Source organism: Spinacia oleracea, chromosome 1, assembly GCF_020520425.1.
Source record: "Spinacia oleracea cultivar Varoflay chromosome 1, BTI_SOV_V1, whole genome shotgun sequence".
NCBI lineage: Eukaryota > Viridiplantae > Streptophyta > Magnoliopsida > Caryophyllales > Amaranthaceae > Spinacia > Spinacia oleracea.
The window spans coordinates 118,918,415-118,984,554 of NC_079487.1; the positions used below are offsets into that span (position 1 = coordinate 118,918,415).

General features: G+C 35.0%; 7 protein-coding genes and 1 non-coding gene across 13 annotated transcripts in view; 3 read left to right on the forward strand and 5 right to left on the reverse strand.

Moving 5' to 3' along the window:
• Positions 1-5,993: 5,993 nt before the first annotated feature.
• LOC110799851 (loganic acid O-methyltransferase-like) lies at positions 5,994-11,363 on the reverse strand. Its single transcript, XM_056841858.1, is given in 7 exon segments — positions 5,994-7,279; positions 7,281-7,308; positions 7,352-7,512; positions 8,277-8,438; positions 8,440-8,652; positions 8,654-8,959; positions 9,691-11,363. Coding segments are annotated over 7 exon segments (1,176 nt in total). The 5' UTR covers positions 9,844-11,363; the 3' UTR covers positions 5,994-7,126.
• A 5,831-nt stretch (positions 11,364-17,194) lies between these two features.
• On the forward strand, positions 17,195-31,505 carry LOC110799856 (putative RNA methyltransferase At5g10620). Of its 2 annotated transcripts, XM_022005125.2 has the most exons (8): positions 17,195-17,360; positions 17,441-17,484; positions 17,707-17,849; positions 20,407-20,473; positions 25,168-25,245; positions 25,631-25,776; positions 25,956-26,036; positions 28,089-31,505. In XM_022005125.2, the coding sequence occupies exons 1-7, from the start codon at positions 17,306-17,308 to the stop codon at positions 25,993-25,995; spliced, it is 573 nt and encodes a 190-aa protein (XP_021860817.1). In that variant the 5' UTR covers positions 17,195-17,305; the 3' UTR covers positions 25,996-26,036; positions 28,089-31,505. The 2 variants fall into 2 exon arrangements, with proteins under 2 accessions (XP_021860817.1, XP_021860816.1); XM_022005124.2 differs by lacking the exon at positions 28,089-31,505 and having other exon boundaries at positions 17,197-17,360; positions 25,956-26,355.
• A 715-nt stretch (positions 31,506-32,220) lies between these two features.
• LOC110799853 (leucine-rich repeat extensin-like protein 4) lies at positions 32,221-34,884 on the forward strand. The gene has a single exon (XM_022005121.2). It carries the CDS (start codon positions 32,365-32,367, stop codon positions 34,618-34,620), a length of 2,256 nt encoding a protein of 751 aa, XP_021860813.2. The 5' UTR covers positions 32,221-32,364; the 3' UTR covers positions 34,621-34,884.
• A 978-nt stretch (positions 34,885-35,862) lies between these two features.
• TRNAK-CUU (transfer RNA lysine (anticodon CUU)) lies at positions 35,863-35,935 on the reverse strand. Its single transcript has one exon. It is a non-coding gene; the product is annotated as a tRNA-Lys (tRNA).
• A 583-nt stretch (positions 35,936-36,518) lies between these two features.
• Positions 36,519-40,302, reverse strand: LOC110799854 (uncharacterized). 4 transcript variants are annotated; one of them, XM_056841871.1, is made up of 4 exons: positions 40,081-40,302; positions 39,350-39,532; positions 38,556-38,695; positions 36,519-36,979 (listed from the first exon to the last, which is right to left on the reverse strand). In XM_056841871.1, exons 2-4 carry the CDS (start codon positions 39,397-39,399, stop codon positions 36,744-36,746), a joined length of 426 nt encoding a protein of 141 aa, XP_056697849.1. In that variant the 5' UTR covers positions 39,400-39,532; positions 40,081-40,302; the 3' UTR covers positions 36,519-36,743. The 4 variants fall into 4 exon arrangements, 1 of the variants encoding a protein (XP_056697849.1); XR_008932116.1 differs by lacking the exons at positions 38,556-38,695; positions 39,350-39,532 and adding an exon at positions 37,763-38,127 and having other exon boundaries at positions 36,841-36,979; XR_008932115.1 differs by lacking the exons at positions 39,350-39,532; positions 40,081-40,302 and having other exon boundaries at positions 36,837-38,127.
• A 1,833-nt stretch (positions 40,303-42,135) lies between these two features.
• On the reverse strand, positions 42,136-50,254 carry LOC110799846 (probable plastid-lipid-associated protein 8, chloroplastic). Its single transcript, XM_022005114.2, has 5 exons — positions 49,940-50,254; positions 48,011-48,070; positions 43,941-44,064; positions 42,477-42,656; positions 42,136-42,393 (listed from the first exon to the last, which is right to left on the reverse strand). Exons 1-5 carry the CDS (start codon positions 50,180-50,182, stop codon positions 42,206-42,208), a joined length of 795 nt encoding a protein of 264 aa, XP_021860806.2. The 5' UTR covers positions 50,183-50,254; the 3' UTR covers positions 42,136-42,205.
• A 4,414-nt stretch (positions 50,255-54,668) lies between these two features.
• On the forward strand, positions 54,669-64,237 carry LOC110799844 (glycosyltransferase BC10). The gene is made up of 11 exons (XM_022005110.2): positions 54,669-54,877; positions 56,832-57,342; positions 59,027-59,125; positions 60,206-60,306; positions 60,441-60,512; positions 61,143-61,233; positions 62,304-62,384; positions 63,052-63,114; positions 63,213-63,335; positions 63,419-63,457; positions 63,545-64,237. The coding sequence occupies exons 2-11, from the start codon at positions 56,962-56,964 to the stop codon at positions 63,671-63,673; spliced, it is 1,179 nt and encodes a 392-aa protein (XP_021860802.1). The 5' UTR covers positions 54,669-54,877; positions 56,832-56,961; the 3' UTR covers positions 63,674-64,237.
• A 199-nt stretch (positions 64,238-64,436) lies between these two features.
• LOC110799845 (glycine-rich RNA-binding protein 4, mitochondrial) overlaps positions 64,437-66,140 on the reverse strand; it is a 3,576-nt gene continuing 1,872 nt past the window's right edge. For both annotated transcript variants that reach the window (XM_022005111.2, XM_022005112.2), the window contains exon 5: positions 64,437-64,792. In XM_022005111.2, coding sequence (XP_021860803.1) covers positions 64,712-64,792 — 81 coding nt within the window. In that variant the 3' untranslated portion in view covers positions 64,437-64,711. The remainder of the gene's footprint in view (positions 64,793-66,140) is intronic.

Sequence of the window (66,140 nt, forward strand, 5' to 3'; positions counted from 1 at the left end):
TGGGTCGGGCTCATCTTGATCAGGTCTGTTAACCCGCAAATTTTTGGCTATACCCGGGTACAGCCAAAGCTGGCTGTACCCCCATCCAAAATGATGTCGTTTGTGTTGTTTAAAATGAACATTAATATACTGGTACAAAAATGAACATTTACTATTTCGGAAATGAACATTTATTTATTTATTTGGAATGAACATTTACTATTTTGGAAATGAACATTTATTTATTTATTTGGAAATAAACTACAAAAATGAACATTTACTATTTCGAAAATGAACATTTTTTTATTTATTTGGAAATAAACAATATAGGCTCTTGTAAAAACATAAAAGACCAATGAAGTGAACAATTTCATTATGAACATTAACCATATATTTATTGTGAACAAACAAATAAACAAGAAAGAACAAATAATTCAACAAAAAGAACAAACAATATAAAAAAGAACATAAAATTCAAGAAAAAAGAACAACCAATACAACAATTATGAACAATTTTATGATGAATTTTAAAGCCAACATGAAAGAACAAACAATACAACAAAAAAGAACAAATACTGGTACAAAAATGAACATTTACTATTACGGAAATGAACATTTATTTATTTATTTGGAATGAACATTTACTATTTTGGAAATGAACATTTATTTATTTATTTGGAAATAAACTACAAAAATGAACATTTACTATTTCGGAAATGAACATTTATTTATTTATTTGGAATAAACATTTACTATTTTGGAAATGAACATTTATTTATTTATTGGAATGAACATTTACTATTTTCGAAATGAACATTTATTTATTTATTTGGAAATAAACAATATAGGCGCTTGTAAAAACATAAAAGACCAATGAAGTGAACAATTTCATTATGAATTTTAAAGCCAACATGAAAGAACAAACAATACAACAAGAAAGAACAAACAATAAAGCAGATAATTATTATGAACAAACAAATAAACAAGAAAGAACAAATAATTCAACAAAAAAGAACAAACAATATAAAAAAGAACATAAAATTCCAGAAAAAAGAACAAACAATACAACAATTATGAACAATTTTATGATAAATTTTAAAGCCAACATGAAAGAACAAACAATACAACAATAAGTTTGATGAATACAAGAAAGAACAAACAGTACAACAAGAAAGAACAAACAATACAAAAAGAAAGAATAAAAGATTAATGAAGAGTTTAATTATGAACATTAACCATATGATTATTATAAACAAACAAATAAACAAGAAAGAACAAACAATATAAAAAAGAACATAAAGAAAGAACAAAAAATACAACAATTATGAAAATTTGATGATGAATTTAAAAAACAACATGAAAGAACAAACAGTACAACAAGAATGAACAAACAGTACAACAAGAATGAACAAACAATACAATAAGAATGAACAAACAGTACAATAAAAAAGAACAAACAGTCGACAAGTATGAACAAACAATATGAGCGCGTCGTTTTTGGGGGGTACAGCCAGAGCTGGCTGTACCCGGGTACAGCAGTTAGCGATATCTGTTAACCTTTGTTTCAGGAACTTATTAATTATTTCAGATTTAATCCGATCAGAATAAATAAGTTCAATTCAGTTTAGATCAGATTAGATATTATTATTATAATTATTATTATCATTATATATTATTGACCAAACAAACTCGAAGAATTAAAAGACATTAGTGAGAAGTCGAAATACTATTTGGGCCTCATTCCTTTAGCAATTGCAAAACTGATCCTAGTGAAGATATAAACAGCAACTCGTGCCCCAATGTCTTGAGCCTTGGAGAACTTCTATATCCGTTTAAGTAACGCAATAGCATCCTTCTCTAATCCCCCCAATGAAGAAAAAGAGAAAGGTAAGAAACCATACCCAATTGTCGCGCACTTAGCCTGATACTTGACCCACTTACGATGTGCCGCATCAACCACAATACGGTCGGGCACGAAGTCATACATCCCAAAATGCATAATATGCGATAACCCAATCAAGTCCACACACATATCATTTAATATTAAATCTTAATTATGAGATCAGGTCAGAAAAAATAAGTTCAGATCGGATCAGAAAAAATAAGTTCAGATTAGATCAAATCAGATAAGGAGAAATAAGGTGAACTAAACGGGGTCTTAATTAACCATTTTTAATTTTCAATTTCCCCAAATTCCTCCAACTTTGGAAGAATGAAAGGCAAATTTGTTAAAAACAACCTTTTAAAATCCAAAATTTACGATAAACAACCTTTTGAATTTTTTTGGCGATGTAATATACGGAGTATACCTTAAACTAAAAAAAAAATTGTGAGACACAATCAATTGCTCATTTCAGGCGTTGACTCAAACTTTCCGTCCATTGACTTGCACGTGCGAGCACATGTTCTTCAATTTGGCTAACCACACCCAATTTCCCTCTTAAAGTCAATCCTTTAACAAAAAAACCCAAAAAAGATACTCTGAACTTTCTCTTCTCTCTGTTCTTCTTCCCCCAAAAAACCAACTTTTTTTCCTGCTCTTACAAAATCGAAGAAATTGCAAGCTCCAAAATTTGTTGTTTTCTCAATTCAATCCTTCTCCAACATAGTTCGATTGTCTACATCGAGATTTTGGTAATTTTATGGAATTGTAATGTAGGAAAGTTAGGGTTTCTTTTCCCCAAATTTTTGAATTAATCGATTTGGCTGAAATTGGCGTTTGTTAATTGGTGCAGTGCAATCACCATGGCTCGCAAATTTTGCAAAACTCCTCTCGCATATTTCGCAAAAACAATTTAACAAGTCGTTTCTTGCAAATTTCGGGTTATAAAAGGTTGTTTTAGAAAATTTAGCTACCTGATTAACCGATCCGACATGAACATGACCCTCTATGATTTCCGATCGACATGACCCAACCCGGTCCGACATGACCAACCCCATTCGATATGAGCCCGAGCATTAAAAACCCGAATCCGTTTTAACCCGAACCCGTTTCAACCTGGACTCGTTTTAACCCGAACCCGTTTAAACTCGAACTCGTTTCAACCAGGACCATATAAACCCGAACTCGTAATAAATATTAAACAATAAAGAACAAATAAAAAATAGTAAATAAAAAATAAATACTCTGTAATTGATACTCCGTAATAGATAATAAATAATAAACAATTAATACTCTGTAACTAATAATTCAATTTATTATTATTTACTCCCTCCATTCCTTTTTGTTCTTCCCGTTTCTATTTTGGGCGTTCCTATATGTTCTTCCCATTTCCTTTTTTGGACATACTTTTTTACCATAAAATTCCCCAACATCCCTTATTTAATTCATTCACATTTCCCTATTCACCCACCCAACTCCACTTTTATAAATTTTTATTACCTATATTAAAAATATCTTCTCTCTCCTTCATTTCTTTATTACTTTCCTTTACTACTTTATTACTTTCTCTTACATTCAATCATTACTCTTACACCCAATCATTACAAGATTCAATTTTCTTAATTTCCAGACCATTTCCCAAATGGGAAGAACATAAAGGAACAGAGGGAGTACGTACTATTTAGTTATTAACTAGTATAGTACCCGTGCGATGCACGGTTTATAATGTAAATATAAATTTATATGAAATCTGGTAGACAATTATCATCAAAGTAGAGCTTATAGATATTCTCCAAATTAAAATGAATGATGGGTAAATTTGTTATTGCTCATTCGACGCGTCTTATTTATTAAAACAATTAAAACCAATAAGGGTACAGAGATAAAATTATTTTCATTCTCATTCACCACTTATGTCAAGCATAAAATTATCTCAACCACATTTCACTTCAATAGTAATATCCACTTATTACTCGCACACTCGCCCCATCAACCTAATTACCCGACCATTTCACACCTACCTATCATTTACTTGATTCAGTTAGAGATGACTTTAAGGCGGGGTGGTCCTTTACACATGTACCCACCTACAATTCTCATCCCCATCCCTGCCGTCCACGATAGGATTGATACACACCCATCCAAATCCTCGTTTCGAGAGATAGAAAATAAAAATTCATCATCGCTTCATCACCCCACATGTATCCACAACTGCCTCAAATTCACCCCTAGACCCAATAAGTTTTTTTTTGTAAGACAATTTTGAAATTTAAAACTTTATTCTAAAGTCTTTGCACAAATCGTTTGTCTGATAAAGATAAAAAGAGTAAATAAACAAACCATTATAATATGTTTTTTTTGTGTGTAAATGAGGCACAAGGGCGAGGATGAGAAACAATCCCAAAATCACGTGGAACCGGGTTAGAAGCTCTAACCAACTGAGCTATCCATCACTCTCACAAACCATTATAATATATACTCCTAAGTTAGTAGTATTATTTTTTTCTATATATGTAGGATTAACAACGCAGGCGGGTCAAATCTAAAATCCATCACCGCCCGTTCACCCCGCAACGTATACATTCTTTAACCCCTCATCCATCAAAATTTCCTCGATCTCCGCCCACTTAGGGAGGATACACATGCGGATCCCCCAAAAAACTTGCCCCACTAACACTTTTAGCCTGCATATCCGCACTCATCTACAATTCTTATCCCTATCCCCTCCATCAAAGATAGGAATGATATTCATCCCTCCAATCCCCGTTTTGAGAGGTACAAAATAAAATGCATCCTCTCTTCATCACCCTCTCCCGTGTATCCACATGCACCCGCCTCAAACCCACCCCTATACTCAACATTTTTTTTTGGTAAGACATTTTTGAATTTCTATTCTCGAGTATTTGACAATTCGTTTGTCTGATTTGAATAATTAAGTAAATAGACAAAACATTATAATAAGTAAGTTATTAGTAATTTTTTTTATATTCATAACCAACGTAGTAGAACTTTTATAAGTGTTAGTTATGCATATTATATTTGGTAAAAAGAAATGAACCATTTGATATTACGATTCTCGGCCCTATATTTTCGAAATATGTATACTATTTGCGTGACATTATAGGGCTGTAAAATATTTGATGTTGTAAATTATTTTAAGTTTAATTATTTATATTAACGAAGAGGCGAATCTATGAGTGACATTAGTCATCACCACATTGATTTCCACTATTTTAGTATAATTTTTGATATTATAAGATAATCAAATAAAAGAACAGCACTTGTCAGCACCATGTATTTAACTGTATAAGATATAACCATTACAACGTCTATGGCTTATGATATAATATATTAAATTTGTATTATGTAAGTATTTAGACAAATCCAACAAAATGATACGGAGTACATGACTATGTTCATCATAGTCACCAAGAGATGTGTAATATAATAGTTAGTGTAAAAATAAAAGAGTTACATCTAAAAAATTGAGGAGTTACATAGTAGAGTAGTAGATAGATTAGGTTACGTAAGTTTTTCTCTTGTTTAAGGAAGTTACATACTCCGTACTTTCTTTTTTAAAGTAATAAAATATTACTTATAATTATCGAATTTAGTTGTCAAAATATTATACAATATTATAGTAACCTTTTTTTTTATACTATATTCATACTTCATTGATTTTCTAATTTATTTGTATTCTAATTATGTAAGTACAAATCGGTAGATTACATTAATTATTTTTTATAAATATCCTACTACGTAATCCGTTTAATGGATTATTTTTAAAAAAAATATATAATCATATATTGTTATATTTGTTACCAAAATATAAAAACAGATTTTATAAAGTATTACTCATGTATAGAATGACATTTTTTTTAGGAAAATAGAATCAAATACTTTATTGGGTAAAAAGGTAACAAAATGATTTACAATCAAGTATTTTATTTTTTAATTTTTTTATATCTAAAAGAGAGGTCAATCAATGAGTGACATTTGTCATCACCACATTGATTTCCTCTCTTTTAGTATAATATATAGATTATTGATTATTATTATTATTTATTAATTATTATCAGTTCAGTTAAGTTAAATTCAGTTCAGTGCAATTAAGTTAAGTTCAGTTCATCTCAAAAGATTAAGCCGTAGAACGATATCAAGGCAAGTTTTTACTTTTTAGCTAACATATTAAAATTACTCTGCAAGTATAAATAAAGTACAGAGAAATTACAAACACTACCCCTTTGTTTGGATAGCGAGATAGACATGAATGAAAAAGGAGGAATGAGAAGGAAAAGAAAGGGGTGATTCCAAATCAATACTCCGTAACTATTATTGATGAATAGTATAAATAACATGACAGAACCTTAAATACATTAACTTTCAATATATACATTTAAATTCAATTTTTGTTTATTTAAGATCAATTTTTTTTGATAAATCTCAAAGTTTATTTATTTAATCTCAAATTTTATTCATTGATTCACTTTTTTATTTCCACCTTTTATTTTATTTTTCTTACCAATTTAATTACGAAAATACCATGTCATTTACACCATTCACAAATCCCAATTATTGATAAATACATTTCCTAAAGAAAGGGATGGAGAGGGTGGAGCTACAATACCCCTCCAAACGTCTCCAATTTTGGAGGGATTTTATTTAGGCGAATTTGCCAAAAAGTACATTTAATAACTCAAATTTTGCAAGAAATGATCTCATATAACTTTTTTTGTGAAATCACACCTTAAAATAATTATTTTTGCGAGAAAGGACCTAAGGGAAGTTTTCGGCATTGATTGAGATTTTCTGACCATTGAGTTGCACGTGAGCAGCACGTGTAGCTTAAGTTGGCTAAAGACACTGATTTTTCCGAGTCTTGAATTTTCAAACTTGATTTTATTTCGATTTTTTTTTCAACTTTAGGTTTTAAAGCTTAGAATTTTGGAGCAAAATTGGGTATGGTTAGCAAAATAAAGTCACATATGCTTCTCACGTACAAGTCAATGGCTGGAAAAACTCAGTTAATGTCGAAAACTTACTTTTGGTTGTCTTTCGCAAAAAAAATTTACATTAAGGTGTGATTTCACAAAAAAAAAATTATATAAGTTCATTTCTCGCAAATTTTTTTTACTGTAAGGTGTAATTTGACAAAAAGAATTATATAAGCTTCTTTCTCGCAAAATTTGGGTTATAAAGGTTATTTTTAGCAAATTTGCCTTTTATTTATTATCCTTCTGTTTCCCTTTACTGTTTAATTTCTCTCTATTTCCTTTTGACAAGGACAATGAACAACTGAGTCCCTTTCTTAGTACATGAACTGAACCTCTTAGAAAACTCCTCTGTCTTCTGAGAAAACCTATCAAAAAGTTGATCCATTATCTCAACCCCAAAATGCTTTGACAAAATTCCTTCCAGTACGTCCAGCTCTCAAGTGTCTCCGATCCCTACCGCATTATTAAAATGATCACCCAAAGTGTTATTAGAAACACCCTCCTTTTCGTTTACTTTACTGCTGAAATTAGGTCAGTTAACTCCATCCTTTCAATGCTAAATCTCCCATTCTTCTTCACTAACACTTCCATCTCCATCGGTGAAACATCATAAATTGGCAAGTTGAAGGAGTCTACTTGTTCGTAACTTATAACTCCCTGAAAAAATCAGTTTATAACACATTTTGATACTTAATTTATTAGACCTTTGAATGTGAACAAGATGGATAAATCATACTACTAAATGAACAAAGAAAAATCATCTTTATGCTAGTTAGTTTGATTTATCATAGTACTAAATGAACAAAAAGAATGAGGTCTCTGTTGTCTGAGATAAGTCAAAATAAATTTGGGTTCCGTTCTACTCCCTCTGTCCCTTAATACTCGCACCGTTTTAACTTTTTGCACTATTCACATAATTCACTTTGACCTTATTTTATTTCTAGTATATGAAAACAAATGTTAGTATATAATATATTGTTGGCTTCATCTTAATATATACTTTCAAAACATTAATATTTTCATAAGTTTTTATAACATGTAGTTAAAAATATTAGTGGTCAAAGTTGTGCATTGGCAAGCGTGTCCATTCGAAACGGTGCGAGTATTAAGGGACGGAGGGAGTATTCGTCTTATTTTGTCTGAAATTATCTGAACTTATTTTATTTGAAAAAAATAAATTATTTTGACTAAAATACACTTATTTGTGTGAAATGTCCGGAAGAAAAAAACTTATTTTTTCTGAACTTATATTATCCTGAACTTATATTATCTGAACTTATCTGAATTTAACTGAACTTATTTTGTCTGAAATAAGTCAAAATAAGTCGAACAAAGCCTTAGATAAGTTCAGATGAGTTCAGATAATATAAGTTCAGACAAAACAAGTCGAATAGAACGTAGCCTGAATTGCACACACTTACAGCTTCCGCCATATCTAGTGGGGAATCCCCCAAGAGGTCGAACATGATACCAGCAGGAACCTGGGAATGAGGCACAGTTTCATCTGGAATACAAGGCATAATGAGTACCATCATCCCTCCAACTACGAGTTCTCTTGCTCTTTCCTCCAAAAACAACTCCATATATGTCTACAGAAAACTGCCTTGCATAAGCATCCACAACACCTTGTAAAGCACTAGTATAGTGTATCCTCCCACTATTCCACGCCTCGGAATCCTTGTTAAGTAACTCCTTAGGTACCTTAGACAGCCATTGTAGAGCATATGATGAGTGGATCAAGTGGAGGGATGAGTCAGGAAAGAGACGACCATAGAAAGAACCAGGCACACCGGCTGATCGAGAAGTAGGTACAATCAAAAGGGATGGAAGTGAAGAGGGTGTTGAAATCATTCCCTACATGGTCGTTAAAGAAGACTTGAAATTGTGGGTTTTGGAAAGATGAAGATTTGGGTAATTTGGATTTGATTGTGTCTATCACATTTTGCATTGCGGTGAATGTATTCGGGCCTACTGAGCATCCAAGGTCAGCTAAACGGAGGATTGTTGGGGTTGATGATGGTGTTGTGGAAGTCATTGGAAAGAGATCAAATTTCTCTGTGATTGCCCAGCAAATTAGCCCTTTTACTGCACTTGTAGCATGTTTCTGTGTTGAGATATTCCAGAGATTTGGATCAGTAGCACATACTTCGTATTCCAGAGATTTGGATGATCGATTTAAGTACTACTACCTCCGTTTCAAAAATCTTTACGGTTACTATTTGCACAAATATTAAGACAAAAATGAAAAAGTTGGTTGAATATAATAAAATATGGATAAAATAATTAAGAGAAATGTGTAAAAAGGTGGGTGAGTGTAAGAAAAAAATGAATAATGTAAGAAAAAGGGAGTGAAAATTTGTAAATATTGTGTGATAAGAAGGGTAAGGTAGTGAATTTTCATGTTCAGAAGTAGAATAATAAAACAAAGGGTAAAGAACATTATGAAACGAACTAAAATGGGAAGTGTAAATATCATTTTGAAACAGAGGTAGTACATAGTTAGTGATTATGTTGAAGTAAAAGAAATACGTAAATGATAAACGCCGCAACATGCGACCTTTAAGCCGTGTCATAATGATGACATGACATGCTTATGAGTCATGATTAAAATTGGAAACTAAAATATTTAGCTTATAACCTATTATACATGTAAAAAAAAGTAGGAAAATCTTAATATTCTAATCGGTTTCCTTCTTTAAATCGACTACCTTATTTACATATTTTCATAGTAAAAATATTCTGATGACACATAGCCTATGTGACGCTTATATTTACCAATTAAACTCCGACACGTAAGATTGCGACCTTTATCATCACCCAAAGAAATATATGTACCTGAAAGTTGGAGTTTTTGGTGTAGCTGAAACTGCCATCCCCTCCCTTCATTGGATACGATTCTTCCCCCATGTCTCTACGTATGAAATTTAAGCTTCTCTTTGCACTTGAAAATAGTCTTGTACTTCCTCCATTTTTTAATAATTGCACCATCTTGGTTTTAGCACTATTCACATATTCTTATATAGTTATTTTTTGTGATTTATATGTAAGGAAAAATATATTCATGTGGGATCTTGTTAGATTCGTCTCGAAATATACTTTCAAATTATCAAATTTTTATAATTTTTTAAAATGTATAATGAGAGATATTAGTGATTAAAATAGTGCATTGGCAAGCGTGAAATCCCAAATGGTGCAATTAAAAAAAAATGGAGGAAGTATTACACCACAATTATACCTGAAAATGGAAATGTAAGCGTCTTTTTTCAGATCCAAACAATAGTTAAAAAAGATGGAATTATTTCTCCATCTTCATTACCTTGTTGAACCAGCAACTATCTCACGCCAGTCGGATAGCTAAACACATGACACATCAACACTTGATAGTAGAGGAATGGTAAGGAGAATCCTCACTTCTAAGCATATATAATGCAATTGATGAGACTTAATCTGGTGATGGACCTCTAATTTATAGGGTCAATTTTCCATCAACTCCACCAAATAAGAAGTTCCCCATGTATTGTAAATTTTTCCGTCTATCATAACATTGTGTTAATTAAAATTAAAAGAAAAGGAAAAATAATCGTACATATATTAAAATAAACTAGTGGGTAAGTGACCATGATCGAGGTGAACATGTTTACTACGAAATTTCCCACATATACATTTTCGTCCATTTTGTCTTAATATTTGTGCAATATAGTAAATGTAAAGATTTTTTTAAGGATTTTTTGTCATTTAACACCTTAAAAAAATTAGTTTTTGTAATTAAACACCTTACTTATTTTTTTTATTATATTTAAACACCTTAAAAATCTAAAAATTTATAAATCAACACCGCTTAACGATTTCCATAAGAAAAAAACGTTGATTTTTAATCATGCTATACTTCCAAAGCATAATTTGATGGTAGAAGGAGTTGTTTACCACCATATCATGCCTTGGGAACTTTAGCATAGTTAAAAACTAATATTTTTTCTAACAAAAATTGTCAAGTGGTGTTGATTTCTAAATTTTTTTGTTTTTTAAGGTGTTTAAAAACAATAAAAAATAAGTAAGGTGTTAAATTACAAAAACTAGTTTTTTTAAGGTGTTAAATGACAAAAAATCCTTTTTTTAAAACGAAGGTAATAATTATAAGTAAGCAGTACATAGTTGGTGATAATGTTGAAGCAATAAAATTAAAGGAAAAGTACCTGAAAGCTGGAGTTCTTAATTCCCATGCATGCCTCTTTCTCCCTCTCTATGAAACTAAAGCTCCTCTTCACACTTGGTCAAATATATGCATGCAGGCATGCATATAGGAAAATAATAAGAGTTGCATGATATTAGTAACTCACTGACGTTGAGGGGGACACACGTTTACTAGTAAGCAACTTGAACTTAGCATTAAGAAATGTATAATTCCTGTAAAAAAAAGAAAAACAAAATTTTAATAATTAGAGATTCACGTAACTTTCAAAGAATTTATAATGTGCACGAGTGACACGAGGGGGCCCTGAAGTTTGTGTATGGAGGATGATAAATGGACTTGGGTTATTGAGTTAGGGTCGATTTAAAATAGGTCGGGTTATAAAATGGTTAGGGATGTCAATGGGGCGGGGCGGGGCGGATGCGGATGTTGGTGCCTCCATGGCCATCCCCACCAAAAAATGTTATCCCTATCCCCGCCCCATCACCCATGGCGGGTACAAAATGCATCCCATCCCCGCTCCACCGCGTACAACCGAAAATCCATCCCCATCCCCGCCAGTGGCGGCTCCAGTATGGGTTCAGTGGGTTCAACTGAACCCATACTGGAAAAATAAAATAAAACATTAACTAGTTTCTGAAATTAGGAAATAAGTTATGTATATTTTAGCGCTAATAATAGGCAAAGAATTAATGCTGGAACACTGGTTAGAGCAGCAAATCCCATGGGAATGACTGCGGGTTCTATCCCCAGCGATATGAATTTTTAGACATATTTGATTTATTTTTCTTCCTTTCTTGTTTTGGTTGAGTAATACTTTATTTCTCACACCTTTGGCAATAGTTTAAAACATTTACAAATACATATTTTTATACATTTCTATTACTAAACTTCTTTCAAACTTTGAAAATTATCTAATTGCTCTAGAAAAAAAATGGATTTTGTTTTATTCATTTTCTTTGAATTTTTTTTTTTTAAATATTTATCTTATGTACTATTTTACGTATAAAACCTGTTATTTCCACACAAAAAATCAATAAAATCTGCTAATATACGTTTTGCACCATAAATATGACTTATGTTAATTTTTCGAACCCTTAGCACAGATTTCCTGGCACCGCCACTGATCCCCGCCCCACCGGATACAACCGAAAATGGTCACTTTGATCTTTGAAGAATGAAGAGGGTTGTTTATTGGACGAGTTAAAGCGGACCAAGTTAATAACGAGCCGAAAAAAATAGACGAGCAAGGATAATTAGAAATGAGAGAGCTGAGTCAAATATGAACAAAGTAAACACAAATGTGTACGAAGTAGATTTTTTTTTTTCATCATAACTATTTTAAAATTTAAAATTATCGGAATATCAATTTCGAACCTATATTGGCGATGTCCAATAAATTTCATGTACAATAAGATTGTTCAGTCAAAACCCTTGTAGCTAGCTTGACCCTAGCCCCTAAATACAAATTTTTATTTCTGACCGATGTACTATACTATACATATAGTAAGGCGAAATTAAAATTATCTCAAAATGCTTAAAAGTTACCTAATATATTTATAATGTAAAATTTATTTGGTTTCTAGTGATAAATATTTCTTTTTAATACAAGTACAAATTATCCCTTCAAAATCACTAATAATGTATAAAGGAAACCATATAACCCTTTAAAAAGTTCACAAATTCTTATTTACAATGGGTGTACAATAAATATTGTACACCAAAGTAAAAGTTAACCCAAAATGCTTAAAAGTTAAGCTTATATATGTAAAAGTTATCTATTTTTAAGTGATAAATTTTTTCATTTTAGTAAAACTTATTTCTTCATAATCACTAATAATGTATAAAATTAATCATTTAACCATTTAAAATATTTATCTATCAATTTTTTTTTACTAATATAAAAGTTAATCAAAACTAGGTTAAAGTTACAAAGAAAAGGGTTAAAGTTATCTTGGTGTACAATAAATTTATTGTACACCTTGTGCGCGCAAGACCTTTTGTAAAAAGTTTATCCATAAAATAATTAGTTCAGAATATAAAAAGAGAATATAAATATATTTAAAGTTACCAAAAAACACTTATTGTCGGGTCAAGCCGCATTTTTTTTTGAAAAGCATGACAAGGCATGAAATGGCATAACACGAAAAAGCACGTTAAATTGAGTAAAATTAGGTTTAGGCATGACGGTTCAGCCCAACACGAGGGCACGTGGGGGCTTGGGTCGTGCCTGACTGCATTTTTGAAACTTTCGGCACGACACGACCCGATTCGACATGTTACGAGTGGACTAGGTGTGGAAGGGCCTGCTCTGACACATGGGCACGAACGACGTATAATTACATGTTACGAGTGGGCTAGCTTGGCGATCGAGTGTCCATTTGCATGAATTGTACGACTTACTCTTCTACCTTGACGAAGATGTACAGTTCTATTGCACATACCGTACAAACTTGTTGATGCACGTGCATACTTGATGGCTACCCTTACTTCTCGGGCACATGTTCCCCAGCCCTTCATATAAATATATATAATGTTATCCTGAACCCAACATGTGTAGAGTGTAGTTTAATTAGGCTTTAGACTTTTTGGAGTTTCCTAGGGTTTTAGGATTTTCTTCGACCACTCTCCCCACTTTGTTTCCTTCTTAGTTTTAACACTATGTCTTACTTTAATCGGATTTTTCATGAAATACCCCTCAATTTTCACGAAATTCACCAAATGCCCCTCAACTTTCAGAAATTCACCAAATACCCCTCACCTTTAATATAATACCCAAACTACCCTTACTAATGACACGCCGTTAGTCCGCCGTTAGCCTACTTTTCTAATTCACCAAATGCCCCTACAATGTAACTTATTTCACCAAATACCCCTATTTTAAAATATAATTCACCAAATTCCCAAATGTAAAAATTACTTTTTTAAAGCCCAACGGCTAGTTTTTTGGGATTGAAAAATAGCCGTAGCTTATTGTTTTAGTATAAATAACCCTGTTCTGAGTGTTTATTTAGTCACCAAATTGTTTTGTTGTAGTTTCATCTCAGTTTCTGTCATGAGTTATCATTCAAAATCATCATCCACACATAATGAGTCTATTACCTCTTGTTTTGCATGAATATAAGTTAAAATCACTACTCAAGGAAAGGAAAGGAAAGGAAAAAAGGGCCTCCATATTGCAGATAACCAATTGATATTACACTCTATTACCTCTAGTAATGGAGTATCATATTCCTGTTATCCAAGCACATAAGTGGGAAGAAAGTCATGTTCTTAATTTCGTTTCGTGGCCTCAAATAACCGTGAACCAAACACGCATCAAACTCATTAAGTGGTGTTAGTCTTTTGAGTAGAGTTTCATTTGGTTGGTCTTTTATTTTGGAGACATTCTCTTAATTGTATCGCTCTTTTCATATGCCACTCTATAAGAAATGTAAATAAGTAAATTGAGGCATTATATATTTGTATCAATACAAAGTACCAAGTAGTACTTGGCCTAACCTAGTTGTTGAGATTGTATCTTACAACCTCAAAGTTGTATTTTGGGGGTGAGGATTCCCTTCCCTTGAGTATCCTCTTATACTCAAGGGGCTTACTTATTAACTCGGGCCGAATAGTTCTAAACTGTAACATACCATTGCCACAGTATCTATCATCACACTGCCTTATATCTTCCATAGTCTCAACTCTCAAATGACTGGAAAGTTTTGGGGACTAAAACAATAAGCTACGGCTATTTTTCAATCCCAAAAAACTAGCCATTGGGCTTTAAAAAGGTAATTTTTACATTTGGGCATTTGGTGAATTATATTTTAAAATAGGGGTATTTGGTGAAATAAGTTACATTGTAGGGGCATTTGGTGAATTAGAAAAGTAGGCTAACGACGGACTAACGGCGGACTAACGGCGCGTCATTAGTAAGGGTAGTTTGGGTATTATATTAAAGGTGAAGGGCATTTGGTGAATTTCTGAAAGTTGAGGGGCATTTGGTGAATTTCGTGAAAATTGAGGGGTATTTCATGAAAAATCCGTTTCTAATTATTGCTTTAAGTCCTTTCAATTTCTGCACTTTTTGAGCAAGTTTTCCAATTTTATTTAAGTCAAGTATGATTTCTTAATTAACTTAATCTCTTTATTGCTTTCATTTAATGCTTTCATTATAATTTCTGAATTTTTAGTTTATCTTTTACGTTGAGTTTCTTTACTTGAAATAGAAATTAAGTCATGTTTTCATGTATGTTTTCACGAGACATTATAGGTTTAAGTTCTATGATATGTGTGAGTAATTCCCTTAGGACTAAGGTCGGGAGACCCCTGGTAGAATTATGACATGAAAACTCCATCTCCCTTTACTTGTAGGTAATCTTGGTGTATGCTAGTCTTTGCTAGTTGTTGTGATGTAATGTTATGCCCTTACTTGCGATGTATTTATGATCACGTAAGGTGGACTTAGGTTGACCTTTGTTTGTTGTTGCCTTGTTCCAGACCTCGTGGGAAAGTGCAACTCATAGATTATGGTTGTTCTCCTAGCTAGGCATTGAGCATGGACCGTTGACACCGAAATCGATCACTCCTTTTGACTCGGGAAAGCTAGAGCTAGCTCGTTCATCGTGTCAACCCTAGGAGAGTGGTTATAATATGTTTTGGATTTCATTTCTATTTACTTAGGTCTCTCCTGTTATCGTTCGAAGTCTAGATAGAAATTTGAATCAAATCTTTAAATTCTTTAAACCATACCGTTACAGTCGGATGAGAATTGTTTGTGTTAGTGCACAATATCCCCTGGATTAACAAATAAATCGTCATGTGTTCGTGTATGAGTACGGTGGAGTAGGAGACCGTCATTTGCATGCATGATTATGCTAGGAAGAATCTCTCTTCCCCAAACCTATCATTTAATATAAAGTACCCTTTTGTGCAATTTGTGACAAGTTGTGCGCCAAGCCAACGATTATTTCTCAGAGTAACGTATGCTAGTGATTGCATATTGTATCTAGTATATAAAACGCTTGATCCCCAAAAGTCTGTTCCCTTACTTACCCACTATCTACTATATTTCTTGTAGTGTCGATCACAAAATTGAGTTAAGTGGACCTTATATCTTAGGTATTGCGAAGTGTTAGCCACGATTACAAAAATAAAAACAGTCTTCAACTCTAACTCTTCTTCAACCAAGAAAAAAAATCTCTAATTCTTCCTATCCCGTGTTTAGTTCACATTTTTTCTTCCTTTCTCCTCTATATGAGCTCTAAAATGACAACGTTTTGTTTGGTTGAGGGTAGAGAAAAATTACTTTAATTAATTAACATAATGGTGCATTCTATTTGTAGACACCTAATTTGTGTCTCCCCTTAGGGCCGATGACGAAGCCATTAGCCTAGTGTCAAAATTGGTACAACTCCTAGTGGAAGTCTCAATTGCTAGAATACAATGAAATTATTCCAAGTCCAAAAGTCTAAAAACCAAACCAATCCCCAAGTTCGTTCCCATTCCAGAACTTGGTACAAATTTCCATTTCTAAACACAAGTCCAAAATCCAAACACAAACTCTTAAAACGAACCTCTCCATTGGTCCTCGAGCCACATATTTAGTCAAAATGATATTAAGCAATCCAAATTCGGGCGCCGACCCACAAAAATGAGCATCTCGGGCTTCGACCCGTAAAACCGGATTCAGACTGTAAAAATGCGCAAAGTGTTGCGTTTAAAAACAAGCAAACCACCTATAGACGCACCTCAAAATGACGACGGCATCGTCCTTTTTTTTTGGTAGCGTCTGCTGGCGCCTAGCGCCAGCAAGGCATCAGCGCCAGACGCCGGACTTTTGTCTGTTTTCCAGCAACTTTTTTATATAAACCACCTTTTTCTTAGCAAAATAAAGTAGAAAAAACAGACCCATTAATACAACGTCGTAATGCTAAAATCAATTTACAATCAATAAATCTTCCTAAATCTTCAAAATCTCTAAAAAAAAACACACTTTTCTATGGAGTACTATTCTTGCAATTAAAAAGTCACTTGGAGGAATTAATCTAGCCAACTTAGATAAGTTGAGTCCATATTTCTACTATCCGGAGCATCGCTAATACGGAGTATACGAAAACCAATTTTATCCAATAACAATCACAATCGACCCGCACGAGTCCCATCTGTAATCTATTCCGTACCGTGGTTCGTTCGTAATATTTCAAAGTGAGTGGGAGCTTGTATTCCGTAACATAATCTTCCATGCTCTCCTGATAACTGGATTGACTGACGTCTATGGCAGTTACATTGTCAGCTCGTCACCTCCCCACTAACATCATCAGTTCTTCAGGTTAGCTAATTATCATTCTAACCTTTTTGCACTTTTATTTTCTTTCGAATTCCAATGGCTTCGCAATTATATTGCTACAGATTCATCAAATGGAAGAAAATGCAAGTACACTGGTCAATCTGTGGTATAATTTCTCAACACCCTTGCCTTTTATTGTTTATTAGGCACATAATTAATTACCCTGTGATTGTTTGATTTAAACACTATTAGGGTTTTCTTAATTTTGTTCAAAATTCAATCTTTACTGAACTTGACATACAGCCATTAAACCAATTTCTGTGGAACTGGAATGGTGCTTTTGATTGTAATTGTTTGTGTGTTGGATTCATGATGAATTTGGCTGCAGAGAGCGATTCCGATACGAGTATTAACAGTGGGGAAGAAGCGGTCTCTTGGGGTTCAGCTTATTGTTGATGAATATAAAGACAAACTACAACCTTATTGTAGCATAGATGATGTCTTAATTCGCTCTAATCCTAAAAATGCGCGGTATTTTCTCCCTCTTTTTTAGGTTTTTGTTTGTTCCAACCTTTACTTTTTTATTTATTTTGTTTGAGATTGGAGTTTTATGCTTTTTTTTTTTGTCAAATAGCAAGCAAATTAGGTTTAATTCTTGTATCTGTACAGGTGCTGCATTCATTGTCTGTGTTTGACATCGTCATTATCATTGTCTTACATTGTTAGTTTTTAGATAGATGGCATATGTAGTTTGATACTTTGATGAATGACTTAGCTTGCAATGAAAATTGTTCCTCCAATGACAAAATAATCACCTGACTCTTTATTTAAAGATGTCTCAAACTATCAATACTTTTAGCCTTCACGGTCTTCAGTATTTATAATTCTCGTATCATTGTACAAAAAGTGAATATAGCGAAGACAGAGCGTGTCTATGTAGCATAAGAAAGAGCTTGAATTTTTTGAATATGGTTAGATATCAAATTAAGTTGATGAGTTAGTCAAGGAGAACATAGTAGTCGTTTCTAGTTTATGTTATTGGACCTGGTGAAGATGTTTGATCTGTTGGCGTGTAACCAGTATTCATGTCTGCTTGAGTATATTCATGCTGCTCAAACTCTGTGGATATGTATCCAATTCTTTTTCTCGGTTTGATTAAACAAGAATTTGTGAGAGAGTTTTGGTTATGAGAAATGGTTATAGGCTGCTAAACTCAGAAACTGTTACCTGGTTTCGTTGATGCCATACACAAGTCACAACTGAAAAGCTAAAGAAGCCTAGTTTTGTAGCATGAGTTATGAGTAACTGTTTAATGTAACAAAAACTTTAGAGTAACTGGGATTTTATTTGAATCGTCTTCTTAGAGCATCTCCAATTGTTTAAATCTCCGACAAGTTTATGTGTATTCATGCCACATCATCTTGTCATAAACCTGTTCCCCTATCATAAACTCACTATTATTTTGTTTAACTCCAACTACTTCTTTTCGCCCCAACATTTTTTGGGGAAAAATGCTTTCTTAAACACTGATAAACACTGATGATCGACAAAGGCACGAGAAGTTCATACCAGGGCCTTAGGTTATGAGCTAGCTTGGCATTTCATGGGGGAAGTAAGATGCTATTAGACATTGCTGGAATGCGGGTACACCCTTTCTTAAATTCGAATTATAGTTCCACGAAGACTTCATCAACTGGTTTTTGCAGAGGTGTGGCTTCATAAGTTATCCCATGAACCTACTCTGTAGTGGATGCTCTTGGTCCTTTGTTCCTTTCACATGTAGAGAAGTATGCCTTTTGGCAATGTGGTCAAATGCCAAAGCTGTTCCAATGCAGGTTTTCCTAGTATCATGTGAGAGTTTGTTGTGCTTTTGTACTCGGTCAAATGAAGGGATGTTTGCATGTATGGACCTGTTCAGGAGTTTATTTGAATAATAAATTCAGAAAGTTGAAAAAGTGGATTGTTTCTATGGGACCAGCATATTATTGCAATCTTCCTCCCCTCAATTTTGACATTCTTTTCATTTGTCAATACCTGAACTCATAAGTCTATGACTCCATTTTTGTTGTTATTGACCAGAGTCCACCAAAGCCTAAAGACTTGGTTAAAGCGAGCATTTTAGGAGAATGAGCTTGTTAGTTCCAACTTTTAACTTCAAATCACTACTGCTTTAAGCAAATTTAGTAGTTTCCCTAAGTTTCTTCCTTCCTGCTCTCTTGAGTTTCTCTTTCTTTAACCTCATCTCCCTCCAACTTCGAGGAACCCAAGCAATTTTGATGAATTTTGGATGGTCCTTCCCTCTCTTTCCTACACAATTTGAAATTATGCTATTAATCATACGTAGGTGTAAAATACATGCCATGTTTTGCTATCTGCAGTCCCAACCAGTCAACCACCAAGTCTACCAACCCTATGTTCCTTGAATATTTCTTCAAAAAGAAAATCCCACGTGGTCCTGTTCTTCAGTAAATTAAAAGTAAACATTTTCTTTCTCTCTCCAAGAACACCCTAGGATATACCATTAGTCTTGACTCTTGCCTTAGCAATCTTATAACTTACTCCTTAGCCTATTTAGCATAAATGGACTTGAAATGTTGTTTGTTGGATAACTTGTCATTCGTTTTTGTTGGCAGAAGATAGGACTCTCTCTCAATGCCAATTGTTTCATCAGTTTGAAACTTGGTTGGCTCTAAGCTCAGAAAACATAGTAGGCCTCTATGATCTCTTTTTATGTGGTTCTTGTCTTAAAGAAGAATAATGAGTATCTTGTTCATACTTGTTAACTTCTGGAGAAAGAAATCACTTTTGATAACTAATTATAGCCTTACTTATTTATTAAATTCACTTGTGCATATGCTCTTCGCTTAAAACACTTCATTCACTTAATCAAATGTAGCCGCCCAATCAATTTATTGTCAAATAACCGGGATTGAGATTCAACCAACAAAGTCCGTGGTCATTTTTCATGACATACTTAAGTGAATAATGTGGTTATGGGAAATTTCCTTACATGAGCTGTCAGACCTGTGGTATCATGCTTCATTGTGCTAATTAGAAATTATAAGTCATTTCCTTTTGCCTAATTTAGGGATGTCAAGGCTCAGATTGAAGAAGAAGACTCAGCTGTCGTAAGCCTCATCAAGTCAAATGATTGGGTATAGAATTTCCCCTTTTATCAAAGAGGTTTGGGCAGTGGGGTTGGATGGATCTGCTTTTGGTAGGACAATAATGTTGTCTGTATTTTCTCATGAAGATTTTAAGATGTTGCATGGCATGTCTTACGCGAAAAAAAGGAGTTCGAGTAAAACCTTGTGATTTTTCCCCTATGACATTACTAAAATTGTGTTTCCCTTCCTCTTGTGCTGTTTTTTGAGCTTTTTATACCTCTGTTTTTAGATCCGTGATTTCCTGAGATAGTTAGTTTATCATACTCTGTTTTTAGAGATCATTAAGATAACATTCTATGACCTAGTTGTTTAACCGTTATATAAGTATATAACTGGTAGCAAACTGAATGTGAACCGTGATCAACACATTGGACCAGCTTTTTTGGGAAATCCCTTCTCCTACTATTTAATTTTATATTTTACACTCATGCCTTTCCTTGTTTCCGATCGGTAACATAGTGCTTGGTCCACCACGAATCACAGAATTGCAGTGTTTACTTTCTTTATTTGTAGTTTAGGCTTTATACTGCTTAAACACGTTGGATGCCTTTGTGAATTGCGATAGTCTTTTATTTATTCTTGTCATTTCCTTGAGGAACAATGTTCTAAGATCTAGGGATGAGCTGTTTTTTTCGGACAATTTGTTGATAAAGAAGCGTTTTCTAAGTATCTATATTGTCATCTCTTGAATGGCTTTGGCATGCATGGATCAGGAACCTTGAGCAAATATCCAGTAGTTATGGACTTTTGAAGTCGCGCAAGTGCTTATAATATAAAGGAAAGTTAACCAACAAAGACTGATGGTACCGTAGACCATAAGGGTGTTTGTTTATGAGAGGTTTGGAGAAAAAAGAGTTTTTTGAGGTGAGTTAGAGGTTTGAGTTAATGGGAGTGTTTGGTTAAGAGAGGTTTGGAAGAGAGGTTTGAGGTGATAAAGCTAGTTTTGGAAAAAGGTCAATAGGGGAGCCTTTTCCATTAGAGGTTTGAAGAATTAGGTGTAGAATGATTTATTTTTTTCCAATTATTGATTGAAATTACAATTCTTACTTACCTACATCATGTTATGGCAATGTCCTTATTGGTCATTTATACATTAAATAGCTAAAAGCTAACAACTAATTTACCAAACACTTTACACAAACAGCTAATTCAATCAACTAGTCAAACTAGCTAATACAAATAACTAACATCTAACAATTAGTCAAATCAGCTAACAACTAATTGCCAAATAGGGCCATAGTCACAGATTTACATATCAATATTACATGATGAATTACCTTTAAAAGTAAGAGGAACCAAAGCGAAGCTTGAATGGATGGTCATAGAAGATAAATAGTTTGTGTTCTCTTCACCTTATGTTCACTACTTCACTTGTTTCAGTAAAAATAAATAATTAAAGTTTAAGAATAATAAGTTCAAATCATCTACACTTTCTAGAACTTATTTCATAAGGTGCAAAGAACAATGCCTAAGTGAGGCAAGAAATTAGTAATCTTAATATCAAACTAGCAGTAGATGTGTCATGTTATCAATTACACAAAAGTATTGATCCCTATTTCTTTTTTAAATGGCCAAGCTTTCTTCCTTCTTTTTTTTTTTATTTTTTTTTTTATAAGAGTTTGTAAGGGGATAATATTTAGCTATATATGGAAGAATTATATTGTTCCAAATTCCCTTTTGCAACAATGCTTATGTATGTCCATTAAGGGTCTTAAGCATTTTCCTCGTTGATAAGAGCTTTATTTGGGGCATATAAAGCCATATGTGGACTTTAGTGGATTCTGCAAAGTTGTTCAAGGTAGTACCCATGTTACCCTTTGTTAGAATGCATATATGTCAATATATTTTGATTGATTGTAAATGTTGTAGAATAATATGGCGTTTGTTTTGTTAACAATCACGCCAATTATGCTAACTAAATATTGACTTTGAATAATGCTACAACATTTACAATCAATTACAATCAATCAGAATATTTTGACATACGACCTCCGTTCCTAAAAGTTCTTTACGCTTTCCGTTTAAGTCTGTTCCTGAAATTTCTTTACATTTATGCTTTATTCTATTTTTGGAATACAATGTTTACAATTTTACCCTCTAATTTGATTTTTTTATTCATCCACTTGCAACATTTATTGGCCCACTTGCATAATTATACCCTCTATTCTGATTTTTTTTATTCATCTACTTTCATACTTAAACAAGATGTTACTTTCACCCACTTGTAAATAACTACCTCACTTGCTCACCATCTCCTTTACCTTAATTCGTATGAAAACAGTAACCGTAAAGAACATATAGAAATGGAGTTAGTATATTCTATTACCCTTAAATTATATTGTATGAGTGAGCAAAAAAATCCGAATAAATAGAACTCCATATTTCCGATCCGCTATCCGGTTGAAATATTCAAATTTTTGGATATCCGATCCGATAAAATCGAATTGGATACCCGATCCGAATTTTTGAGAAAAAAAACCGGATCGGACACGGATCATGATTTTTAGGATTTGGATATCCGGATCCGATCAGAATTTTGCAATTTCGTAAAAAAAAATGTTTGGAGACTTAAATAACCGAAAGTTACATACCCTGTATGATATAAAAAAATTAACAAGAATATAAGGCTATAAGATACAATAGTAAAGAAAATTACCGAATTTAGTTATTTGATTGTACTAAAATACTATGTGTTTATTATTTGTGATTCATAAATGTTGAAATACCAAAGAAAAAGAAACTCTATGCAAGATAAACTCATGCATCCTAAAGTTATTAGATTTACAATTATCGTGTACATGATTTTTGGATACTAAAAGTATAGTTAACTAATTTACTATGAATTTATGACGATTATTAGGAAAAAAGAATAAAAGAGCTTATTCGCAAGGTATTAAGAATTAGTTTTGCATAAATCAGATTCGGATTATCCGAATTTCCGATCCGGTTAAACCGGATATCCAATTAAACCGGGTTGGATACGGATCATGATTTTTGTGATTCGAAAAAATGATATCCGATCCGGTTTATAAAACCAGACCGGATATCCGGTTTTGCTCACCCCTAATCTATTACATACGTACTGTGTGTTGTGATACACTAGCCGAAGAAGGAATCTCCCAGGTTGGAAGGATTAGTAATCTTAGGATTCTAATCTAAGGGACCTGCCCTCTGGCTCTGGTGTTACAAATATAAAGGGGTATAAATTGTTGGATGACTGGTTTTTGTAGGTTGTTAAAACTTGTTGCTTTTAGGAAAGCAAAATTTCTTCAACCTTTACACATTGTTTGGTGGCGGAGATTTCATGGGTGGCCATGGTCAAACTCAAGCCGTGGATGTTGTTGTTTAAGAAGCAACATTGATGGCCTCTAAGTTCAAAATTTCTATGCTTAACGACCTTTAAGAAGTAGTGTGGCTTTTTTGCTGTTTATTACTCTCTCCGTCCCTTATTGTCTGCCCCATAGGTAAAATGTGCTTTATTAAGGTTTGTGCTAAAATTTTGCAAAGACATGGGGGTATCTTTGTCGTTCACTTTTGTGACTGTATGCAAGGGGGGTAAATGTCGAGGACTTGTTAATCCGTACTATATAAGGAAATGAAGCAATCTTTAAGGGACATACCAAAATAGAATATGGGAAAACAAATAGGGTGGAGGGAGTAGGAAAGAAGAATTAACAAAATTTCCCCTTTTGACTTGTATAGTCAGAAAGTGTTTACCAATATGATTGATGCCATAAAATTTGCTTGCTCCCTCGTTGTGATTCACTTCAGTAACACAAACATTTCTCTTTAAAATGCAGCTGGAATTCACTAATAAGTTCAGAAAGGATTTACTATATTGTGTATGATTACAATTATTGATTTAAACGTTGATGTTTAACAAAATAAGTGTCAAAATAATATAATACCGTCAAGGTCTTGGTTTTCCCTTCTTTTCCCTACTTTTTCCCACCACATTCACGCATGTACACCATTCCAATATACTATGGCCATCTCTCTTTTGGAAAGTGGGTATCCTGGAAAATATTGACATGATTTTTTCCTTTCACGTGAGAGCATTTTAAAATTTGGTTAGTATGTTTTAATCTTCTATTGATTTTGGGTTAACTTCTGTTTTCCACGAGTGAATTCAGGGTGGAAAAAGCAAAAGTTGGATTTCGAGAAATTAAATGGTAGTTATTTGATGTCTAGCTTACATTTAAAGCATGGTTGTATACCCCTTTGTCATGATCAGAGACTGAATTAATGGCTTAGCAGTGGCTCTAATAAGTAATGCCCGTCAAATTTGCAGTAACTGCTGCTATAAAAAGTAATACCATATCACATCTTGATGGCAAGTGCTTTTGATTAAGATAATTGTTATACTTCGTATGTGTCATTTCCTATTTGCATTTACGTAAACCTGCTGCCAAAAACTAATAATATAAACCTGTTGTATTCATATTCTTTGAGTTATATTTTATGAATTGACCTATGGATACACTCCTTGTTACATATATTATTCAGCCATGTTATGTCCATTATCCACTATTGTTCTTTCATGTGTTAATTCGACATTTTGCTTGTAATATCTTTGCTGGTGAAGCTAAAGTTCTTGTTGGATCGAAGTATTTGGTACATATCAAATCAACAAGCTTTCTCTGATGGCTAATTTTAAGTGCTTTTAAAAATTTGGCTACTAGGTTGTAATCTTGGATGAGCATGGACTAGATGTGGGCTCAGAGCGGTTAGCTGAGCTTATTGGAGATGCAGGGTTCACGGTATAATCTCCTGGGCTATTGATCTGAATATTTTTTAGCTGATTTCCAGTCTTTTGTACAAGCTGCAGTGGTTCCCCACTCAATGTAATCAGTAGTATAGAGTTTGTCAACATGTGGTGACTTTCTGCATATAATACAAGTATGTTGCCTTTCACCTGTATGACTAGGTCACTAGGGTCAGCTGCTACCGTGGTTGCTAAGGGTTAATGGGTTGGTGGGCCTAACCTTTTAGGTTCATCGGCGTGGTGACTTCTCTCATTCCTTGGCATGAATTTTGAGTCTTACACTAAGTTTCTGGATGGCGACTAGGAGGTCTTCCTTGCTGACCTGAGTGTACTAACAATTTGCAAGTGATGAGCTATCTAATGTAGTTCCTATATTGTAGGGAGCTTCAAGAATGCTATTTTGCATAGGTGGCCCATATGGTCATGGAAGACAATTAAGGCAACGTGCAAATCAATCGATAAAGCTATCATCTTTGGTCTTGAATCATCAGGTTGCTTTAGTTGTGCTTATGGAGCAACTATACAGGTAATTTTCGTTTCATATCTTGTTTGGATGGGAAATTAATCACCAGGAATAAGCGGCTTTGTTATGCTTCCCATCTTGAGACACTAGCAAACTTGCTCAATGAGGAAGCTCTTATTAGTTAGGCGTTCCTATTTTTTCAGTCTAACAGGTTTTTAATTTTCATTTTTCAAAATGTCTAGAGCATGGACTATTCTCAAGGGTCAGAAGTATCATCACTAGGAATCTGCCTTGTCACCTGGATTGTGCTGCAAAACCTGCAGGTACAGTTAGCATTAACAATTTAATTTGAGTCTGTTGTTTCTGTTCGGCTTGCGTATTGTACTTTCTTTTATTGGCCGTAGGCCAAATCATAACAATATACGCAAGATAAAAATATGTTACTTGTATGATAATACAGTGGAGTGACGAGTGAGAGTGAGATAAAATTTGCAATTGCCTCTTTTGCTAGTGAAGAATGTATCCGTCTCTTTATAGACTCGAAGGAGCTGGTCATTGATGTGGGTGAACCATCAAATGAGGGGTTGTAAAGACACTGCAATTCAAAAGCAGAATTTTGTAGTAGTAGCCCTTTGATCTTCTCTTGTTCTCTTGTTGATATGCATTTCCCATATGCCCTAACTTCTCCCTGCTGCCTAAGACGAAGGAAGAAAGCAGTGAAGATTAGATCTGAACAGCTTAGGCTTTGCCTTGCTGAACTGGTGCTAATCAACCCAATATAGTATAGGGTAGATGTCTTCATTGCCCCATGGTAGAATCTGTTTTTAGTTTGAATGATATTTTCTTCTTGGGTAATTCTTGTGTTAGACAGTTATGGTAAGGGAGATATTGGGGTGTCTGTTGTGATTAATTTGAGGATGATGAGGTGACTTTTATAATGAATCGAAGTGACTTTTCCACCTAGTGCCAGAATTTGCCTTTCTTATCACATAAAATGTCTAAAGCAGTTTCGTTTAAGCCACGTATCATTCACAATTTGATATGGCACACATGTAACAAGTATCCTCGCCACCATTACCTTAAAAGTTGATCCCTCTTCGGTATAGTGTCTATTTTAATCTTATACTTCACTTCGTAGCTGTGAGACACCCTTACCTAGAAAATAAGTTTTTTCTAGTTCTACTCAGATATCCTCCGACGCCTAAAGTATCTCTCAAAAGTTGTGACTTGAGATGAATCCCCCGCCCCCCTCTTTTTTTTAATCCATCAATATCACCGGATGCCCTTTTGGTTTTTCCTTCTGAACTTGTCGATGACCCTGGTAAAATAAAGTCTTATATTAACAGCAAACTTTATTTTCATTTGCTACATGTATATAGTTCACCCGAGAAGCATATGAAACTCTATTTTAGTAGATAGGTGCGAGATAGTGAAAAACAGGACCTTATCTCCTAATATGGTTCTCTCATCCAATTCTTTCTTACTAGTCTATGGGTCCCTTGATACAAATTTCTAATAGTTCGGATATATGACAATGAACTTCCCTTTTATCTTTTAAAACACTTCCACAGCACTTCCTTGGGTACTTGATCTTGAATCTTTTATGTAAATCCTTTTGCTCATCTCTAAGAATACCTAATAAAATGTCTCCATTGGAAATGGAAATGCTACTTTCTTTTTGATTTCAGACATTTCGATTTCAATGATAAAAGATGTCAACTTGTTCATAATTTTGTTGGAACTTGTTACTTGCTACAAAATACCCAATACCAACCTACGTGTTGGAGTTGACAAATCTACATAGCATATGAATGGAAATTGTAATCCAAAGATATGAACCTTGGTTAGTTGGTTATACCTTTTTGAGATTAATGCATTGTGTTCACTCTCAGTTTGGGCTGTAGTTCTGTAAATCCAACAGGGCTGTTTACACTGTAGGTTAAGCAAAAATTAGGTTCCATGTTTTTACAGTAGTGAAAGGAAACTGCAACTATCTTACTGCAAATTGGCAGTTCTGAGGATTTACTGGTTCCAGCAAAATGATACTTGCTGCATAACGACATTGTGTTGAACCTTACTTCGTATTTTTTAATAAGAAGTAGACTAGATATTGATGTCTTGATGAAGAATATTGATTGTTTCTGAATGCCTCAACTCATGGTGCTGATTTTCTTGTTTATAGTAATTATGTCTCTAAATATCCACACCTATAAACGAGATATTATTCCACTCTTTCGCTCATTCATATGGATGCTGCTCACTTTCCCTAACTAGTTTATTTATTCTCTCCGTTTTGTTTCTTCTTCCTAGTGCTGTGAATGTGAACTCTTTGATGTCAATTGCTAAATACTGCACTTCTAAACTAAATTCTGCAGGCAATATCATCTGACAGTTGATATCTTCAAAATATTTATCCTGTAATTCCTGTTGTGATGATACAGTTGGAGAACGATGAAGTGATTCCCTAGTTAATTACCTGACCTTAAACATTCAGAAGACATCCTTAGATTCTCTTATCCTGAATGTATAAAAAATTAATTATTTGTCTAATATATTTTATACAAGTTCAGCCATTAAAAACAATTGAGATGTTGCTGAATCGCTGCAGAGCAGTACTTAGCTCCTAAGAGTCAGCCCAAAGCTTTTCTAGCAACAATAAGATGCAAAACGGCAATTAAAATGCAAGACAACTACTAAAGGCATGGCCCAATGTGATTTTGGGATAGGCTGCTACATGAAGGCGTAGGAAAGGTTTGTGCCTGGCCCGAGGTTTCAGGAAATGGCATGGCATATTGGCATGGCACGGTGCAATGCACATTTGGGGCGGCATGAAAATGGCCTGTGGGGGCATTAAGGGAAAAGCAGACTTTGGTTCTTTTCACCTTATTCTTATTACTTGTTAGATCAGACCAGAATAATCAGCCTAAAAAAAGCCAAAAGCACTCATAGAAAATATTCAAACTAGACCATATCAGACCATAAACTAGAAAAGTTAGACCAAATCAGATGAGGAGAACAAGGCCTAACAGAGTAAAATGGAAAGCGGGAGCTGATAAGTTAGGAAATCGAAAACAGTGATTGTGTTTTTTAATTAGTTGGGCAGGCTTCTCTTAGGTTGAGACTATTTTAAGAGGGGTGTTTGAAGAAGTATTTGATCTAAACATAAACTCCGTCATAAGGAATTGTTCTGAAAACACCGCCATTTCTTGGGATTATTGGCTTAGATTCTTCCATTTACAAAATTAAATTAAAATTTGATGAATCAAATAATGTGAAACTCCAAAATTGATGGTCCTCTCCTCGTTTGTGATGAAGAGATTTGCATCAGACGTTCTGCTATACAGTAAAATAGTACTCCCTCCGTCCCGGAATACTCGACCCGGTTTGACCGGCACAGAGTTTAAGGGACTTGAATTGACTTATTTAATTTAATAGGTAGTAGTTGATAGTGGGGTATTATTTTAATGTAGTTAGTGGGAGGTGGGGTTGGGGGAGAGTAGAGGTTGAATTTTTAATTATTTTTTGTATGGAGTAGGGGGTAGGTGGGTTAGTAGGGGTGGAGTGAGAAATAATATAATATTGTTAGAATATTTCCATTTTTAGAAACAGGTCAAGTATTAAGGAACGACCCGATAAGAAAAACTGGTCAAGTATTCCGGGACAGAGGGAGTAATTGATTACCACCATTCACTACTTTATTTTACTACAGAACCACCTGCATTTTTGATTCTGGTTGTTGATGAAGCTATTATTTTGTTGTGTGGTTGTTGACGAAACTTTAAATATTACTGACAACACGTCTTCCTGTTGACCGGTTCCCAATTCCTTCACCCCTCGTCTCCGTATCCGTTGTTATATTTGTCTCATCCTCTTACTCTGTACTCCATATAAGTTAAACATATACGTTTTCAGAGAAGCAAATCGAGCAGCAGACTGGGTAGCAAATGTAGGGCATCTAGTTAGTGACACTTTATATGGGTTTTGAACCTTGTAATTGCTCCCATTTACTGTCCATTTTAGATAGTGATTACTTAGGAGAACTCCTCGTGCGGAGGGGCTCCTAAGATACTTTTCTCCTTACCTTCCAAAAAAAAAAAAAAAAAAAGTTAAACATATGTTATTTAGTCCGAATCTGTTGTTACATTGTTTCAACCTCTTACTCTCGTACTCCTTCCGTCCCTTAATACTCGCACCGGTTTGATTGATGCGGAGGTTAAGACATTTGAATTGACTTATTAATTTAATAGTGTTAGTTGATAGTGGTGTATTTTTTTAATATAGTTAGTGGTAAATGTGTAAGAGGTGGGGAGTGGTGAGTGGAGGTGTGAATTTTTAAATGATTTTTTTCGTAGGGAATAGGGGTGTAGGTGGGGTTAGTAAGTAAGTGTGAGAAATAATATAATATTGGTATAAATTTCCATTTACAAAAGCGGTGTAAGTATTAAGGGACAGCCCGAAAAGAAAAGCGGTGCGAGTATTAAGGGACGGATGGAGTATAAGTTAACGTATGACATTATAACATATTACATACACCGGGGTGCGCCGTGCACCCTTTTCATAATACTCCATGTGATTTTACAAAAGATACCAAACCTTATCTAGAATAAGTGCATATTAGAAAATCTAATCACAAAACAAATCGAGTAATGTATAAACTATCATTGTAATAAGTTTTTCCGTACATGGTAAAATAATTTGGGAGTTGTGACTATTTATTCTAACACGCAGTTATTTTTACTATTACATAAATATAAATATGACTAGTCCATAATTTTGTAAGGAATTAATAAGTAGGTCCAATTAAGAATATTACTCGACGTGCCAGCATGTACAATTGATTGCCGTCTATAAAGACATGGCAACCAGTTTGCCTCCCTTCGTCCAAAAAGTTTATCATCATCATGTGAACAAAGAAAGCAAGAATAGTCTTTACAACTTACACAAAAATATTAAAAAAAATCAATGAAAAGATATTAAATTTGATTAATAAGTTGAAATGTTAGTTAAGTTTATACTCCCTCCGTCCCAGAATACTTGACCTGTTTTCCTTATTGGGCCGTCCCTTAATACTTGACCTGTTTCTAAAAATGGAAATATTATAACAATATTATATTATTTCTCACTCCACCCCTATTAACCCACCTACTCCCTACTCCATACAAAAAATAATTAAAAATTCAACCCCTACTCTCCCCCAACCCCACCTCTTAACCCACCTCCCACTAACTACATTAAAATAATACCCCACTATCAACTACTACCTATTAAATTAAATAAGTCAATTCAAGTCCCTTAAACTCTGTGCCGGTCGAGTAGTTGAGATAATATTAATACAAGAGTCAAACTCAAACATAAGACATGTGTAGCATGTCTTGCGCTGATCAAGGTTGTGACTAGAGGACTGGTTCGTGCGGGCTTAGTAAAGCTACGATAAGTAGGATATTGATCTTTGCTAACTATAAATGGTAAAATATCATCAACGGTAATATACCCAAAATATATAATGTAATGATCTTGTCAGTTGCATTGTCAGAAATCGAATTTTTTTTATGTACTTAACTTAGCTACTAAACAATCTAACAATTCTATAATAACCCTTTATGCTTGTGTTATTTTGTCCCTTGTTTTTTTCTTTACATTCACTACCACTTTTAAAATGACCATTATCAATTTATCATTAACACGAAAGTATTAAATATGCATTACTACAACTATCGGAGTACCATTTATCGCCACCTATCAAACATGTCATTTAATTATTGTCTTATTAGTAACAAAATAGTGAATTTATTTATCAAAATATCATAAAGTTAGGAAATGAAAATGTATAGCGAAGTTATCTCTTCTGATATTCACTTATTTTTTAAGTCATTTATTAGTTATTATCTATTATCGTTTATTAAACAAACCGCGTTATAAATTATCTCGAGGAAAATCCGAATATTTTCAATATTTTAATAAAAATAGGCACAATTTTCGGTGCAAGTAACCGGGTTGAATCGGTGGTTGATCCGCCCTTCAAAAATGATCACAGCTAAGCCATGGTCTTCTCTCCATTATTGTATTCTCCAATCTCCTTGTTTTTCACCCCAAACTAAACCCAAACCCACCAAATTTCTAAAACTCCCAAATATATATATATTTTTTTTAAAAAAATAAAAATAAAAAGCCGCTGCTTGCATCTCCTAGTATGGCCCCACACGCTAACTCAATTACTTTTATAATTTCCCTTTTTTTATTTGTTTGAAAGACGAGGAACTCACTAACTTCACATTCAATCAACACACAGACATCCAATGTATTTTCTCTCAATCACAATTCACAGCTCACCCACTCTTTTAATTCTTTTTTTCTTAATTTTTAGAATTTTGTTTTATTTTTGTAAAAAAATTATAAATATGATTTAAATACTAATAATGGAAATAGTCTACCAGTACAAAAATTAAATGTATATGTCAGGCCAACAGCCCAATAAATATACCAAATAAAATCCATTTTAAAAACAAATTGAAATAGTCCAGTAAAAAAAAAACATTATTTTAAATCACGTCAACAAAACCAACAAGTAGCCTTATATCAACACAAGTTTCATTTCTAAACATTCCCAATAACAAATTGAGCCTCTTCTGAGCTTCTTCTCCCCTTACACAAATGGCTCCTTCTCCATCATCTCCATCTCCGCACATCCTTCTTCTTCTCCTTTCCATATTATTATTCTCTCTTCTACATTTGTCGACCGCGGATGGCGACGAATACAGTTACAACCCGATGGTGGAGTCAATGAACGGGCCCGAGAACGTAACGGTTGATCCTAGTCTCCAATTTGAGAATGATCACCTTCGTAAAGCCTACATTGCTCTTCAAGCTTGGAAAAACGCCATGTTATCCGACCCGTTTAATTTCACCGGGAACTGGGTGGGTACTGATGTTTGTTCCTATAATGGTATTTATTGTGCTGTTTTACCGAATGCGAGTTCGGATTCTTATTACGGTGGTGGAAGTGGTTATGATTACTCCCCTCCCCGGGTGGTTGCCAGTGTTGACCTTAACCACGCCGACATCGCCGGATACCTCCCCGACGAGATCGGGTTATTATCCGATCTCGCCGTCTTCCACATTAACTCTAACCGGTTTTGTGGGACCGTTCCGAAATCGTTTTGCTCAATGACATTATTATACGAGCTTGATGTAAGTAACAACCGGTTCGTTGGGAAGTTTCCCCCGGCTTTACTCAATCTACCCTCGTTGAAGTATTTGGACATCCGGTTCAATGACTTTGAAGGGCCGATTCCTCCTGCAATATTCGATAAACCGCTTGACGCGCTTTTCATCAACAACAACCGGTTCAAGTATGGAATCCCCAAGAATATGGGAAACTCACCGGTGTCTGTTTTGGTGATGGCAAACAATGAGTTAGGAGGGTGTATTCCTTCAAGCATTGGGAAAATGGGGTACACTTTAAATGAGATTATTCTTTTGAATGATAATCTTACTGGTTGTTTACCAGAGGAAATTGGTCAACTCAAACATGTAACGGTATTTGATGTTAGCTACAACAACTTAGCTGGGTCACTTCCAGCAACGATTAGTGGAATGATTAGTGTTGAGCAACTTGATGTTGCTTACAACAAATTTACTGGGGTTATTCCAGATACTATTTGTTCGCTTCCAAGCCTACAAAACTTCACTTACTCTCACAACTATTTCACCGGCGAGGCGCCGTCGTGTGCCGCCGCTGATGATGGATCACAAAATTGTTTCCTAGGGAAGGAGGATCAGAAGTCGGCGGAGGAGTGTTCCTCGCCGTCGGCTACACCTGTGGATTGTTACTCATTTGGGTGTATTAAGAGGCCAGTTTATACACCAGCTCCGTCTTACACTCCTACATATTCGCCTTCGCCGTACACTCCTACTTATTCGCCGTCGCCGTCGTACACTCCTACATACTCGCCATCGCCGTCGTACACTCCTACCTATTCGCCATCCCCGTCTTTTGGTGGAGCGTCATCAGGCACATATTCACCGCCATCAGATGCTCCGTCGAAAGCACCACCACACTACACTCCGTCACCTGCTTACAAACCCTCTCCGTCGCCATCATCACACACACCAAGCTACGACACTCCTTCCCCGTCGTATCAACCACCAAGCTACAACACCCCACCATCAACCCCTGAGTACTCAACTCCACCTTACTCACCATCTCCTTCACCAGATTATTACTATTCCTCACCGCCACCACCATCATACACTCCAACAACCCCTGAGTATTCAACACCGCCACCCGTAGAATACGGCTCTCCACCCTCTTACACTACTCCTACACCCTCAACTCCTACATACTCTCCATCGCCGTCATCATACACTCCACCCTCAACTCCCTCATACACACCATCACCAACATATACACCACCCTCAACTCCCTCATACACACCATCGCCAACATACACGCCACCATCAACTCCCTCATATACACCATCGCCAACATACACGCCACCATCAACTCCCTCATACACACCATCGCCGACTTACTCTCCACCATCAACTCCTACATATACACCATCACCAACATACACTCCACCCTCAAATCCTACATACACACCATCACCGTCATTCCCACCACCATCAACTCCTACATATTCACCATCGCCGTCATACCCAACACCATCAACTCCTACATATTCACCATCACCGTCGTCATACACACCACCATCATCTCCAACATATTCACCATCCCCGTCGTACACTCCATCAACTCCAGGACATCATCAACAATCTCCTCCTCCTAAAGAAAAGTGTCCAACAGAACACACGCCACCGCCACCACCGGCATACGGCGGCCGTATGCCACCAGTTTACGGTGTTGCCTACGGTTCTCCTCCTCCTCCAATCTACCCTGGTTACTAATTTCCTACACCCCCATTATCAGTAAAAAAAAAAACAAAAAAAATCATCTGCTGTAATATGTTTTAATTAATATGTTCATTAATTTTCTCGGGGGTTGATCATCACATTTTGTCGTAACAATTCTTCCAAAAGATGTCAGGAAGTTCAAAATACAATATTGACAGATTCTTTGAATTACTATACTCTATACATTTGTGTTCTTTTTCTTTTTTTTTTAATTTGGTGGGAGTTTAATTAATTAGCAATAATAGATTCGTAATTTTACTTTTGGTGTTATTAATTATACAGCAAATACACATATACAAGTTGTTCTTCAATGACAGCTATAACAATTTTTTGTACTATGTTAATATATCAATGTGTATTCCCTTTATTGTATCTCATTCATAACAAAAAAAAACTGTTTATTATCGTGCATTGTATATACCTATTTTATTACAGATAATTAATTTTCTCGTTGTAACTTGCAATAATGTTGGTGTTACTATTGATTTCTGCGAAGTTGCATACTTTAAATGTTGGCTCGTGCTACAAGATTTATGTTGTCTGCCCTATTGCTCTCTTACTTTTTTCATGGAGTAAAAGCACTTTAATGTCCTTCAAGTACGGATAATAGTATGGAGTCCCACACTCCCACCGGCCACCCCCCTCCACTCTTTTCAAAAATTTGAAACGTTCAAATTTAAACCTAGCTAATTGAGTATGGATATGTATTGATTGAGTCTTCCACTGTGTTCTCAGGTGTACCATATACGCAATGGTGGCATTAAACCACTTGTATAGGTATTGCGAAGGTGAAACTAACTTAACACCGATAATAGAATCTATTATCTATAATAAGATATTGGCACACTGGTTAAAACTGAACGTTTGTTTATGATAGGACTCGGGTTTGAATCCATTCGCCACCACTTGGAATTTATATTGCCCTAAAACGATCTCTTGAGAAATATGATTACAGTACTATTATTCCACTTACCAAATAGATTTTGTAATAATACAACTCTGAGATAACTTCAATCAATGATTCCAGGTGATCCATGCGGACCATGCATAATAAACCTTGATTGTCCTGTGGGTTGTGATTCCAAATTCCATATGTTCGGTATTTGTTATTCAAATGTTTAACTAAACCGAATCCGGTTTAATTAACCCGTATATATGCTGCAAAGTTACCGATCTACTCGGTCATACAACAACAACAACAACAACAACAAAGCCTTAGTCCCAAAATGAAAACAACGCCCACCGTGGGGTTCGAACCCACGACCACAAGGTTAAGAGCCTTGCGCTCTACCAACTGAGCTAGACGGGCTTGGTCTACTCGGTCACACATCAATAAAAATATACCAGTTGTTAATCATCATGTTATGCTAATGACGAAATCATAACCTATCATTAGAGCCGGCCGGCCGGAAAATATATGTGGAAGTTGTGGTGATCAACTACTACCTATACGTGATTACAAGTAATACTTTGATTATTTCCCTTAATCAGAATCTAAAGTCCTAATTTATTAATTTTTGCTATCAAAAAATATTTGGATGTTACCTTGAGCAAAGAATAGAGAAGCTCTATGATTAGTTGATAATGAACGTAACATGTGGCCGCCTTTAATTTGCACATAAAATGATTAGCAGAAAAATTTATTATTGTATAAACATTGTTTCCTTTTGTCATCCGATGCATGTGTTCTGCTATAAATGTTTACCCCATTATTGTTATTGCTATATATCAATGACATGATCTTATTTTTCGTGACATTAGTAACTGTTAGGAAATTAGTCGGACTCCCTAAATGTAACATGTGTCTTCACACTCGCTGCAATTTGCATTTCCTGCACCTGATGAATGCGAAAAAAATATATCTTGAACAAAAATCTGCTAAACAAATGGCATCAATCAACAAGGATTAAGAAATATCATAAATCCAGCAACAAATATGGTAACAATTCTCAAACATGTTTGCTGACTCTCATACAATCTGAATCTGATTCTACAACACCAGCTGCATAATATGGCAGGATTTGCTGTCCTGTCATAAAATCTTAATAACCAAACAGAATCCTAAATCTAATAATCCCCTAATACTTATACAAGTCTAAACAATGTTGTTACACAACTTAACCCGGCCCCACTTTCGGCATGTCATAGTGTTCACTTAAGTTCGCCAGGTACTCGTTAAATCTTTGAACACGGTCACGGTGTGACTCGTTAGCTCTATTGAGTAACCGTCTTATTTCAAGTTGCTTCCACTGCTCCAAGTATCGTCTCTCAGCGAGTGTGAGTCGTTCATCATATCTAGCTTCCATTTGGTTGCCACCATCCGCGTTGTTCTCAGTATTTATCTTCATAATATCTGTCAAAAACCAATTCTTTCCAGCTTGAGTCCATTTATGCAAAGCATAGCAATGACAATGCCTAATCCAGTCAAAAGGACACAACAGTAGGCCACAAATATCAAGCAAATATTCCTTTTATCCCTTTATTCAAAGGGGGAAATAACCTTTTCAGTATTGTACACTTTCTCATACTGCAAATTCATAACCAACTAAATGAAAAAGATGGAATTTCTGCAGGTACGAATGAACTGGCACGCACTCCAGCTTAGCTTCAAGCAAAAAACCAACTACGTGATTGGTTTAACATCTAAGAAGATCAACAACAACAACAAAGCCTTAGTCCCAAAATGATTTGGTGTCGGCTAACATGAATCGTCGTAGGAGATCGTCATTGTCACTAATCGAACCAGAAAGGAGCAACATCTAAGAAGATCAACCCAGGAAATTTAAGTTAATAACCTAAACTGATATTTTCCATCAGAAAGGAACTTCCACAGCTCAGTTCCAGTTATTGTGGAATATTAGAAAGTAGAAAGTTGTGAGGCTACCATTAGCCATAGCCCCCATTGACAAAAATATTATCTCCTAGCATACCTGGAATTCTTTAAGGGCATCCTCCCTCTCCTCCTCCCCCCTCCCCCCCACCCCACACGCACACACATATCCACACTTGAAGGCACAAAAAACAGGCAAACTTAACGAAATGAAACAGTTTACGTAGAATCATAGCTAAACTAAATTGTGAAACATTCGATAAATTAACCCAAAGTAACGAGATAAAAATTGAGAAACGAGCAAACCTAGCAAGTTGTTTCATTGAACCAATTGGAGGCAGTGGTTTCTTGGGTAAACATCGGAATATGGGTGGGTAGCATCATCATACTGGTCAATGGCCATCAAGGAACCAATATCCATTTGGTAGACAATGGAAAATGGATTTTCAATGAATCAACGGAAGCACCAATTTGTTGCATGCTTAGGAAGAATACAAGTTTGACATCGAGTTACAGGTTTGCAGCATATCCATCTGTTGTCAATGTCAGGATAATATCGAAAGGGCACTACTCAGGTAGGTATGATTGTATAGTGGTATACTGCAATGTGAGAGATGGTGAAATTAGTTACTAGAACTGATTTTCCTCTTTCTTCAATCTCCACTTCAATCCTAATAAGATAAGAATGATTCAGAAGTGAAGGGTGACAAATTATATTTGACAATCATAAAGATATTAGCACCATGGTTCATCGAAGAATTCAAAATACATCAATGCACTGCATAACAAAATTCTCAAAATATGTCTTTGAAGTAAGAAGATACACTACTATATTTGTTTGAATAAGGTGAAACATACAGCACCGTGTAGCTAAGAATTCCCTCTCTCCTTTTCATTTAGGGCTTCCAGGTGATCAGAGTTCAATTATACCTTTTTCTGTTAAAATCGGTGATTTATCATGTACACCGTTGCGATTTGCTACTGACATAAATGACAATTCTCCAATTCAAGACAAAAATATGCCATATTATTCAACGGGCTATCCGTTCATTGCTCAAACTACTAGTGTAAAATGAGGTGGGAAAGTATGGCAATTTACCTGAGCTGTTAATTTCAGTGGAAAACTGTTTAAAATGCTTCCTCTGTTTCTTTTTCTTCGTAATTCCACTTGCTTTCACATCAAGCAGTTTTCCTTTTAACCTCAACTTTTCAGCAACAACATTTTCATATTCCGACATCCTACATATTCCAAAAGCAGGAGTTAATTCTCAACCCTGACCAAGATACAATGTCTCACGTTCATCACAACAAACCCCCCCCCCCCGGCGCCTCCAACAAAAACAGTAGACCCCTGACCATAATCACTTTGGTAAATTGCTTTCGTGTGATATGTTCTCCTTTCACATTTCGATCTTAAAGACACGACACGATATTTATGAAAAATGTTCAAGTTACAGTTCGTCCGAATCACAATGACTTGATTGAAATTTGTCCAACTATTCACATAATTTCCCTCTGCATACTCCACATTTAACATCCCTTTCTTCCAGCTTCCCTCTTATATTGAATGACATTCCAAACATTGACAGTTTAAAATACATCTCAATATGCATGCATTTCAGAAAATCAACCACAAATACTTGGTATATCCAAACCAAATATTTCTTTTTGTCAAACATAACATAATCACTGACCATGGTAGCTGATCTTAAAACTAAAAACCACTAATAAGTGAATGAGCTTCAAACTTGAACCTTTGTCATCCCACCCTGTTGTTTCCCTATCATGCAGAATAGCTAGAACGCCTAGAACTGTCGACCAGGATAACAGTTTCAAACTTACATGGTTAGTGATTATAGTATTATACACTACATCCAGCAAAAGAGTACCTACCAATCTACGATGGTAAATGGGATTACTTTGAAGCTCAACACACAACACATGGAACCTAAAACTTCTTGTATCAACCTTGAGCACTAAGCAGACACTTTGTTGACTCTGTAATCGAAGTAACAGATAATCTCCCACAATTGTCTTTTTTGTATCCCACCTTGTCTTAATTTTCCAAATCAATACCTTCACGCAATCAAGTACCATTACCTTTAAATGAGGATCAAATGAGAAACACGACGTAAAAATACAGAAGGTGCAAATTCTTGTAAAGACCAGCTAAGATCTACAATAGAACTCCGTCACTATGTTAAGATCGAATGTAAGTTTTCTCTCATTTTAGATTTCCCACTTGCTCGAGCTCACTGTAGTGTTCCGTGAGCTCCGAATTCAGTAAGAAACACATGATATAATAAATTTTTGAATAAAAACGCATAGTTCAGCAATCGATTCTCATTTCCCCTAATTTTTCAAATAAGTGCATCGGCCCAAATGCAATTTGATCATGCATAAGAACTCAATGGGCGGATGAGAACTCAAAATTACAACAATCAACCAGAACCCTAGAATTTCCAAAACAAATGACAAGAAGTTCGTGAAAAAAGATGGTGTAACTAGTAATACTTAAACACATAACTGCTAGATATCCAGATATTGGAAGAAATTGCGCGAAATTTAAAAAGAAATTCAAAATTCAGAACAAAAAGGAACTAAATTGATGAAATTAGACATACCTTAGGCTGATAAAAGCTTGCAGAAGATTGCAATGACAATAGCAAATGATGTTTCACGAAAAACGGGAGAGGAGAACAAAGGTTGAAGAGTGAGAGAGAGTAGGAATTGGAAATGGAGGTCTCCAGAAGGAAAGAAATCGGCGAGAGAAATGAGGGGAGCTTTTTTTTTTTTTTGAAGTGAAGTAGTTTCCAGAAACTATCCAAAATCAATTGCTTTCCAGAACCATCCGTTCCACTTTTACATCACTCCCCATCACGTAGTCGTACTTTCCGGTACGAGTTCTCAAGTCATGTCTAACCTGATGGGTTGCCGGGTTAACCCGAAAGAAAACTACTCCCTTCGTTTCTTTATAGTTGGAACAATTTATTTCGTATTTTTTACACTATTTACATATTGTTTGTTTATTTTTTTATTAGTTTTGTCTATTTTTTATTAGTTTTATTTAAGGAAAAATATATTCAGATGGGATCTTGTTAAATTCGTGTTAATGTAATTTTTATAATTTTAAGGCAAATTTGCCAAAAACAACCTTTTATAACCATTTTTTTTGCAAAAAACAACCTTTTATAATTTTTTTTGCAAAAACAGACCTAAAACTAAAAATAATTTGCAATAGACAGCCTTTCCCCGTTTTCAGGCGTTGACCTCAAATTTTCCGGCTTGACTCTCACGTGCAGGGCACGTGCCTTTGTTTTTCAGTAAGTGCACCATTTTCCCTCCCTTTTCCTGGCATATAAATGGGAAATACTTAAAACCTTTAAAAAAAATCTGAGAAAACCTTTTAATATCTCTGTCGCCATTAACGTAGCTCCACCATCAATGAAGCTTCATTGAATGCGGTAAGTCATCCTCATTCAAACGTCACCTCACTCAACTACTTAAATTATTGAAGTGTATTTTTTTTCCATTTTTGGGTTAAATTTTCGGGATTGTAGAATTTGCAAGGCACGAACTTCCTTCTCGGGTTTTCATGAGTCCACGCGGTCCTCTTTGCTACAGGAAAACCATATCCACACCTAACTTCATTCAAAGGAGCCATGGTCCTGCAATTCCTTCAACAAAAACCGAATCAATTCAGAAATTTGGGGCAAAAAATCCTAACTTTCCTACATTGAAATTAGGCAAAATTAATGAACAAAACTTACCAAAAATTAGTTGTAGAGTCTCAAAAATCACTTAGTATAGCAGTAACTATCAATTCAATCAAATGATAAAGCAAGAAGAGAGGAATTTTTTTGTGGGGGAGGATGAACAACGAGGATGAAGAACAGAGAGAAGGGAGGGAAAGTGTAAATTTTGGGTTTTATTTTGGCTTGAAATGGGTATAAGTGAGAAAAGGGGAGGGAAGTGGGTGCAAGAAGTAAAAACGTGAAAGTCAAGCCGGAAAATTTGAGGTCAACGCCTGAAAATGGGAAAAGGCTGTCTTTTGCAAATTATTTTTAGTTTTACGTCTGTTTTTGCAAAAAAAATTATAAAAGGTTGTTTTTTGCCAAAAAATGGTTATAAAAGGTTGTTTTTGGCAAATTTTCCTAATTTTAATTTATCGATAATTTAATATAGCAATTATGGTGATGCATTGACAAACGTAAACAAAAAAAACAAAATGTTTGAAGTAAAAAGAAGCGGAGGAAGGATTATACTCATACAAAGTAGTACCAGTATTTTTCAAAATAAAAAAAAATGCATAACCTCTTGCACTTTTTTTTATGACATACTGTACCAGTAAACTTATTAATTAGGTCTCAATGAAAATGTAAACTTATTAATTTACAAATAAAATGGAAGGGAGGAAAATGTAACAAGTAAGGATTAGCAGAGTTTTAGTGCAGGACTAACATTCCTGATTCAAATCCATATCGTGTTTGAAGGCTACGATGACAATTGCTTCTGATCGTAGCTCGGTTTATGATAACTTTCACAGATTTTTTAGACAAATCTGTTTGTAAGTTTGATCATTTTACTTTCAGAATGGACTTGTGCATCAGAAATGACAAACCCAAGTGTTTCTGCAGCATCATTGATTCATACTTATATAGCTAAAATATCACACGAAATCACAGCACAATATTTCTTGGGATTGTGTATAAATTGGCAAATGGAGATGAATATACATAATGAGAGTAGTTAACGTCTTTGGAAAACAAACAATGATCCTCTAGAACCCTTCCCCAACCTGATTTTCTCATCTACATACGTAATCTGCAGCTTCACCTCACTTTCTCCACCATACTGAAACTCGAACCCTCCAACCTTCAATTCGGGTGCTTCGAAAATAACTTGAATCCACCTCTCATCCAAAGCTATCAGCTTACCTATACATATGAGAAATTTGGAATTCGTACATGAGAATTTTCAGTTAAGCTTTGGCCTCATGAGTCAGTTTATTCAGACTAACCTTTCAAAGATACCTCTCCGTCAAGGAACCCAAACGCAGAAAAGGACACCTTGTTCCTCACAGTATCAGGAGCTTCAACAACTTGAACCATTTCGTTTGTCTTAAACACAAGACGCCCTATTGAACTTCGGTAGCCACCACCGGGTGAAGTTGGATTCGAACAGTAAACCACATCCCAATCTGCAACATAAACAAGTTACTCAATTGACTTTGCATACCAATCAGTCAGTCACTAGAAGCATATAACTAGATTAACATAGTGTTTTGATTTTTGAATTGACTGGGATTTGGAGGAAGAGTGAGGCAACCCATTAACAGTTTTGAGTTCCTCTCCTCTCCGCTTCCCTCTTCTTCCTTCTAAAATTCTTAGTCAGACAGTTTAATATGTAAATCAATACTTACAATTGACCTCTCATAGTATGACAGGCATCTAAGAATTTGTTACGCCACAAGTACAGAAGGCTCAAGCCAAAGGAGGAATGCAGGATTAGCATACACATCACACTTTAAAAGTGAACTGAACTGCATTTCTTTTGAAAGTATAGATAATATTTTCTCTAAATGGCACTGTTCTTCTAGTATATGGGGGAGATTGTTGGTTTTGCTGCAAATTCATAGAGGTATACAGCCTTTTGATGCTCAACTACTCAAAAGTAGCAAAAGCATGCAAAAAGAAACAGGAGGTTCGCCAGATACTTGGTATGTATGTATCTGAGATAATTTTATGTCACCTAGGAATAAGAAGATTTTTGAAGGAACTTTTGACGGTTACAAGACTGATCATATTAACAGTAGCAAGCCGTTCATCTAATGTAATGAGAAGCTTATTATTGCAGTAATCTTTCTAATTTTCCTTCCTGGGGTGTGCACGTGATGCTCAGAAATTACCAGATTTGTGGTTTGGTGTTGCTTTAAGGGAGTACAAATTAAGTAGATTAAGCAATCTTCAATCAGAACTTTTTTTTTACAGATTAAAACAATTACTTTGAATCTCTAAAATCGAGAAACGCTCAAAAGCCCCAAAACCAAGCTAGATAAGTTACCCTATCGCGGAGAAGTACAGCACTAAATTCTGCGGTTTAGTGGATATCTTCAGCTTCTGCATGGTATTTCATGCAAAACAGTAGAATGTGTGAAAGGCTAGTTGCTGGTGCAACAGATGTTTTGGTTGATATTGATTAAGATATCTAACATTCAAGGGTCCCTCAAGGTCAGACGTTCTCTTGGTCTAAGCCTCTAAAGGCTACAAAATGACAAGCATCATATCAGCTTTTCCCCAAAAGCCCAGAGAAGTATGTCACTGGACATATTTTCAACAATTACACTGGAACATCAATAGCAATACAAGACAAAGTACTAGACTTTCATTCACAGGACGCTCAGAAGACTGAATACCAAACTAATGTTCTAAGAAAAATAATACTAAATGTATAAACTGTGCTAGAGATTCCTAAATGTATTTACCTCCAAAAATGAGGGGGCATTTTACTGGAGCATCAACACAATATTTCTGAAGTTCTTCAGCAATTTCGCCAACTTCCTTGTGCTCTTCTCTAGTTAGTAAAACACCTCGATCTGTTTCAGTGACCTGTAAGAGAGTTAAACTTAAAACCATTACCACCAAACTGTACAGCTTACCATAAAATAAGCTCACAAAAGATAGCTGCAAAATAAGATAATATCTCATTAGAAAAGGAAGGACTACGACAAATACAGAATACACTGAGAATAAGATATAGGTATATACTCCGGACAACATCTACTTGAGAAAGTTTCTGGGTTGTATGGTCATACCCATAAAGCACAGGCCAGGGGTTTGTTATTAACATTTACATGAATTACATCCCTGAAGGCACTTTATGCAATTGTAACATAAAGGACTCCTGTTGAGCCAATATGGTTTTGATGATGACAAACTAAAGTAATCAACTAACGTGGTTTTCAAGTTGTATGTGTGCAAGGATCATTAATGAATAGTTGTGCCCAAGTCATCAATAATAAAGCTTACTGGAAGTTGGTGATTGTAAGATGCTTATAACAAAGAAGCATAAAATCCAGAGCTGAAATTGCAGAGCAGTTCCCAAGGATGAACTCTAGAGAAGCTGTGAGTTATAAAGTTCCCGCGGAAGAACTGAAACTCCAGATGAGCTAGAGGAATCCCGAAAGAGAAGCAGTTGTTCCTGAGGATCAACCATTGTTCCCGAGGAACACTTGTTCTTGAGCAACAACCAATATGAGGAGCACTTGTTCCCGAGGAATCCCGAAAGAGAAGCAGTTGTTCCCGAGGAACAACCAATTCCCGAGGAACAACCAATATGAGGAGCACTTGTTCCCGAGGAACAACCAATATGAGGAGCACTTGTTCCCGAGGAACAACCAATATGAGGAGCACTTGTTCCCGAGGAACAACCAACATGCGGAGCACTTGTTCCTGAGGAACAACCAACATGCGAAGCAACATGAAACATGAAGACAAGAAACAAGAGTTTATTTTCTAGGATTCATGTGAGTATGTGGAAACGTGAAAGGTAATGGAACAAGGTATCAAAAGGAACTCGTAGAACTCGTGTCAGTGGAACTCGTGTCTAGGAACTAGGTCTGCATCCTAAATATAATGGCAGTATGCATTAATCTAATTGTCAGTAAGTTTAGAATATAAACGTGATTTAGGATAGTTTATTTAAGAGTTTTAATTTGATTAAAAGTCCTTAAATAAATAGGTAATTGACTAAGTCTAGGATTCTTAATAAGATAAATATGTTTTATATTTTGGAATTAATTAGTTAATTAATTAGAGTCCTATTAAGTTGGGTATCTTGGAATTAACTAATTAATTAATTAGAATCCTATTAATTTGGGTATCCTAGGTTAGTCAAATATTAATTTACGTTTATCAGTAGATTAATTAGGTAGGTTCCTATTAACTTGAGAATCCTATGAAATCAGTTATTAAATCACATTTAATATATCACGTTTAATATAACTGACATATTAGTTATTGATGTTAGGATCACGCCTAGAAACTAGGATGCATTACTTGGTATTGGTTTGTTCCCCAAGTACATTATATCCACGTTCATATACCACGTTCTCATCAACTATAGAGGTCATGGGTACATGCCTAGGAACATGGGAATATGGCTGTTAGTTGAAGAGATTATGGGGAAAGCAGTTAGGAGTTCCAACACTATAAAAGAGGATCTTAACATTCATTCCAAGGTGCCTGACTTCTCAGTCATTCCACAGAGTCTGGTTTACGTGGAAGGTAATTAAAGAAAATGTATTTGTTCCACGTTTATGAGTCAGTTCCTCGGTTCCAAGTTCCTTCAGTTCCTACACTAAAGTTCTTGTTTCTTTACAGTTCTTCTACGCTTCTCATATATAGTAACAAGTTTGGGTTAGGAACTTGAGTGAGTTCCTATTGTATTTGGAAAGGCTTTGAGTAAAGTCTTGAGAGAGTATTAAACACAACTGAGCGTGAATGTTATACTCTTTGTATGGGATCCTAAGTTCACGGGGAACTTGGGTTGATAGAGTTTCCAATTAAGTTAGTAACAGGGTCGTTCGCTTGATGAATGAGAGCTCGTCGTTAAAATCCCCCGTGGTTGTGGTTTTGTCTTCTTGATAATTTTCAAGAAGATTTCAACGCTAAATTCTCTCTTGCATTATTTTATATACTTGCTTTTAAGTTTCTTTTATAATTCCGCAAAAAGTTAGAAGCAAGTTCCAAATTACAATTCACCCCCTTCTTGTACGTGTTCCATCCGAATAACAACTCCCAGTCTTTTTACTCAGGATAGCTAATTATCAGATCCTCTAATTTGTATCTAACACCAGGTTCCAACATTTCTTGTCTCCTCGATGGTAATTGAGTTAATTAAGGATGATGACGTCATGGATGGGTATTTGGGGTATTAAGTTATTTGTGAGGGGTATTTTATGAATTATTGAAACGTGATGGGCATTTGGTGAATTAAGGAAAAACTCGGGGTATTTCATGAAAAATCCGTTGAATTTATTAAGGAAATTATTGGGTGTAGATGCTGAGAACTCCCACCCTTTGACCATGTATCTAACACCGCTACCTCGCAAACTTGAATAGTGTGCAAATTTTCACTTTCGGTATTTGAGCTCAATTTAATTGCAGATGATGCATCACATATAATCCAGTTTGGTCAGCAGAAAATGAACTGTTAAATGCTCAAAACAGAAAATGGGAAAGTACTGAGTTCTTCATAAGGATGAACGTGTTGTCACAGAGTAAATCCAGAGTACAAAATACTTCATTGATATTGCTGTAATGCGAAAAAGAAGTACCAAGAATCTTTCTTGAACAATATATGAAAAAACAATTTACGTGCTTATAATCTCGCTGATAATCAGCATGCACACAATGCTGCCAGAAATATTGGGAACTGATTCTGGCCCTCCCCACTTCCTCGGATTGGTTTTGGCACTCCTTATGAATAAAGCAAGGAGAACTGTGCTGTAACAGGGAGTGCCAAAGTCAACTGTGGGAAGGGCCAATAAGTTCAAGAAGTTCAGACGATGGCTACAAAATTCCTTTACAACCAAAATTAAGCAAGAGTAAGTCAAATGATTGGTCAAAAAGTTCAAATAAGAGCCGATAAGTTCGGATAACTTCAAATAAAAGAAATTTAGGTGAAATGAAAGCAACCCAAAATTTAGTCCAGAAGAAGTTAGTTTGGACAGAATTTGTCCACGCTAAAAAACTTTTTTTTTTTATCAATCCCTGCCTCCCTGGATCATCAATTTCATAGGTACGTTCAATTTCAAAATCTCAAACTTTTCCTATGGCTTCCTGCACTAAGTTATCAGTATGTTTAGTTCATATAGAGGAGTTTAAGGCGTTTTCTGATGGAAGAGGGTGGTGAGCCACATTTCCCTCCCCATTCTTCCTTTCCTCTCCAAAATTTCTAGTAGGGAACCAAACAAGATAAATGAAGTTTGAAAATGGATTATCAATTTATCATAGAAGATAGAACCATACATTACATAGAAAACACAATCCGGTTCAAAACTTTTTCCATCAAACCAAACACAACCAGAAATAGAGTTGAGGTTTGTACTTTTCAATATGTAAAAAGTGAAAGATCAACTTCATTTTTGTTTTGCATGTATCATCCGTTTGCTATTGAAGTGATAACAGTCAGGAGTTTTTTAGGTATTTTGTGTTTGGTGAGAGATCAAATTACAAGAAACACTTAACTTAAGGACTGTTATATACTTTTATTCTTCTTTGCTTCTTCGCTTTCTTCCCCCATGCTTAAACTACATTCATATCTCACTGTTCTTAACAAATAATCAAAATCAGTTGCTTAATAAAACCATATGTTCAGATCAAATTGCTTTTTGAAATATCATTGCTGCAATCAAAAGAGCTCATCTACACACAAATACAGAACTCGCCCGATTTTCTAGATAAAACAGACCATGCAATTACACAAATGCATTTCCTCATGCTAGAAAAGCATCATTAAAAAAGAGGGAAGAACAGAGAAGCAAATTCAAACCTTTGAGAGAATGGAGGAGACAAGATCACCGGAATCATTGCGAGAAAATCTGGCTTTGATCTTTCACCTCAAATACAAAAACTCCAAATTAGTTCAATTAACCCAAGCAGACAAGTTCAAAAAAAAGACCAATAAGTTCAAATACTCATATTCTTATCAGTTTAAACAAGAATGAAATTCAGATGAAATGAACTGAACAAATGGGCCTAAGAAATGAAAATTATATGACATAACTTGATGCAAGAGCCAAGCTCAACTGCTGGGATATGTCAAAGATGCCTAAAGAATACAGAATTAAGAGAGAGAGGTAGAGAGTGTTCAGAAAAGAGATGAGAAACAGAATTCTTATTGACTTTCAAGATGAGAGGGTTTTTTTATTTTACAAAAATTTCAAGACGTGTTATTTATACAAATCAAAAGCTAAAACAAACAGATGTAGCTATTTATACAAATCAAAAGCTAAAACAATCAGATTCTTAATTAATCCTCCCTCCAACACACAACTAATTAACTGTTCCCTTAAAAGTTGGCAAAACTGTTAACAACCTATGTAACTACTTCAGACTACCTGATTGCAGAAGACTAATATATCAGGTTAGCTCCTTGCCATTACTTTTGACAGAATCGTTCAAAAAGAAAATGAAAACCATACATTAATTCAAAAAAATCATTGTTGAATTCATTACAAGATCTCAAACCGTTCCTATGGTTGAGATCCCTAATCAGTTTGTTCACTCCATTAGAAATCACTGGCATCTCTAATACAAGGGTCATACTTTAGCAACCATATCCCTTTAGGCTACATGATACTTATTCCGATTAAGCCTTCACCTTCATATGACGAGCCACAAAAAGATTCATATTGTACACACAAGGTTAAACAAGAAGTGACCTTAAAAGGACAACTATGAACTTAACTTTTCCATCATATCGTCGTCTTCTTATAATGATTGAGGAGCTTGGATGTCCATCCACAATTCTTTGTAAGGTTGTTCGTATGAATTTCTTTTGTTTTTCATACATCAACAACTTGCTTATACTGAGAATTAAGTTTTGTTTTGCTTATATCAACAGTTTGTTATTTTGCTGTAACTTTCGTCAAATAGCATGATTTATCTTTTAAATGTAAAATTAGATAATCTTCCTAGATTATTTTTGAAAAAGACTGATGTTGTCCAAATATTGAACTGGCTTTGGGGATTTAAAATCTTAAATATACAAATTTAAAGCAAAAACAACAAAAAGTGGCATTTTCTTATACTCCATAAACAACATTCCGAGCTTGGCTTGAGTCGATTACTAGTTAAACACTAATTGTTAGATTACTGCTATATGTAATGCTGCTACATGTAATGCAAGCACAGCTTTAGTCTAACTAACTACTGCTGACTAAGCTACACGTCAGCATTACTGATTCCCTAAGAATCAGGTGCTTGTAGTAACAAACTACAGCACATTCTAGAACACTACTTAACTATAAATACTGTAATAAGCTTATTCAATAATTAATACAAAAATTATATTTTCAGTTTTTCCCAAAATCCTATCACTAATCTCTCTATTTTCCACCTTCTCTTCCACTTATTCTTTCTTCCCTCCATGTTAGGTACTCGGGACTTGGCCAGAAGTGCGTAACAGGGCCACACAGGTATGTGTACAAGTGTAAGACACCGTCATTTTACGAAAATAGTGCATTGATGTCGGCCCGAAAATGAAGGTCAAGTGTCCAGAATCCGAAACAGATACTAAGTAAATTGAATAGTCGGAGTAACATAGGTTGATCAAAACCGCTACTACTAAATCAAATTGCATTTCAAATAATCAACAGAGTAACAAAATCAACCGATTTACCACATGAATTGGACAAATGCGATACTTAATACACTAATGAAAAGACAAAATGAAATAAACAGTGAAGACAATTCAAACCTTGGATAAAATGGAGGAAACAAAATCACCGGGAGAATTTTGAACCACGGGAGCCGCAGACGACGATACGGAGGCGGAAACCCTGAGAGGGTGGTTAGGGAGGCGGAGTCGATGGCGTGGAAGAGAAAGAGTGGAGTGGAAGTGGGACCCCTTGGAGGAGAGAGAAAATTGAGGTTCGAAGGTAGAGAACAGAGTTGACGAAGAAGCAGTAGCAGTAGCAGTAGCTGTAGCAGAAGCAGCCATGGCAGAAGTGTAGTAGCAGATACTCGGATAGTGGTGATTGTTGACTTGTTGGTAATGGACTATTGGAGTATTGGTTACGGAGGAGAGAGAAAATTGCTGGATTTGGTGATTGTCGAGATGCCACGTTAGATGGGTAATCGGTTTTAGGACCCACTTTCGGCACTTGGATCTTAATTAACCGCTTAAAATCTCTTTAATAAGGGCACACTAGTCATTTGGAACACAGGTTAACAATTAACGTTAACTTAGCAACTTTAATAAGGGCACACTAGTCATTTGGAACACAGGTTAACAATTAACGTTAACTTAGCAACTTCAATGATGCTACTTTTGAGAGTATGAGATAGCTCAGTTCGTTAGAGGCTTCTCTCCTGGTTCCAGGTGATCATAAGATCGATTTTTATTTTCGTCATTGTGGCCCATTTGCACACAAAAAAAAAAAAAAAAAAAATAATGATGTTACTTTTCGTGATTTTTATATTTTATTTTTTAATTTTGTAAAATACAGAAAATAATTTAATTTACAAAGTTTTACATTGGTTGGCAACAAGGTATTTAGTTTATTTATTTGAATCAAAATAAATTATTCAATATCCAATAAGATTTTAAGTTATCTACTCAAAATAGCTTCAAGATCTTGATAGTTGCTTATGTCATTAATTTACCAACAATTGGCTACATTCTCATGTGTTTTTACTTTTCGTGAGCACGTCCTTTTTTTAACCAGTTGAAGTTGCTCTAACGATAGAAATTGGGTCAGGCGAATACAAAATTGGCCCGAACGGCACTAGGTAGTTGTAAGCTCGGCATGGCAGGAGAGGCATTGAGATGCGGAAAGAATCTTCCGTCGAGGTTATTCGATCAAGCCCCTGATGTTTTAAAAAAATTTGCACCAGCTAGTTATACAAGCTAACACACCAATATAAAGGTCGTGTCATTTTTTGACAAGGAGGGGTGTTTAATTGGAATTTCAAATCCTACTTCCTTCTTACTAAGGTTCGCTTGTATGTCGTGTTCGGGCACGATCTTAGAAATTGGCACGAGCTCGGAAGGAGCACTATGGGACCGAAATATTCGCCCATCCGCATGGAACCATAATGAACATGTGTCAAACTATGATGAATTGCATAAATGTCAAGTAATCCCATCTTAGCTTCTAGGCACTCCCTCTTTTCATATTTTGAGTTAAAAAAAAGGATTGACATGCGAGGCAAGACATTTCATTACCCTCTCCATGTATTGTGTGAGACAGAACTAAAAATTATATACTAGGAGACATTAAATAGATATTTATCTCAAACTAATTAATGTAAAAGTAGATTTGTTTTTTGTTAGCAATGTTCAAAAAAACAAGGGCAATGAGAATTATGAGATTCAACATTACACCCATAACCCATTATCTCCTAGCTAGCTTTCTAGAGAAAATTTAACACCTTACTACCTTACTACTTGAAGCTACATTACGTATGTGCATTTTTATAATTTTCAACCATATCATGCAGAAAACCATGTCCCTTCCCCTAATTTCTCCATGCGTATAGAGGAGTATGCATATTTATTCAGGATCATTCCAAAAAAAATGAGAGCGGAATCTAAAGATTGTTGTGGGATGGGGAGAGCTACGGTCGTGACCTGAATGGGCTCAACCCACGTCAAGCCCACTCTGCGTCATGTCGGCTAGTGGGGTCGAAAATTTCAAAATCGGGCCCAGGCCCACAAGCCGTTGTGTCGAGCCTGGTCGGGCCGCACGTGCCTAATCCAAATTTTTCGAAATTTAGCGTGCTTTGTCGTGTCGGGTCGAGTCGTTCCATGTTTTGTCGTGCTTTTTCCAAAAAATTGCCCGCCCCACGTCCCATAGCATTCAAAACCTTTATGTGCTTTCGTGCTTCTACGTCGTACACTGTTGTTTTTCTCGACCTTCCGGCTCTCTCTTACACGTTCTAATACAATAATTCAATAAATAAACCATTAAAGTTTCTTTTATAAATTAAACATAGTAACATACCCAAAAAGAATGCGTATAATCTTCCCAAGGGAGGAGTTCCAACAGTTCCACTCATCCACTAGTCTACTTTTACAACACTTTAAAAACTTTCCAAAAAAAAAACATTATTATTTACATTCCTTCCTATTTTATTCAAATACTTTTATTTTGTGCAAAAGATAATTTTTATGCAGTTTTTTTGTAACTTTAACCTATTTTTCTGTAACTTTTATATTATAAAATTAAAAAGTTGATAGATAAACATTTTAAAGAGTTAAATGATTAATTTATACATTATTAGTGATTTTGAAGAAATATTTTTTATTCAAATGAAAAAATTTATCATTAAAAAATAGATAACTTTTACATATATAAATGTAACTTTTAAGCATTTTGAGTCAACTTTTACTCCGATGTACAATATTTATTGTACACCCATTATAAATAAGAATTTGTGTATTTTGTGAGATTCAATTATCCAATCAAAACTCAATCCATAATACCAATATTCCGTGAACTTGAACTTATTCAAATAACAAGAGATTTTCACACTCATAATGTACAATACATTTATGATATATTGGGATGATTTTTATCAAAATTTTGATAACTTTTAACATATTTTGATTAATTTTTTTATATTATTAAAACAAATAGTGGATAAATATTTTAATGATCATATGGTTAACTTTATAAGTAGTACATTATTACTTATTTTGAAGGGTTTATTTTTTATCAAAGACAAAAATTCTATCACTATAAAAATATAACTTTTACATTATGGTAGAGTAACTTAAAAGTATTTAAAGTTACTTCAACTTTGTCTTACAATACGAGTTAAGTTTTTGTTAACTGAAATTGAAGAGAAAAATAGTAAAGCCGCATATATTTTATGTGACAGTAAAATTTTGATCAACAAAACTGACATTGTTATTCTAGTACTCCCTCCGTTCCTTGATACTCGCATTATTTTGACTGGACACGTTTCCCAATGCACAATTTTGACCACCAATATCTTTAACTACATATTATAAAAACTTATACAAATATTAATATTTTGGAAATTTATATTAAGATGAAGCCAACAATATATTATATACTTACATTTGTTTTCATATACTAAAAATAAAATAGGGTCAAAATAAATTATTTGAATAGTGCAAAAATCAAAACGGTGCGAGTATTAGGGGATCGAGGGAATATGAGTATACGAGTAATAATATTTTAAACCTCATTTCTTATATGAGACCAGTCACGCCATCAACTTGATGATGTGACATGTTCACACTGGTAAATAAACCCAACGCGTTTAAAGGCATAAAACAAAGTAACATCGGCATAGAAAATAAAGTAACGTGAGTATAGAAAATAAAGTAACATCAACATAGAAAATAAAGTAACATCAGTATATACAAGGAAACTCAAACATGAAATTGAAAAAATCGCAATAAAACAAAAAAAAAAAGTAACCGCGAATACAAGGTATAAGTAACATCAACATAGAAATTCAAGTAACACCAGCTTATACAAGGAACCTCTAACATGAAATTGAAGAAAATGCAATAACTAAAAGTAACATCAGCATAAAAGGTCAAGTAACACCAGTTTATACAAGGAACCTCGAACATAAAATTCAAAAAAATGTAGTAAACACAAGAAAATAACACACGAATACAACGTACAAGTAACATCATCATAGAAAGTCAAGTAACACCGATCTATACAAGGAACCTCTTACATGAAACTGCAATAAAACAAGAAAAGTAACCGCGAATACAAGGTATAAGTAACATCAACATAGTAATTCAAGTAACACCAGTTTATACAAGGAACCTCTAACATGAAATTGAAGAAAATGCAATAACTAAAAGTAACATCAGCATAAAAGATCAAGTAACACCGACCTATACAAGGAACCTCGAACATGAAATTCAAGAAAATGTAGTAAACGCAAGAAAATAACAACGGATACAACGTACAAGTAACATCATCATAGAAAGACAAGTAACACTAGTCTATACAAGGAACCACTTACATGAAACTGCAATAAAATAAGAAAAATAACGACGAATACAATGTATAAGTAACACCAACATAGAGTATCAAGTAACACTCGTTTATACAAGCAACCTCTAACATGAAATTCAAGAAACTGCAGTAAAACAGAAAAAAAGTAACGGCGAATACAATGTATAAATAACACCAGCATAGAAGTCAAGTAACACTCATTTATAACTTTCTCCATATTAGTTGAACACATCACGCCATCAAATTGATGATGTGACTGGTCACACATGAGACACAATGTATTTTAAAATAGCCCAAAACGAAATATAGAAATGATAGAGAGAGCAAGTGGAACCGTGAAAGTGGAACAAATAGTATTAAAATTCACTTCTACTCAAATTATTATTATTTTTTAAAAAACAACCATGGAATACTAAAATACGATTATTTATTGATTAGGAATATTAAAATACAAATTAAGCCATGAAACGAGGTATTTATGTTACTATTATACGAACATATAAATTTGCCATTTTTATCAGTGTTTGCTCTTTCTTTTCCTATCATCATCATCATCGATTCATCTTCATTTTTCGCAGTCGTAGATCGCACGGGAAGCAATTCGACCTCTCGCTTCGGCATTTTATCTTTCCTCTTTTCCCTTTGATTCCTGCATTCATTCACAGCTCTCCGCACTCAATCGGGTACATTTTCACGTTATTTATCGGACTGTTTTTGTTAATTTGTTTGTTTAAACTTAAAGATTTAGGATTTTTGTTGTTATTTTTGGAAAAGATTGATGAGAAATTACGTGAATTAGGTTACTGATTTTCTATACATTTGAAAAATTGGGGGAAGGTGTACCATGCTGTAATTTTATGTGACATTTGTGTGTGTTTTGATTGTTTTGGAATTGAATTTTGAGTTTTCGTTGTTAAATTTGGTGCAAGAATCTGGGTTAGATATCATTCCTCTGTTGGTAGATTATCGCAATTAATTAAATATTTCCTGTTTTGTCGTTTGGTTTTCCTTTGTTTTATGGAAAGAATTTGAATATGCCCTGACTTAATTATTGTATAAGTATGTTTTACGGAAAACCTAAATGATTGGCGTGCTGTTATTTTATTTTTTGCTTTATTCTTCGTGCGCTTCGTAAATTATTTCCATTTTGGATGTAATTTCAAGAAATTCCATAATATTTTGCTTTTTTGAGTTGTAATTTGCTCAGTGTATGGTGTATTATGAAGCTCTTGTCCTTGACAGTCTGAGGCCCTACGATTTTGTGTTTTTGATTCAGATTGAGTGTGTAAGCAATTGTGTTATACATAATGTAGTCGGCTAGTCGCATTGATTATCTGGAAAAATGCAATCAGCAAATTGGGTTTGCTTATATCTGTTATGATTCTTGTTTTGTGCCTTGGTTCATTCCCTGAAAGATGCTATTGAACTGTTTAATTATGGCCACAAATTGTTTATTTAGAATTTTAGATAACAGTGAGTTGAAGTTGCTCATAATTGTAAAGGTAATTAGATGGGTAAGTTTAAGATGATGGCTTCATCTTTTATGTGAAACCACCTGTTTTTTTTTTATTGTAGGTACTAGTGTGTCTGTGTCATTATTATTCGAAACAGAAAATTTTGTCCGACTTCTGAAGTAGTACTGTACTAGTTGTGGGAAAAGTCTTGATGATCCTTTACTGTTTGTATGTGAAATTTGTTTACTACAGAATGAAGTTTTTGTCTAGTTTCGCCAAACATGTTTTTGTGGAATTTTTCTCCAAACTAGATTTGGTGTAGTGTAGTTTGTGGTACATTTATGACAGTGGACTTAAGACATGCTATGACAAATCAATTTAAATCTTCTGCATTGAATGATTGCCTTTCAGGAAGCACTTCTGTCTTTCACTTTATCACAGCAAAAGATTTCATTAATGGATGTTTATTACATAAGTTCATATCAGGGAGGATTCTGTTAGAACTAAGAGACTCAATTACATGAATAAACTTGATTTTGTACTTAAAAGAATAATTGATTTCAGCTCTCCCGTTATTTGTAAGCTATTTGATCTATAAGTAATCAACAACTTTCTTATTAAGTTATTTTTTCATTTATTTACAACGCATTTCGAATGTTCTTAAGCAATTTGTTGCATTTTTTTGGGAGGAGACAATTCTTCTTCATGTTCTGCCTTTCTGGGGGTCACTAGACTGCCTCAAGCATCCAAAGTTTCAAACTGCGAAAGAGTTGTTTGTATAATAAAATAAATTTTTTGAGGAGAGATTAAACTACTTGAAGGAGTATAAATTAACTTATTTTTCCTACTTATTACTCTGGAACACAGTCCTAAGCTTGTGGTCTACGAACAAATTTCAAATAATCTGAGTGATTTGTTACTTAACTGTCAACAAATTTCATATGAGTTACTTCTCGCAATAGAGGATCGTGAGCCAATGTAAAATATCTGGTTGGACCATTTGGTAACAATAGCTCTCTTCCTACCAAGTAGAAGATTTCTTTCTTCATCACTTTAAATATCAATTATGGCATGGCAAGTGAATACTGAATACATCTTTAGCAATTAAAGCTTTTTATGTTTCTTTTCGTGAAAGCTTTTGATTACTTGTGGATAATTTCTGAATTATGCCTTTCAAATACAGGGAAATCTTGTGGTGTGAACTCAGGATATTGGTTAGTTCATACTGCATTTAAGCCAATCAAGTATCAAGACTATTTTTATGTGGGATTTGAAGTGTGAATGATGTGGAACTCCAAGAGCCTGCTTTCTAAATGAAGACATCTCGTGCATGGCAGTTTCGTGTAAGAGATATGGTGACTATGTCTGGGTCGCGTCAGAGATCGCATATGAAGAGGCCAGTATGGATCATCATACTGGTTTCTATGGTGTGTCTTTTTCTCATTGCTGCCTATGTTTATCCGCTCCGAACTTCTGCACCCTGTAGTTTCTTTCCCTCTAAAGGTTGTCTAATTTATGCCGAAGAAGACACCACACCTTCCAGGGAGCTGACTGATGATGAAATTTATAGCCGTGTTGTTGTTAGAGAAGTTTTGAAGACACCTCATGTTGAATCTAAAAACCCAAAAATTGCCTTTATGTTTCTGACCCCTGGTACCCTACCTTTTGAAAGACTCTGGGATAAGTTCTTCCAGGTTAGTTCATATCCCTCCTTTCCTTTGTTAGTTTTCTGTTTTTAGATTAGGAAATCCTTTCGTCACTGTTTATGTGTTATTAGTATTTTTCATCTGTCTAATTTCACTTTAACTGGTTTATGTCTTGTTCCCTCTCTCTTGGCATTCCTCTGAATGAGGTAGTTACTGGATGAACAACTACTGGGTTGTGTGTCTTTGCAGTTTGCATTGATGCATTTCCTTTACATTCTCTCTTGCTCACTTGAGGTTTCTGATATAACCTTATATTTTAAATCTTTCTGGTCACTTATATGGACTAGTTATCCTCCATTCCACCAATGCTATTTTTATGGAAGAAAGGCAGACGTGGACTTTACCTCCAGTCTTCCTATGAAGGCTTTGGGGGGGGGGGGGGGGTGATGACTTTTGGACATCTCTGTTCTGTTATTGAGGGGAAAAAAGGATGAAGATGACTAACAGTGCTATGAGTCATGGACATGGTACACTGGCTACCAAAGAAACAGTGAACAGAGTGAATTGAAGGAAACTTTGGGTACTGTGCATTAAGGAGTGATTGAAAGATTAACTAAAGGGAGGAGAAATTTGAGCATAGGTGTCACATATTTAATTTTTCTTAAAATTCAGTCATTTTTGGGTATAGGTGATTGCCAAAACTGTTAATTATTGTTCCTGGTCTTTAAGGCTTTATATTTTCTTTCTTTCGAAATGTTATAGCTTGACTTACATGATGATAAAAGTAAACTTCATGCTTACTTCAGAAGTTCTTAAGTTGGCACGGAAAGTACAAGCATGCAGAGCATTTCCTCTTTCCATATTGTGCATCAATTTTTTAAGAAGTGCATTTGGCATTTTCTGGGGAAGCTGATCGAAGGCTGTGTGACTCATGTCTTAATATCTGAAGTAATTGGCAGTTGGTAGAAGACACATATGATCTTGGAGTTTGATACGAACTATGTTGTTGAGGGAGGCCTTCCTAACTTTGAAGCTTTCATTTAAGGACTTGCCATGAATGTAGAACACATCAATATGAGTATTAGTTATGAAGACTTGTTTGGAAGATCTGAAACTTTTCTCTCATTTATCTAATATGAGTATTGATTAGACCGGGATTAAGCTCGTCCGTGTGCTGTAAAAGGATCGAACAGCCTAAATTTGGACTTTTGGAATTTAATGGTTTTGGATGGAACTATTTATATTGCTCTGAAATGCCAAGTATTATGGGAAACCATGTTAAGTATATTAGCATGTTATAATTTATATTTACCCTGATTGCTTAATTGGAATGGTCTCCCTTTATGTAGTAATGTTTGAATTAGTACAGGTCTACAGATTGGCATGAACTGTCAGAATAAACGCTATATATTTGATTGGTAATGTCCCAAATGCTGTAGCCTTGCCGCTACCCCAATTTTACACAACTACTTTAGGGTTCCTGTGATTAGAAGAACAAATATTGACGTCTACTGATAAACGAGTTTAAATAATAAGAGCAAATTTTGAAGTTTACTGATATATGAGTTAAAAGAGTAGATGGCTTTAAAAATCTTATTCTCTTTTGCTTTTGTTGTACTCTGTATTGATTATACATTTTAGAGAAGGCTGAAATTGTTTTTTGTTGCTGAGTTTTTGACCTGTATTCATTCTTATCATCTCATAAATGATATACAACATTCTGTTTCCTCAGGGTCATGAAGGCAGATTTTCTGTTTTTGTACATGCATCAAGGGAAAAACCGGTGCACGTAAGCCGTTACTTTATTGGTCGAGACATAAGGAGTGACTCGGTAAGTTTGTTACTTTTGTTGTAAACGATCCTGAGTGGTATCACATATTGTATTGCCTGCGCACAAAGTAACATGAGTAAGACAAAACAAGAATATGGATGGGAAAAAAAAATCATGGTTGTACTGCCAATTTGGTGTTTTCCTGCTGCATAAGAAAAAATCTCGATGTGGCATTATTAGGAATATTTAGCGAGAGTTACTTTAAAGGATTAAACTTAATTGGACAAGGAACAAATAGCAGAACAAGGCAACAAGCTCTTGATCTATTCCTTGTCATTCTCTGTTTTAGGGCAGCTAATTCATCTCAAAATTGCAATAGACAGTCTTCTTTTTATCATTTATAACGTTATGGACTTCCAGCATAAGTTCTACTCCCATTATTTCAGTTATTCACTTATTTTTACTTGTTACTCCCTCCATTGCCCGAGTTCTACTCAGTTATTGTAGCAATAGAAACCAATGAGACCTCAAGCGAGAGACCACCCACGTGGGTGCTTTTTCTTTAAGGAGGGACGTAGAGAATAAGAAAATTATTAAATATTATTGGGTCTCACAAAGTGGGGTGAGAGGTGATATAATATGAATAAAAAGATTGATGTAAATGGAATAAATTAGAAGTGAGTAGACTTAGAAAACATCTCAAAACGGAAAGTGAGTAGAACTTAGGAAAACAGAGGGAGTAACTGTTATTGTGACTACTCAACGAAATATATTTGTAAAATTTAATATGTTTGTAATGCTAATTATCTGAAGGCCTGAACCAATGTCTACCTAATTAGCTAAACCCCCATACAAATGGAAATCCAAAATATGCAAATTGGTGCAGGTGAGTGGTGTTCCCTTAACAAAACTAGGTAGTGAATGGTGTTCCCTTATCCACTCTCATGCCACCAATTAAGTCATACTATAAAATTATTTGCTGATTTTTAAATTATTGCAACTTTTTTGAACAGAAATCACTAGTGAACTGTTGACATGTGCCCTTAATTAATGACTCTTTGTTGTGAGCTAAGAAGCCCTATTTGTGCTTTTAAAGTGGCATTGTTAATTGGATTTATGCCTCTGTCATAATTTTCACAGGTAGTCTGGGGTAAAATCTCAATGGTTGATGCGGAAAGGAGACTTCTCGCTCATGCGCTTAAAGATCCTGACAACCAGCACTTTGTCTTACTATCGGACAGGTAAATGCCACTGATTGCTTTTGCTGTAGCGTTTATGGACTTGGCAGTTGGTACATGGCACGTGTTGTTTGGAAGACAAACTCACGATCAAATGTCAATCATGATAACTTTATCTTCCTTTTTACTCTTTGCAGTTGTATACCGCTTCATAATTTTGATTATATTTACAACTATCTCATGTTCACGAATGTCAGCTTTCTTGACTGGTAAGAAGCTAATTCTGCATGAATAATTATGTGACTTATTGACTTAATTGTTTTCAGGCACCAACATGGGTCCCAGATTCTAGTATAATCGTGAGACTTGTTTTTTGTATTACCACTTTACCAGTGTATATTGAACTATGTTACTCAGACCTGGCTACTAGTATATGACACAGCTATGTCTCCAGATTTTGTCTTGACCATCCTCTCAAAATTTTGCATGTTTTGATTTAAAATGAAGTGTCAAGCATCCAAATCCATGTTGAGGTGAAATTTAGAATTGAAATAATATAGGTTTTGAATAATGAGTGTGTTATTTTGAAAGTCTGCATTGGAATCAATTCAATCAAACATATGTTATTTCCATTAATTATTGTTTCACTAGAACACTATTTTTCTGTAGCAAAATTACAGTCCAAAACTGATTTTGCCTGTGCAAGCAAACATATTTCACTATTCTTTCTTGTTCAAAGTGTGCTTGATGAATCTGTCTTCTGTATTAGGCCTTCAAAATGAACCTCAGTATAGGTTACTAGGTTTATGGTCTTGATTCTATGCTTCCTCAGCTCTGATTAACTTTCTATCTTTATCTTGTTGAAAAAAGCTAATTGGCCTAGATTCTCTCCTTCCCAGTTTTCTTGATCTTGGACCACATGGTACTGGAAGATATTCTGAGCACATGTTGCCCGAGGTTGAAAGGGAAGACTTCCGGAAGGGTTCACAGGTATGAATTGACTCAGATCTAGCTTATGTGATTATAGGGCTGCGGAATGATTCACAGTTGATCTCCATTTGTCAAGAATTATACAAATATCACTATGCTTGTCAGAAATTAGTCAGACTGGGTGTGATGAACTTTTTCCATCTTTTCCAACCAAAAAGAGAGAAATGAAAGTAAACCCTGCTCTTTATGTTTTCCCCATCCAGGTTTTTCTGTGTGTATGTCCAAGTGCTCTTCTTTTTCTTTTTCTTTTTCTTTTTTTCTCTTTTTCACCCTTGTTTAAAACATTGTTGATATGAGGTATTCTTATTCTAGAAGTTTTCTTTAACCAAAGTTCTCATTTGTAATCCAATCGTGGTAGACTTGGTGAACAACATATAGCTCCTTTCTTTTTCTTTTTTGTAATTTCCAATAACAAGTCTTTTTTGCAAGTATTTTTCCTTTTTTCTGAAAGGTGCACCTGCAATGAAATAGTGTGTTTGAAAATTTTCCTGATAGGAAAACTAAGATAGACCTCTTTTTTATTTCCTGTGGCTTTCCTTCTGGATTTATGTGCCTTATATGTTCTCTGAAGAAGCAAGAATTACGTCTAATATTAGACGGTACTGAGAGTAAATCATTGCTATTTCAAGAAATGTAAAGGAAGACCATTCAGTACAATAGTCAACTTTTGGTCATAGTAGGTTCTCTACAAAGAATTGACTGGCTTACAACTTCATGTTTCACTGTTTCAGAGTCATTGGAACCATTTTCTGTGGCTCTATGTCAGACAAGTTGACTAGTTGAGGACAGAGTCGATCCATGTCTTTATGATTCTTCTCTTGGTTGTAACTACTGTTGAGTATTTTGCTTAGGTTTTAGAGTGTTCATTGGGAGAGAATCAAGCCTATTGAAAGCTTGAATATCCATTTCTTTACTGTAATTTCCAGCTTATTTTAATCAAATTATCTTCTTCCTGCCTGTCATTAAAGATGTGTAAGATATGTTAATTCATAGCGTATTATTTGTTTTACATATAACTGTTCATGTGATTGCAAATTTAACATTTTTCGTTTTTAAAAAATCTTTTCCAGTGGTTCACCATGAAACGCCAGCATGCCCTAATTGTCATGGCTGACAGCTTATACTACAGAAAATTCAAGCTGTATTGCAAGGTAAACTCTACAATTGTGAAAACGATGCACCTGAAAGCCAAGTCTATTATGGTTTTGCTTCCTGATTGTAGGCTTAACCTGGAAGCCTAATCTATTATTTAGAAAATTCTATATTTATTAATTATTGAGCCACAAATGAAAATTATTGAATCACCCATGCAAAATCACTTGATATGTGACCATCCGTAGAGCTGGTAGCATATTGCTTATGAATAACTAACTAGAGTGCTGATGTGTCAATGGAACAACTACTCATGGGTGCCGTGCTTGTTAACTTTGTCCATTCTGAATGAAGCTGATTGAGACTATGAAATACTTTACGAGGTGAAATTCCAGTATTTCCAAAAGCTTAATTTCCCATACTGGTGGATTAAGCAAAGTTTGGAGAGTGGACCTGAAGTGGGATTAACTGTGATTCTCATGATCCTCCTGTACTCTGTTCATCTTCTGTGCAATGCATATGATAGTTACTAAAGAACAAAATATTTTGATATTTAAATTCACCTTTCTCCAATAACTTGATGAAGTGACCATGGAGATGGGATATTATCACATCTGTTGAAGATTTTTTGGATGTAATCTGTGCTAGGTTGTTGAAATCTAGGAATCGATTTCAGTTTCTCCGTGGTGGCACCTTTAATTGACGTTGCTGTTTTTTCTTTCACAGCCAGGAATGGAGCATGGAAAGAACTGCTATTCTGATGAGCATTATTTGCCAACTTTCTTCCATGTTAGTAATTATTATGGAGTTAACTTCTCTACCATGTGTTGTTGATCATCCAGTATGTATGTTAATGTTCCTCACTCTATGTCTTTTAATATACTCAGATGACTGATCCTGGAGGAATAGCAAATTGGTCAGTGACATATGTTGACTGGTCTGAGAGAAAGTGGCATCCCAGGTCTTTCAGAGCTGAAGACATCACTTTTGAGCTTCTAAGAAATTTGACAGTATGATTTTTGTCAAATCTGAATCTTGCTTTTGCATTCAATGTTAATGAGCAGCTTGCTAACTTTCTTTTGGCATGATGCAGTTTATTGATCAGAATGTGCATCTGACAAGTGATGATAAGGTATAAGATCTTCTTAGAATTGTAAGTGTGAACTTTTCAATTTTTATGGACTTGAATCACTTGACAAATGAAAGTTTTCTGTTACAGAATCCAGTGACAATAACACCATGTTTGTGGAACGGACAGAAGCGGCCTTGTTATCTATTTGCTCGGAAATTTTATCCTGAGACATTAGGAAAGTTGATTAATCAGTTCTCCAATTATACAGTGGTATAATGGGCGAACATGTTCATTCTTTTTGGTCAATCGATATGGTTGACCTCGTATTTTTTGGTATATATTATCATTAGGATGCAACGAGACTTGAAAGTGGAATATAGTCAGATGAATTTGCTGCACACATACATCCGTTGCAATGTTCTGAAATATCCGGTGATGAGCTATCAGCAATTCAGCAGTGCTTGACTTGAGGGCCTATTTTGTTGCAATTGTAGGCCAACTAATTTGCAGTCCCTTCTGCCTCCCCTTAGGGTTCCTTGTTAGCCGTGAAATTTTGGGTTACAGAAATGCAATTAGGCTTGTTTTTAAGCGAGTAGATACTCATAGTATAACTAGCCCCCTCACTTTTGGGGTGTAGTAGTATTTTTTTTTTAACATTGTATTTTAGTGCTATCAACTTTGCTTTGGTAACGAATACGAAGTACCCCGTCCGTATAAGCTAGAGATATGTTATTTAGAAACCAACACTGTCACTGTATCAGAGAAAAAAGCAAAGAAAAAGTTCACCAAATAAAAGGTTCATCTATAAAATGATGCATGGAAAAGATGCACTTCATTGTATCAAGGTAGAGAATAACTTGTAGCTTATTTACTACATTTTACAATGATTTTTGGAACGTTTCTAACCAAATGTTCCTCCGTACTTCTTATATGATTTTGATTCGAACACGTAAACACCCTTTATGGTTACAAGTAGCATACCTGGATTGTCTCCTTAACTTTCTTTACCGGAGACATTTGGTTTAATAATTCGAAGAGGGGATTAATAAAGTTATTACAAGCAACAAAAAATAGTGCAGTATAGCTTACATTATCCACAAGTGCTAGTGTTAATTGTTAAGTGAGTCACGAGACTTGATGGCATGCCTATGTTTAAACAATGAGATATGAACAGTGAAAGTTCAGAACGAATTTTGTATTTGTAGCAGCACTTCCTTATACAGGGATTGCTATCATACTTCACTGTTGATGGGGTAGTTCATCAGACGATACGCAGCATGCCTAATATGGAGTTGAGTTCAAAACCGAGAACTTTCAGCTATGGGAGTCGACACCATCTCCATCAGCCTTTTTTGTCGTGGCAGGTTCCACAGAAATCAGTCGTCCTTGGACTATCTGCATTGAAAAGAAGCAGCTTCAAATGCAAAAACAGGAGAACTTTGCAGCTTGGTAAGTTAATGAGAGAAGAAACATGAGCCGAGAAGAAACATGAATAAGCAGTTACCCAATTAGTTGAACAAATATCCTTTACCAGTGTGTCGTTAGTGGCTCGATCATACTTACAGCTCTTTACAAATGTAACCACAAACCACAAATTTGTACGAGAAAAACTGCTAAAAAATTTGTGTTTTTAGTAACTAGGCATCATTTTCAAGTTACTGTAAGTAGTATATGTAAGTAGCCATCAAAGCTTCTATGTAAAATCTATTGATGAGTCCAGATGGTTATGACCTTATGGGCCTCACATATGAACGCATAATCATACAATTTTCTTACACCAATTTCGGACAGTGTGCACCTTTGTATTTAACTTAACATTTTCTCTACAAATTCTAAAAGGCAAACACCTCATTCCATATACCTTTGACTAATTAGATCTTAGAAGGTAGCGGTCATTAGTCATTACCCAACAAAGAGAACTCACGTTGGAGAAGGGACCTTCAGCATATCTATAACTCTTCTTCCAAAAAAATAACATCCTCCCCTCTTAAAGCTCCGATGACAGGTATTTCCATCCCAAAAGTCTTACACAAGACAAGAACACAACATATCCTCTGTCCAAACAGCAAGAGATAAAGCCTAGGGAATAATTTGATATGAGAAGCTGCATGACTGCATCCAAATATCTCTAATAATAACATTTTCTCTCCATTTCCAGCTTTTTTACTCAACCCAGGCGTTTAGTACATTGTCCAGCAATATAACAATCCGTGGAAACTCTAACCAACCAGGGCATCTGTAGCTTATGTACACCAACTGTAAAAAGCAGATAGTAATCTTCCTAGATCATGCTATGAATCAGCTAAGCTTTGGACAGATGTAAGAGGTGAAATGTGAGGATTAAAGAAAGAATATGAAGTTTGATTGATTAATAACTCGAAAACAGCAATAATAGAGGATAGTTAGTTAGTTAGTTACTACGTACAACTTACAAGCATTCTAGACTCTAGAGGCTTGTTATCTCCCAAAATGTAAAACAACCAACAAAAGAGCATCCATTCTAGAGGTTTGAAGAAATCGTGCTTGAGACTTCAGCATCCTTTCTCTCTCCCTCCTCTCCTCTATTTATAGAGTTCGTCCTGTAACTAACTAGCTATCTAATGACTGAAAAGTAATGCTACTCGCTAAAGTGCCCTTCCCCTAATACAGATCCTTAGCAGATCACTCTTCTCCTAAGGGCCCTTCTGTATGATACCTCCATTTCCATTAAAAGAGTATTCAGATCGGGAGGGAAACCTGGAAA

What these genes read in the sequence shown, in the direction of transcription:
- LOC110799856 (XM_022005125.2), top strand. Translation starts at nt 17,306, where the DNA reads ATGGCAGTTACATTGTCAGCTCGTCACCTCCCCACTAACATCATCAGT. An exon ending in TTGGAGATGCAGGGTTCACG is followed by an intron (nt 25,246 to 25,630) that starts GTATAATCTCCT and finishes CCTATATTGTAG; the next exon opens with GGAGCTTCAAGAATGCTATT. An exon ending in CTTATGGAGCAACTATACAG is followed by an intron (nt 25,777 to 25,955) that starts GTAATTTTCGTT and finishes CAAAATGTCTAG; the next exon opens with AGCATGGACTATTCTCAAGG.
- LOC110799853 (XM_022005121.2), top strand. Translation starts at nt 32,365, where the DNA reads ATGGCTCCTTCTCCATCATCTCCATCTCCGCACATCCTTCTTCTTCTC.
- LOC110799854 (XM_056841871.1), bottom strand. Translation starts at nt 39,399, where the DNA reads ATGTGTTGTGTGTTGAGCTTCAAAGTAATCCCATTTACCATCGTAGAT. An exon ending in CCATTTACCATCGTAGATTG is followed by an intron (nt 38,696 to 39,349) that starts GTAGGTACTCTT and finishes TGGAATATGTAG; the next exon opens with GATGTCGGAATATGAAAATG. An exon ending in CACTGAAATTAACAGCTCAG is followed by an intron (nt 36,980 to 38,555) that starts GTAAATTGCCAT and finishes GGTTTTTGACAG; the next exon opens with ATATTATGAAGATAAATACT.
- LOC110799846 (XM_022005114.2), bottom strand. Translation starts at nt 50,182, where the DNA reads ATGGCTGCTTCTGCTACAGCTACTGCTACTGCTACTGCTTCTTCGTCA. An exon ending in TTTCCTCCATTTTATCCAAG is followed by an intron (nt 48,071 to 49,939) that starts GTTTGAATTGTC and finishes TTGAGGTGAAAG; the next exon opens with ATCAAAGCCAGATTTTCTCG. An exon ending in ATGCCCCCTCATTTTTGGAG is followed by an intron (nt 42,657 to 43,940) that starts GTAAATACATTT and finishes TTTATGTTGCAG; the next exon opens with ATTGGGATGTGGTTTACTGT.
- LOC110799844 (XM_022005110.2), top strand. Translation starts at nt 56,962, where the DNA reads ATGAAGACATCTCGTGCATGGCAGTTTCGTGTAAGAGATATGGTGACT. An exon ending in TTTGTCTTACTATCGGACAG is followed by an intron (nt 60,307 to 60,440) that starts GTAAATGCCACT and finishes TACTCTTTGCAG; the next exon opens with TTGTATACCGCTTCATAATT. An exon ending in AGCTTCTAAGAAATTTGACA is followed by an intron (nt 63,336 to 63,418) that starts GTATGATTTTTG and finishes GGCATGATGCAG; the next exon opens with TTTATTGATCAGAATGTGCA.